The sequence below is a fragment of the Pinus tabuliformis genome, chromosome X, assembly GCF_031772625.1.
Source record: "Pinus tabuliformis cultivar Carrire ecotype Pingquan chromosome X, CPIR1, whole genome shotgun sequence".
Taxonomy (NCBI): Eukaryota; Viridiplantae; Streptophyta; class Pinopsida; order Pinales; family Pinaceae; genus Pinus; species Pinus tabuliformis.
In genome coordinates this window covers 783,839,616-783,911,704 of record NC_142308.1, presented here as the reverse complement: position 1 = coordinate 783,911,704, position 72,089 = coordinate 783,839,616, and the positions used below count along the sequence as shown (strand labels likewise).

The window sequence follows — 72,089 nt, the reverse complement described above, 5'->3', positions numbered from 1 at the left end:
AGCAGAAGCCACTGCTAAACTCTTCTTTGAATGAGTGTGGGTGCACTTTGGGATCCCACAGTCTATCATCTCAGATCGGGACAGTCGGTTTCTCAGCACATTTTGGTCCAGTCTCTGGTCAATGCTGGACACCAAACTCACGAAGTCCACAGCCTTCCATCCTCAAACTGATGGCCAGACAGAGGTTGTCAATAGGATGATTGTGCACATTCTACGCATGTATAACTCAAAGCATCCACGCACATGGGACGAGAGCCTCCCCTATGTTCAGCACAGCTATAACCGAGCTCTTCACAGTTCCACTGGCCATAGCCCTTTTCAGGTGGGTTTGGGATTCCAGCCACTATGCCCCATTGATGTGGCCATGCCCCTTGCAGCTACTCACATGAATTCAGCTCATGTCCAGTCCGAAACAGATAAGGCCACCAGCTTCATTGAGCGCATCCAACATATTCGCCAGCAGGTCCATGACATTCTTGAGAAATCAAATGCCAAGTACAAGCAGTGACATGATCAACATCGGGTGCCACACAAGTTTCAGGTGGGCGACAAAGTCTGGTTGCATTTGCAAAAGGAACGCCTTACTGGAGCCTATCCGACATTGAGACCACTCCGATATGGTCCTTACACCATTACTAAGGCTATGGGAGACAATGCATTTGAGCTCAGCATTCCCCCATTCCTTGGCCTGCACCCAGTGTTCAATGTGGACCGCCTTCGGCCATACTTTCCACCATTGCTAGACACATCCGACATTGCAGAACAGCTCAAACCCACAGAATTAAATCCAGATTGCATGGAACAAGCTGCAACTGATCGGATCATGGAAACACAGATCAAGAACACTCGCCAACAGAATATCCAACTGTATCGAGTTGTCAAAGCAGGCCAACTCCTGCAGCAGGGCAAGTGGCTCACCAGGGAACAAGTTCAGCAGAAGTTTCCTCATCTCATGGAGGAGCTCAACGCAATGGGGACCATTGCTTCCTAAGGGGGGAGGAATGATCCAGGTGGATATTGGTGGCCACCTGCCAAGTCCACCTGGACCCCCACCATTGTCTTTCTCAGCATTTTCAGTTTCCTTAATTGTAGCACAACTTACTATTTTTAGCAGTTTTTTGGGTCCTGAACTTCCGAAGCCGTTTTAAGGCCCTAAACGACGTTTTTTGGGATTCTGGGGCAACATCGGTCCATGGACCGATGTTGCCTCCCAAAGTGGTAGTACTCAGATAGATCTTTCTAACGAGCTATCGTACGCGTCAAACGGAGATCGTATGCCAAAGTTACGACCCCAGGAAATTGATGTACCAATTTACCCAAACGGGGCCCACAATTTGGCGTTTCATCTTCTAGGGCTAGTTTTCGGGATGTGAAGGGTTTTCCATTGTTTCTCAACAATAAATAGGCCTTCGAGCCTCATTGTAATACAGTTTTAGAACAGTTCAGAGGCATGTAGCCATCACATCTCTTCTCAGAGATAAGCTACCATCGCCCTAGCTGGTTTATTTCCATTTCTGGTTGTAAGCATATTTCAGTATTTTCCATTAATGAAATGAAGTATTATTTCCGCTGCATCTTTGTGTATATGGTTATCTCTGTAATTTGTTGCGTTCCTGTTTAAATCTGGATCACAATAGCTCCCATGTCATAAACATAGTCACACCCAAGAAGTAAATTGTAATCTAAAGGGCCTGGGACTACCATCACATTGAGGTAAACAATTTTTTCTCCCAAAGTAATAGACAACTGAGGAAGGATCCCTAATGGTTGACTGGTTCCTCTATTAAAAGCCAACAGATTCTAGGTAATAGGCACAAGTGGTGGTGAACCAAGTGCTTGCCAAGCAGTGGAGGAAAGGATACTCATAGATGCACCTTCATCTATAGCGCCAGATACAATCATATTACAAACTTGCACTATGATCTGGAAAGGCACATAAGGAGGAAGATGACATCTTGCCAGCTAATTCTAATCAAAGGAAGTGACTAGACTACTTGGAGGGGGTACTGTAAGAATGGGATAATTACCCCCTTGAGTTACGAGAACAGAAGGATTTTCCTCATGTCTTCATGGAACAGGAGGGTTTCCCCCAAGCTCATTGGAATCTGAAGAAACGAAAAGAACTTGAGTGGTATCATATTCATTCTCTATGGGAAAGGTACGATTAACTGAAGGTGAAATCGGCTCAACTATTTCCTCAACCTGTTGATTTGGGTCAGGTATAGACTCATAGGATTCACTTTCAGAGAGAGTGGGTTTGACCGACGGTTGATTTTGGTCAGTCAATTCATCAACTAGTGGAGGATTAAGGGAGAGTCTCCTGTAACCATATGGAAGTCGCTACGGAGAAGAAGGACAATTATCCAACACTTTTTTGGCTTCATCCAGATAGGTACAAAGGTGAATGAGGTGATTCCCTTCACATTACCTACAAGGAAACTTAACTTTACCCTTCTTTCCATGAACTTTACTACCACTAGTTGATGGTGTGTCACCAGCATGATCTCCAGAAGTTGATGACACAGGATGATGTGAACGAGAAGACTATTCTTCTAAGATCTGAGGAATATTAGGACAATTGCGAAGAAGATGGTCTCCTGTACAAAGTTTGCATGGATATCGAACTTTGTGAGGCTTATCTGACAGTTTCTCATCAAAGGTTGCATTCAAAGCAATGGTTGCTTAGTTGCCACCCTGTTGAATTTTCTTCTTCTTCTTCCCTTTCTTCTTCTTCTTAGCCACCTTGTTACTAGTACCAATACTTTTACCAGGTGAAGAGGAAGAAGGGGAGGAAGAAACAACCAAGGAAGAAGGCAAAGGTTCAACTTTAGTATCAACTGGAGGTTGATTTTGTCCAGTTGGAGGAGTACTCGATTGCAGAGAAATCATGAAATTTTGAACCAAGGAGGTTGAAAACAACCATACTGGCAAGGCAATGGTAAATCCTGGAAGGGACAATGTAGTCATATAGGGAGCACCAATATTTCCAAAAGGAGGAAAAGGACTAGGATTCCCATCAAAAGGAATTCCTTGATCGATGGACTCCGGGTTCATCGCCATATCTCTCAACCTAAGATCAACTAAGGAATGAGCGTGGAGGATGTTATCCGCAATCAATTAAATTTATTTTAATCAAATTAACAAAACAAAACAAAAGAGGGATGATCTAGGCAAAAGGATTACCAAGTAACTGTGAATTGTAGAATACCTCCTGGCGAACCAAGAAGTACGGGCAGGCAATCTCCTCGAATGTTGTGTTTGGTGTATCAAAGTGTACAAGGTGGCTGACTCGGTTACCAAGGATGGATAGAAACCTAGTTTTGTCCTCCCATATATACCCGAAAGTACATGGAGGCCCAATCTATATTAGCGTTGTCTAATGCAAAACCGTATAATGAGAGATTTCCCATATACTTTACATACTGTAACACTGCCCTATATACCCGAAGGTACATGGACAAGCTACGATATACACACGTATGTGGAATGAGGTATCACACTCAGGATGTATTGCAGACAAGTTAGCAACAATTGCTATGTTTTACAACACCGGAACATGTCTCTAGCCTAGAACCTATAAATGTTTTGCATTATGTGACAATGCTCCATTAGGTTAATTCAGATGAATTTTAAGTTGATCTTCCTTAGAATTTGCCTTTCAAGGTTCACCACGTGATGTATGTTTGCAATTCCTAGAATGAAACTATTATGATAAACATTCTTTTCATTCAATTTGAATAATGAAAACCTTAGCTAGAAAGGGATAGAGCAATCAGATCTTGCAAAGAGCACATCTAATGCAATTTCCCTAACTATTCCTATCAAGCATTCACAAAATATAGTATGCACAATGCAAGTTTTTCTTTTCAATTCCCTTAATGTTGAAATGAACAAAAGGAAACTAATGCACATACAATCAATCAATCTTTTTGCAAGAACGAAGACTTTACAACAACTCTTGTTTCGAAGGAAAAGAAGACTTTTATGACACTTTCTTTCGAACAAATATTAATCAACTATTATCTAATTTTGATGATGAATCAATAATGACAAAGAAATCATTTAAGAAACATTAATAAATCAAGTCAAAGTAGGGCTAGAAAAGGAGATACAATCTTGATTTCAGAGACATGACAACCATTGATCTTTTAACAAACCACTTCAAAAGGAAATTTGGAAGAAATCAAGCCAAAGGTAGAATTTTTGGCTTAAGGAGGATCAGTGTAGCCCTAAATGGGAGATAGTGCAATGCCAAGGGTGCTCTGCAGAGCACTGTCCCTTGACCAAGGGTGCTCTGCAGAGCACTGTCCCTTGACCAAGGGTGCTCTGCAGAGCACTGTCCCTTGACCAAGGGTGCTCTGGTTACAACACATTCCTAGAATATGCATTTTAGTGCAAATTTTGACCAAAAACAATTCAAAAAGTCTAAAAAAAGATCAATGAAGGCAAGTAAAGTCTACTAAAGTGTCCTAGGATGTGGATACGCTACTTGGAATGATGATCATTCCCTGGTGGAGTCACCAATTTTTTATGAAGAATTTGGTATCTGTGGATAAATACAAATTCCCTAGATAAGTATCCATATCTAGAACAATAGTTTAAAGCACTTTGAACCTTTTTCTATAAACAATATATAAGACAAAGAGAATGAGAGGATATACTTGTACTTTCACTTTCCTCTTGTCTACCTTGTATCGGTCCTGTTGCTCCTTCCCATACTTAACATGCTTGAGAAGTACCTGTAAATATCAATAGAAGAAAAAGAACCAATCAAAGCAAAAGATCTATTGATTACAAGTAAATGGAATCAGATACATTCACACATATAAGCATTCATATATCAAGATAAGCATATGGAAAAAGGTGTAAATACTTTATTGAAAAGAAGGAAGAATTACAACCATGAAGCCTGATTCGAAGTCACTCTTGCAACTTTGGTTCCATCCACATCACATAATAAGCATGACATTCCGGTAGCATAACGACACTTACAATAGTCTCAAATATCAAACTAACATTATCTCCTTACAATTCATCAAATTCCAACCCTTGATCACTTAGATGAGTGCTCAATTTATAGAAAGACGGAGTAGGTTTTGTCATCAATGAGGGTATTGAATGGCCTTCCAAACTTAGAATTAGTTCCATGGAGGAAGGGATGAGAGGATAGGATGTATCTTAACTCATTCCTCATCCATTTTTGAGCTCATAGGAGATGATATGTGTGGGAATCTCTTAGAAGGCTCCAGAAGATAAGAATATTCCCCAAACCCTATATGAATTTCGCTCAATCGCACCCAGCACAGGTTAAAGAGGGCCTAAGTGCTCTGCAGAGCACCCTAGCATGGACTTAACTGCTCTGCAGCGCACCCTTGCATGGGCCTACCTGTGCTGGTCCCTCTAAAGGTTATTTCAGGATGTCTTCAAGCCATGAAACTATATGGGAATGAGGCATTCAAAAGGTTGACTTGTTTAGGGCATGTAGCAACTGAGATTAGGGTTTGATGAGCCCTTAAAAATTGATTTGAATGATGGGAGTGATGTGCCCAAATGGATTGTAACACCCACTCCTTCAATACATCACGAACAAATGTTTATGTCCACTGCTTATTAAAAAGGTCTTTACATAGGAAAAACATGACAAGTAGCTATGTTTTTAGGCAATAAACAAGCGGCTCGCATCTTGCATCTCGAAAAAACATAAGGGAGTGTAAGAAAAGCAAAAAGGCACAATGTGATATTGTGATCTATAATATTTCTTCGCAAATCGCAAAATCAGCATTATCGCAATTCAAGGCTCACCACCCTAGAAGCTTTCTTCCCGACTTACTTTGTAGGAATTTAAGAGCATTAAAGCTAAGGGATAATGAAGCATTAGTGGGAATTTAGTAAGAGTTAACTTCATTTATCTGTGAAAAGCCATTTAACGTGATATGATATCTTCTTACACGCGTTCGAATAAAAATCCTTTTATCACCTTTACAAGTTATCCGCATTATTTCATTTCACATTCATTATCATCTTTGTGTATCTGATAGCTTTTGTTCACGTTCAAGGAAAATCCACAAAGCAAATCGTTGGGAGCAATGGTGAAAAAAGGCAAGGTAGTTGTCTCTGAGAAGTCAGAAATGACTCCTCTATTTACGGATACTACATGCAGCAATGTGGGAGGAACCTCTACATGGGAGGCCATGTATAATATACTGGAGGAAGAGCAACCAAGGATTCTGGAAATGAAGGTTACAGTTGACAGACATGATTCCTAAGATGCCTCCATGTTTGAGACAACATGCTCATTTTTGTATCGCATAGTTGCGCGTCCAAAGATAATCCCTTATATGGACATGGTTAAATGGGTTATTGATGAAGCTAACATCTCAGATAGAGAATTCAAGACAAGAAGCCAAGATGTTATGGGATCTTTTACGCCAGACAACCTGTGGCTTATGTACCACCTACCAGAGCCACAAGTCATCTACAACAAGCAGTTCGTTGAGAATTTTTCCAAATAGAACAAGGACCCAGCAGACTACACGTAGACCTAGTCAAACAACGAGGGAAAAATCAAGAAAGACAAGAACGGTATGTACTCTACTGCATCTGTTTGTCCCCCTCATAGTTTGCAGTGGCCATGCTATGTAGACTATTTGGCAAACACAATAGTACTAAATTCTCCCTAGAATGGTTTCCATTAATAGATGCAACCATAAATGCAACTATAATGAATTGGGCACAAATTTTATCTGATAATTTAGAAAGAACAATAATGTAGTATAGAAGGAAAAAAGGTGTTGCTTCAAGGGTTTACCCTCTATTTTTTATGAGCACCTATGTAATGGATGCAATTTGTTTTGGTTCGAAATTTCCTATCATGGGATGGAAGTGGACTATCCAAAATCCACATCCCATTCACATATACCATAAATACATGTGGGAATCTCACTTTCAACCACATTTTTACAAAATTTGTCATGGATTTATGCTCCCTATCCACAAACAGCTTTATAACCGAGATGCCCCTAGGTTTTCCAAAGAAGCTGAGTTTGATATCCTCCCAGTGGCCAGATGGTTTGGGGAAGAAAAATTTACGTATATCAGGGTATTTGGCAGCATTACCTCCCCCCATGTCCTCCCATACTATGTTCTAGACAAATTGATGGCTAGAGAGATAGCCTATCAAACAACTAGTGACGTAGGGATGAGAAAAACATTAAAGGAAGAAACAAAGGCCATTTGGCCTACATTCCCTTTACAATGTGTAGAATTTGCATTGCACGACCTGGGGCATGCATTTAAAGAAGCAGAGATTATGTTATCTTTGGAATTACCTAAATTCCCTGGAAGGCAATATGACCCATTTGACACTGTCAAACAATTTACCACCATGGTAAAAATAGAATTATTTAGTAATGAGGAAGATGCATTTGATGACATCTTTTTGCAGAATAACACCTTCACAGAGGTGAAGAATACGACACAATTACTTTTGACCGTGAATATCTTGAAACCTTTTACGAGTATACAGAAAGGAGCCCAACGAAGGTCCCATTGGACCAATTATTGATTGAACCAATAAGGGAGCCTACTCCCAGTGTAAGTCTAGAATGAGATTCCAAAGAAAATCTAAAACTGATTCTGGAGTAGAATCCCAAGATATATCTACCAGGGAGTTGGAGAAGTCATCACAAAATGAGAAAAGCAAAAGCACGGAGTCAAAAAAAGATAGAACCCAATCTACAGAAAAGACAGCTGGGCAAAATTCAGCTAGAAAACAGGCTGAAATCCATTCCACCTCCACATAGCCAATAAAACCCATGGTGATTGATTTAGAGGAAGAATGGGACAACTTTAATAAAAGGCTCCATACAGAGGAGCAAACGTCAGAGTTGCAAACTCCACAGTATAAAACAACTCAAGAAATTACAACAAAGGAAACTGTAAATACTCAAGAGGTAGAGCACATCCTTGTTACTCCCACCTCTAAAATTGTTTTGAGAATTGAGGAGATTCCCCCTCTAGATGTGTTTTATAACCGACAACACAAAGAATTTATTAAAAGAAAATGAAGTTGGATTCTACAGTTGTTACTACCCCTGATAATGAACTGTTGGATGTTGTCTGGAAAGACTCACCCATCGATCCGTCCGCCAACCTTACTAGACTGTCACAGTTTGTAGGTGCCTATGCTACAGCGACCATCAACAAAGCATGGGGGCTTCACTCAATGAACCTCTAACATAGTGTGTGTGTGTTCATGGAATACTAAAAAATACTCTTAATTTGACTACATATTGGAAAATACCTCTAAAAATCACATTATTTAACCCCCTACCAATACAAACCCAATACACCTTCCTAATTTAAGAAACCCCTACTTTCACTAGATATTCTAGGTTTCCATTTTTTCATTAGCATTTTTTATATCCCTTTATATTTTTTCATTAACTTTGAGCTCCATTTTTTATACCAACCAATATTAAAACCCTTTACCCCCTATTATATGTTCAATATATTGTGTCAGTTTTTCCTCAATATATATCCCCCAATATGAACCCACTTGGTGTGGTATCATTCCCCAGTGAAGCCCCCGTGCGACAAAGCAACAGAGGTGCAAATGTTGCTTAAGGAAAAAGAAGATAAAATTTTGTCACTTGAACAACAACTGCAACAAGCAAAATTTGACCAGCAAGCAGAGACACAGTTAGCTAAGCTTCAACAAGAGTTCGAGCAGATGCAAATAAAACATCAAGTCAGATTAGTAGAAAAGGAAGTGAAAATACAAGGAATAACTTATCTACGTAAAGATGATCCAAAAATTGATCAGTTTATTACTGCAGCGCTCAACCTTAGCTCCCAGTTGATGCACCAAAAAGAACTATTATGCCAGAATATTTCACAATGGAATTCTTATTGCAAAACAAGCGACAAATTGACAGGTCAAGTCATGGAAATGAGACTTGAATATGATGAAATCTTGAAAAAGGTCTCCGACTTCATCATCTGGAAAAATTCAGAAGATGGGAGAAAATCCAACTTCCCTAAACTGGAGGAGTCGCACAAAGAAATCTTATTTACAAATTGGGATTCTCGGCTTAGAGAGGCAGAAAAGGAAACAACAGATGTGGTAGTAGCAACAAATAGTGTTATCGAAAATATTAATGAAAATTTACATAGCGCCAACCTTGTATCAAAATCCATTCTGGGTTTTCTTCCTAATGTAAAACAACTTGAGCTAGAATGGAGACAGGCAACATAAGAAAAAGCAGAAGCAATTAGGCAAATGACCAGGTTAAACTGGGAAGCATATTGGTGACATTTAGTGAAACCTCACATCTAGTGGATGACCCTGCGATGCCTAACCACTTCTACAGAGATATTGGTTCCAACACTAACCGACGCCATGTTCACTGGGTAGTTGAAAGCTGAAATCGGCCAACCGACACAGCTCAACCCATGATGGACATTTGTGATCTAAAGGATCAAATGCAGAATAGTTAGTCGCCATGCTCATTTATATTTTTGTTTTTATTTTTCATAGTTTGAGGAAGGTCGTTTAAACCTCCTCAACTATTTTTGTAATAATCTATTTTTAGTTTTATAGTTTAGTATTTAAACCCCTCTCATGCATTTAGAGAGGGGTCCAGAAATTTTATCAAAAACAATCTTCAAAACATGCACTTATGTCCCTTTGAGGAAGTTCTGGTGAAATTAATGGAACATGATTTATTTTTATATTATCTGGCATCTTCTATTGAAACTGCACTTTTGTACTCTTAGATGGTGTTGGATGGATTGAAAGTAGATCAATATTGTTGAAGCACATGAGTAGGACGTATTATAAATGGTACTTTTATCTCGTAATTCTTTCTACTTATGTATCAAGCAATAATTTATCTTCAAGTTGTTTATGTATGAAAGTTTAAATCTTGGTTAGCATTATTGCACTTTTGTATGATGATGGCCTATATTTTATGCTAAATACATGAATAATTTCTTATGCGATATATCTTTCACAATCATTTCAGCTAACTTTTTATACAAAACGATTATTTTTAAACGATTTAATTTCTCATTGCAATTGAATGATCTTTATTACCAATTGCTTTTGGACATTATTGTAGATCACATACTTCAAATTATTCCTGGATATAGTCATAATTAGATAGTGTTTAGATTAGGATAAAATGCATGTGATTATTAGTTTAGATTAGATTACTTTTAGCTTAAACATTACTCCAAAATATCACATGTCACCTTATCAACACTATTATAGATTATATTGGGAAATTGGTCCCATTATCCCCAGTCGAAGCCACTACACCAAATGGAAAAGGAGTTTCCAACCAAGGTCTAGACTGGGTGGTTTTCCCCCATGTTGAAGCAACAATTTTCGAGGCTTCAACATTTTGGCACTAGAAGGAGGGCCTGATTGTGAATGGAAAGTAAATCCAAATCAACAAGCCATTCTAAGAGTAAAACTCCCTCACCATCACCTCCAACTTCTCAAAAGAATTTCAAATCCTCTAATCCTAAGCGAGAAGTTGCAAAGAAAATTACAGAACCCACTGCTAAAATCCCAAAAAAGCCAGATTTTTCTTCTTCTACTGAAGCCCCTAGAGTCCAATCTTTGATTCATAAATTACAAGGGATTTCGTTATCTCAAGAAGAATCTGATTTATCCCAAGATAGTGTTACCTCTCAGTTTACCCCATCTCAATGGTTAACTAAAGCACAGAGTGAAAAGCTTGGAATCCCTCTACTTGAATTCCCTCTGCCAAGCTATAAGAAAGCTAGGAAAACACCATCCGAATCTCATAGCGAGGTTCTTTGGTCAGCTCAATCTTTATCTTCATTCATTCCATCTATACCATCACAATATCAGTCATCCACCTCGCCACTCCAGATCATGATTTAGACAGGTATAGGAACTACATCTTCCTCTACCCAATCACCTTCAACCACTGCTACACCTTCTCCTACTTACATACCAGCAATGGCACAAAATCCTACAAGGCCATGGACAAACCCATGAGCTATTAGGATGGCTAGGCATTTACATCAATTGCCAACTCATCCAGAGAAATAGTTACCCAAATTCAATCCTGATAATGGCCTACTAGCTAAGGAACATATAAACAATTTCATGTTGCCCATTAACTTGAATGAAGTAGTGGAAGAAGACGCAGTTGTAAGATTATTTCCATATACTTTACAGGGGGCAGCAGGATCATGATACTTCTCATTACCATCAGGTTTTATCAATAGTTGGGATGCTTTCCAAGATCATTTTTTAACTAAATTTAGAGATGATAGATCCACAACTACCCTAATCAATGATCTCTCCAATTTGAAAGCCGAACTGAAAGAACCCATTAAGGACTTCAACTCTCGCTTCAATAAATTATTGAATAAGATACCAACAGCATCTAAGCCCAACAATGAGGTCCAAAATGAGTGGTATATTTCTACTCTACCTTCAAACACAACTATTTTCATTAATAGAGCTGCCAAACCAACTTTAGCAGAAAATATGAAAGATGAAATAGTTGTGGAAAAACTCATTCTAGTTGTAGAAAAGAAAAAAGCATTAGAAGAACGAAAATCTAAGAAAGTGGCTTTTAGGGATGACTCCAAGAAGAAACCACCAAAAGATCCTTTTGATCTTGAAGGGTTACAAAAATTCCTCAAGACCATGTCTAATGAAATGGTTGATATCAAAAAACAGGTAGCAGAGACTTCCTCTAAGAAATCTTTTAGACCATTTAAAAGGAATTCCCCTGCTGATCCTAAACCTCCAAATGCTATATCAAATGCCGAATTAGATGGAGAGGAGGATGAAGTCTAAACAAATGAAGAACAAACAGACAATGAAGAAGTGGTAGAGTTACAAGGAATGTGGGATTTTATCCTTCCCAATGAGGAAACTCAAGAAGCATTGCCTATCACTACCTGAAGTAAAAACCCTGTTGATTTGTCACAAACAAATTCAAAGTAGAAAGCTTCAATGCCACCTCGTAGGGACAAAACAACAGGTAAGAAACCTTCACCAAAATCCACTCAAACTACTCCTACTCAATTGGATTCTTCACCTTCACCTAAAGCTCTAATAATTTCCGATGAAATGGAATATAATATTGTTGTTGATATGAAGAAAACTAGGGCAAACATCACCTTTCATGAGCTTAGAAAATTGAAGCATCAACAGGAGCTACTCCTTAAGGAACTCAAAGCAGTACCTACTGCATCGTTTCCTATCGTCGTGATCTCACAAGCCGCCCAAGAAATGGGAAGGCCCCCTAGCACCTCTTTAAACAAGATTGATCCAACTGACATCGCTCTAATTGGAGGAAGATCTAAATATCATACTCCTCCATTTATCCTTACTTTTGAAGTATTTAATAAATATTTACACAACTGTTTAGTTGATTCAGGAGCTTCATCTAACATCTTACCTAGAACAGTTTGTGCAAAGTTGAATGTTCAGTCTCAGAAATATGTTGTACATATAGTACAGTTAGATCAATCTCAAGTCGAAGTCATTGGGGAACTTAATCAAGTAACCATGAGACTTTCATCAAATACTAAAGTTTGTCAAGTCATGACATACTTGTAGCTGATATTCCTGAGTTCTATGGCTTAATCCTTAGTAGACACTAGTCATAAGAACTTCATGGTTATTTTGCAACTAATTGGTCTCACATGTGGCTTCCCTATAATGGCAATCCAAATCAAATAAGGGTTGATCATGATAAACATCAAAGGTACATAGTCACAGAGCTAGAAGGAGAAAATAAACCATTCGCGTATAGTAACAATATCATCGGAAACTAATCAGTAGAATCATTTCTAGGAAATTTCAATGCTCACACTTCACCTTTCTTTGAAAGCTATGTTGTATCTCAAGTCAAATTTTTTTTCCAAATAGACACTTCTAAAAGTGTAAACTTTGTAGATAAACTTGTACTTAGATCTTTATTTTGGAAATTATTTTTTGATGGATATAAATTCAATGATGGAGAAAGAGCAGGATGCATATTAGTTAGCCCAGAGGGGGAAAAGACTATGTTAGCATGAAAACTTGAATTTGATTGCACAAACAACACTGCTAAATATGAAGCACTAGTTCAAGGTTTGTGTAAGGCAATTGGCCTTAATATCAAACACCTCCAAGTATTTGGAGATTCATAAATTGTAATAAAACAGGTGACAAATACTATACACTGTTTGTCAGGACATTTGAAGCACTATCAGTCGTTAGTCCAAGACCTGATCTTTCACTTCACAACGTTTAATATTTCCCCTATTCCAAGGCTCCAAAATGCTAGTGCCGATCTTCTAGCTAATGTCGCTTCCAAGCTTATTCCACCAGAGGATTATAGCCCTGATCGATTTTCCATTGAATTGATTTTTAGGCCTTCTATTCCCGATAATATCACCAACTAGAGAGTCTTTAATAACGATCTAGATATCATAAGCTTCCTAACTTCAGAAGGCTCTTATGATGACCAGATAGTTGATGAAGACCAACATGATAACCAACTTAAACAAGAAATAATCAATAACGCTATACCAAAATTTGTAGTTAAGTTGGAAGATTTATATGACCTCAAAGACAGATTTAAATGACCCACCAATTCAAAACTTCAGAGTTCAACTCTGAGGTTTGAATTGATTAATCTTGGGACTGACCTAAAGCATCAAAATATTAATCTAGGTCTTGGACTTACATCATGCGAAAAATCATCCTTTATAGGTTTTTTGAAGAGATATAAGAATGTCTTCGCATGGAACTATGAAGATCTTAAGACATATGACACCTCTATTATTCAACACACTATTCCCATGACATCTGATGAAAGACCTATTCAGTAGAAATTAAGGAAGATCCATCCTAATTTAGAAAGTCAGATTAAATATGAATTGAATAAACTATTGAAATCCAAGATTATTTTTCATGTCAGACATTCCTGGTGGGTCTCCAATCTTGTCGCGGTTAGAAAAAATAACGACAATATTCAGATATGTATAGAATTCCACAACCTCATTAAAGATTTCCAAAAGGACAATTTTCCATTGCCCCCTATGGAATATATATTGCAATCAGTTGCAAGCTCAGAACTAATGTCTTTCCTGGATGGATTCTCAGGTTATAATCAAATCTTAGTACATCCATATGACCAATTGAAAACTACATTCAGGACAAAATGGGGCACTTATGCTTATCAAAAGATGCCATTTGGACTTATTAATGCTAGTGCCACTTTCCAGAGAGCCATGGACATAGCCTTCAAAGGTTTAGTAAACAAATTAGTAGTAATCTACTTAGATGATATAATTGTATATTCCAGAAAGCGCAGTAATCATCTAAGGGATTTAAAGCAAATATTTGAACGTTGCCAAAGGTATGGGATTTCTCTTAATCCCAAGAAGTCTTTTGTCACGTTAAGTGAAGGAAAGCTCCTTGAATTCATTATGTCCAGAGCAGGGATTCATATTGATGCTGACAGAATTAGAGAAATCTCTGAGATACCTTTACCGCATAACAAAAAATCAATGCAATCTTTCCTAGGTTAGATAATTTTTGTTAAAATATTTGTTCCTGACTTCTCAAGAATTGTTTTAGCTCTTCAATCCATCATAAAGAAAAATTCTATGTTTAAATGGGGACACTCAAAACATGAAGTTTTTAACTTGATTAAATGCCCCATCTTTAGCAAAGCCGAATTTTTCAAATCATTTCATTTTGTATATTTTCACTTCCAAGAAATCATATGCAACCATATTGACACAAGTAAATGAAGAAAAAGATGAAACCCCAATCTCTTTCTTTAGCTCCAATTTGTAGGGAGCTGAATTGAATTACTGAGACATTGAAAAACAAGCTTTTGTTGTTTTCAAATCAATAAAACACTTCATACCTTTTCTCCTCAAAACCCACACCAAAGTAATAGTACCATTCTCAATAGTGAGAAATTTGTTAATACAAAGGGATGTAGGTGAGAAAAGAGAAAATTGGGTTACATCTCTGCAAGAATATGACATCAAAATCAGACTAGCAAAAATTGTAAAAGGTTAAGGTTTTTGTAGGATGTTGGCAGGAGCATCAAATCTGTCATGATTACAACATTCAGGTGATGATGTACAAGTCTATGAGATAAGCCTTAACGACACTGAATCAAGATATGTTGATATTGTATTTTACTTGAGAAATGGATATGCCCCAACACAATTAAATTACACAAAGAAAAGGTCCTTGAGATTAAAAGCTAGACAATATCAAATTGTCAATGATGTGTTGTTTAGAATAAATTATGATTATGTTTTACTTAGATGTCTTGAAAAATTTGAGGCAGAGAAGGTGTTGTAGGAAATTCATGATGGACCAGCTAGTGGTCACTTTGGAGGAGATACTACCGCACATAAAATCCTGCATGTCAGCTATTACTGGGCAACATTATTCAAAGATGCACATAGTTATGTAAGAAGATGTAAAATTTGTCAGATAGCTACTGGAAGATAGAGGAAACACGCATTATCATTATAGCCAGTCAACATTGACCAACCATTCAAGCAATGGGGATTGGACATAATAGGTGAGATCGTTCCTCATTCTTCTAAGCATCATAGATATATCCTTATAGCCACTGATTATTTCACCAAATGGATGGAAGCAATTCCACTCAAGTTAGCCAATTCTAAAAACATTATTGAATTCATAGATCAATTTATCATTACCAGATTTGGCCTGCCATCTGCCTTGATGTTTGATAATGCATATTATTTTTCAGGAAACACTATGACAGAGTTTGCTCTTAAAAGAGGTTTTAAGCTTAAGTACTCTCACTACAAGAAAAAAGGTCATTGGTGAGAGTCATGCCTGTGACGAACCTTTAAGGTCGATCACCAATGTCACATATGGTGACGGTCTTTAAAAAAGTGTTGTTGTAAGTGTATATAGTGATGGTCCTTTAAGATTTGTCACCAAAGCCATTTTCAATGTCACTTTTGGTGAGGGTCGTTAAAGGCCCGCCACTAATTCTCTCTTTGGTGAAACTTTTGGTGAGGGTCCTTAAAGGCCCATCACTAATTCTCTCTTTAGTGACACTTTTAGTGACGATATTTTATTGACCCTCACCAATGCTCTTTTTGGTTACTTTTGGTGACGGTCAAAAAATGTTTTTCATCATTGATCATTCCAATGAGTTTTTGATGACGCTTCATGCCTATGACGAACCTTTAAGTTTCGACACCAATGTCACATATGGTGACGGTCTTTAATAAGATGTTGCTATAAATGTATATAGTGATGGTCCTTTAAGGTTTGTCACCAAAGCCATTTCCAATGACACTTTTGGTGAGGGTCATTAAAGGCCCGTCACTAATTCTCTCTTTGGTGACACTTCTAGTGACGATCCTTTACTGACCCTCACCAATGATCTTTTTGGTTACTTTTGGTGACAGTAAAAAAATGTTCATCATCATTGATCATTCCAATGACTTTTTGATGAAGCTATGTGCCTGTTACTATATTTTTGGTCAAAAGATAATGATTTAAGATAATTGTTGTGGATTCCTTTTCATTATGTGTCCAAGGTCATAGTGATTATAGTCAGTCAATTTGTTAAGAAGTAATTAGTGTGTATCATTTCCCTCAAGTCATAAGAATATAGTTTTCCTATGAGTCAACACATGATTCATCTCTATTAGTTTTATTATCTAGCAATTTTCCTTTAAATAAAGTTCCACTAATGTGTGTAGGAACTATATTATTTAATACATAATCAAGCTTTGTCAATTCTATTAATGAGAGAGACCTATAAGCACTCTTCAACACTCATGGCACACCTTAACATTATTTGGAACAATACACTAACATTCCTTGGCACCTCGCATGTCTTGGAACATCTTTGTACCTAAAACATATTTGTACCTAGAACATCTTGCCATGAGTAGGACACCCAAGCACATGTTGGCATGACCTAGCATAGCATAACACTCCCCTATCATGTGTTGGCATGCCCTGTAGTCCCTAACATGCCTTGGAACACCTTGGAATAATATTTCATTGACAAACATTAGCACTTGGCATGTCTTGGAACATATTATTAGTGTGCATAGCTTGCCCCTTTTGAAAAAGATAAAGTCTCAAATTATTAACCCTCTTATGTGTTCATTTCCTTACATTTTATCTTGGTTATTCCTTTTGTTGCCTTGAAACTCCTTAATGCATATTGGCATACTCTAGCACCCTACACATCCTAGCATGTCTTAGCACCTGGCATGCCTTGACACTATTTGGCACATGTTAGCACACCCCGGAACTACCTAGCACACTCTAGCACTTCTTGACATGCCCTGATATTCCCTGGCATGCCTTTAGCCATGCTTAGCATACCTTGTCACTCCCTCTTTGGCATGAAAACTAGCACTCATTGACACTCGCAACACACTCCCAACTAACACATCCTTGCATGCATTGGCACATCTTGACCGCATGCTGCCCTAACACTCTAACATTCCTTAGCACTGCCAAGCATGCCTTTTCACTCCTCCTTAGCACACTTGGAACTTACTGACACTCCTTGTCATACACTCTTATTCATTCATTTCCATGCATTATGATGTAGTGCTCCATTGTGTTTCCCTAGCACTCCTTGGCACACATTGGCACACCATGCCACTTGGAACATATTGGCATGCTTTCCTAACACTCTATCATGCCTTGGCACTGCCTAGCATACCTTGTCACTCCCTCCTTAGCACACCTAGAACTTGCTAACACTCCCTATCACACACTCTTATTCATTCATTTCCATGAAATTGAAACTAGTTCTCCCCTATATTTCCCTGGCACTCCCTGACATGTGTTGGCGCCATACCCTAGCACTTAACACATCTTATCACTTTGCATGTCTTGGCATGACTAACATGCCTTGAAAATATCTAGCATGTGTTAGCACTTCATGGAATTCCCTGCACACCTTGGCACTCCCTAGTTGTCATGCCCTCATAAATAGCCTTACTTTTTTTGTGACTTGGGAACCCAACCAAGTCATTGAAAAAATAGTGTTGTGCCTAGCCCAAAGTATCCCTTTGTCTGAAAATGCTTTGTCCATCCCCTTATCACAATCATAGGCTTGCCTCCTGCAATTCCTATTCTAAAATTCTCTTAACACACTTCGTCCTTGGGACTCCTGGAATTCACTAACAGTCCCTGATAGAAACTCTTATTCATTTGTTTCCATGCACTTTGACCTAATTCTCCCTTATTATGCCCTAGCACTCCCCAAAACTCCTCAACGTGCATTGAAATTGTCTGGTATGTGTTAGAACACCTTTTCATTCCTTCGCACACCCAAGCACTCCTTATCTATCATGCCCTCACTACTACCCTTATTTTATTTTAGACTTGGGAACCCAACCATGTCTTGCTTCGACTACAACAACTTGGCTAAGTTACAGGTACTACAACTAGACTATGCCTTGTTTACCTAAGAGTGACCTATAAATCATCTTAGGATACTCATGTCCAATCTTAACTCATCCCACTTAACAAGTTACCAAGTCAAGGCTCACATCCAACCGTGGCCATAAAAACAACTAAGAAGCATAGTTTACAGCTTGAAATGCCATAACACCTTGCATGTCTAACAATACCTTGCCACTATGTGGTGCATGCTAGCATACACTGCATTCCTTGGAATTCTTTGGCACTCCCTAACACACCCTACCACTCCCTGACATGCCCTGGCACTCTAAGGTCCTTGACACTACCTATCATACCTTGTTACTCCTCCTTAGCACAACTAAAACTTGTTGACACTCCCTGTCACACACTCTTATTCATTCATTTCCATGCATTTGAAACTAGTGCTCACTTTCATTTCGCTGGCACTCCATAACACTCCTTGGCATTTACTAGCAAACCCTAACACCTGACACACCTTGGTGTGTTTCCCTAGCCTCGAACATGCCTTAACAATGCCTAACATACCTTATCACTCCCTCCTTAGCACACCTAGAATTCACTGACACTTCCTGTCACAAACTCTTAATCGTTCATTTGCATGCATTATTTTGACTTAGTTCTCCCTTGTGTTTCCTGAACACTCCATAGCACGTGTTGGTACACCCTGGCACCTGGCACATCCTAGCCACATACCACTCTGGCACGCTAGCATAACTTAGTTCTACCTAGCATACCATGGAAATCCCTCCTTAGCACACATGGAACTCACTGACACTCCTTGTCACACTCTTATTCATTCATTTCCATGCATTTTTACCGTGTTCTCTCTGGTGTTTCCCTAACACTCCCTAACACTCAGCACACATTGGCACACCTTGGAACTTAGCACATATTGGTATGCTTCCCTAACACTATAGCATGCCTTGGAACTGTCTAACATATCTTGTCACTCCCTCCTTAGCACACCTGGAACTAATTGACACTTCATTTCCATCAATTTGAAACTAGTGCTCCCTTGTGTTTCCTTGACACCTGGTCCTAACACTCCCTAGCATGTGTTCACGCCACACCCTGGCACTTGACACATCCTGGCAAGCCTTAGCACTTGGCACATCTTGGCATGCCTAACATGCCTTGGAACTATCTAGAATGTGTTAGTACTTCCTAGCATTCCCTGACACACCTTAACAATTTTTTGCCATGCCCTCATAGACAACCTTACTTTTTTTGTGGCTTGGGAACCCAACCAAGGCATTGGAAAAATAGTGTTGTGCCCAACCCAAAGTCTCCCTTTGTTTGAAACTGCTTTTTGTATCCCCTTATCACAACCATAGGATTACCTCCTACAATTCCTATTATGAACATCTCCTAGTACACTTCATCCTTGGCACACCTAGAATTCACCGACACTCCTTGGCACACACTCGTATTCATTCATTTCCATGAATTTTGACCTAGTTCTCCCTTGTGATGCCCTAGAACTCCCTAACACTCCTTAGTATGCATTCACATTGTCTGACATGTTTTAGCATGCCTTTTCATTCCTTGGGATTCCTTTTCATTCATTAGCATGCCCTCGCACTCCTTAGCTATCATGCCCTCACAACTACCCTTACTTTTTTTGGGACTTGGGAACCCATTCAAGTCCTTCCTCAACTAAAACAACTTGACCAAGTTACAATTACTACAACTAGACTATGTCTTGTTCACCTAAGAACTGAATATAACTCATCTTAGGCTACTCATGTCCAATTTCAACTTATCCCACTTAACAAGTTACAAGTTACCATGTCAAGGTTCATGTCATTATCCAACCTTTACAACTATCAATTTTGTTAGAAAATTATATAATATGGAGAAATGGAACACATAAAATATTGCAGAAATATAAACACAGAAAACATATAAAACAAAAGAGACACAGATATACGTGGTTCACCCAGTTTCGGCTACATCCACGGAGAAATAGCCAGTCCTTATTTTATTATATTATCCAGCAAACTGAAGAGATACAACCTACAGTAGATCTGCTGTAACACCCTCTTCGCTCTCAATCTCCTCTCTCTTCCTCACTCAGAATACAGATATGCATAGACATAATACAATTCCCTCATATATAGTGAGGGGTTGCCTTCTAGGGCAAAAAACCCTAAATTAAAGATAACTTCTACCGTCAAATCATCCGCCTAATGAATGACCCAGATTGACTAGAAATTACTAGACTTTTACAAGGAAATTTTACATCTATTTTTAGCTTCAAGGGTGTTGCTCCCGAACCCCCGCCAAGGGACCGCTGGCCCCCAGACCCCCTAGTCAGGGGGGATTTACCCCCCCCCCCGCACCCCTCCACGTGGAGGGGTGTACAGTCTTCTTGGGGTATACATCCGGCTGAAACCTTTGAATATAGAAGACAATCAGGCTCCACACCCAACAATCTCCCACTTGGAGACTAATTATATCAACTCCACCGCTGCTTCATTTGCTAGACAATGACTCCACTTTGGACCTGGCTATTTCTCATCTTCTTCATCATACTTGACGACCAATTGAAACTGAGTAGATTCCCATTTTATCCCTGGTTACAACTTTTGTTAGCATATCTGCAAGATTTTGGCTAATGTGTATCTTTTCCAGCTTCAACTGTCCATCTTCCAATGTTGACCATATGAAATGGTACTTGAGCTATATATGTTTAGTCTTGGAATGAAATGAAGAGTTCATTGCAAGATGTATGGCACTCTGGCTGTCACTGTATAACCTACCCAACTCCTGCTTCTTACCCAGTTCATCCAGAAACCTTTGTAACCAAATCATTTCTTTACTAGCCTCTGTAGCAGCGACATACTCTGCTTCTATTGTTGAAAGTGCAACAACACTTTGGATTTTTGAAACCCAACTGATAGTTGTTCCACTTATAGTAAATACATATCCTGTAGTGCTCCTCCTATTATCTCTGTCAACTGCCATATCTGCATCAACCTATCCCTGTAGAGAAATGTTTGAACCACCAAAGCATAATGCTTGATTTATGGTACCTCTTAGATACCTGAGAATCCACTTCACCTCCATCCAATGTTCTTTTCTTGGATTGTTCATGTACCTACTTACAACTCCCACTGCATGTGCAATATCAGGCCTTGTGCAGACCATTGCATTAAGCTTCCAACTGCTGATGCATATGGAACTTTAGACATATGAGCCATTTCTTCCTGAGCCTTGGGACACGCCTCCTTACTTAATTTGAAATGGCTAGCCAAAGGTATACTAACTGGTTTTGCATCCTACTTATTAAACCTTTTCAACACCTTTCTATGTACTCACTTTAAGACAATGTTAATTTGCGATTCTTCCTGTCTCTAGTTATTCTCATACCAAGGATTTGTTTTGCAGTACCCAAATCCTTCATTGCAAATGAGTTTGCAAATTTTCTTTTGAGCACATTTATCTCCTACATGTTAGAACCTGCAACAAGCATGTCATCTACATACAATAACAATATAATATAGCTTCCATCATTTTGCCTTTTGAGATAAACACAATGATCAGAGTGACATCTAGTATAACCTTGTTCAGACATAAACCTGTCAAATTTTAGATACCACTTCCTTGGAGCCTGTTTTAAGCCATACAATCTCTTCTTCAACCTACACACTAGTTTCTCCTTCCCTTTTACCTCATATCCTTGTGGCTGCTGCATATATATCTCTTCCTCCAAATCCCCATGGAGAAAGGTTGTCTTTACATCTAACTACTCAAGATGCAAATCTTCAGCTGCTACTAGACTTAAAATAGTTCTGATTGAAGTCATTTTAACAACAGGAGAAAATATTTCATCAAAGTCAATCCTTTCTTCTGTGCAAACCCCTTCACCACAAGTCTAGCTTTGTACCTCTGTTTCTTCCATCTTCTTCCTTCAGCTTGTAAACCCATTTATTCTGTAATGTTGTTTTACCTGCAGGCAACTTGACTAGGTCCCAAGTCTGGTTATGTGCTAAGGAGTCCATTTCTTCTTTTATGGCTTGCTCCCACTTCTTCCTAGTTTCTACCTGCACTGCTTCTTCATAACATTCTGATTCACCATAATCAGTCAACAATACATAATATAATGAAGGAGAGTATCGTTCAAGGGGTCTACTTATCCTGGTAGATTTTCTAACACTACTTTCAGGTGTTTGAAGTGCTTGTTGCTGTTGTGGTTGTTGTTCTAGCTGTTGATCATTATGATTTTCAGGCACCATCACTTTTCCTGTGATATCGTCAAGCACTATGTATTCTCTGTTTCCTTTTTCCTATTTCTTTTCCTGCGACTGATTCTTATACAAGACCTTTTCATTGAATATTACACCTCTGCTCCTAATGATTTTGTGGTTTTCATAATCATATAAGTGATAACCAAAATGATTAACACCATATCCAATAAAGGTACATTTCTTTGATTTTTCCTCAAGCTTTGTTCTATTTTATTTGTTAATGTGTACAAAGGCTTCACAACCAAAAGTCTTTAAAAATGAGTAGTTTACCTTTTTACCTGTCCATGCCTCCTCTAGAATACCACCATCCAGGGAACTTGAAGGTCCTCTGTTTATTAGATAAACAACAGTATCTATAGCATCTGCCCAAAATTGTAAAGGCAATCCTGCATGCAATCTCATGCACCTTGCATGCTCCATGATTGTCCTGTTCATCCTTTCTGACATGCCATTTTCTTGTGGTGTTCCTAGAACTGTCTTCTCTCTACGAATTCCATTCTCTGAACAGTACTTATCAAACTCTTTGTTGCGATATTCACCTCCATTGTCTGATCTGAAACACTTCAACCTTTTTCCTATCTCATTTTCAACCAAATCTTTCCATTTCTTGAAAGTATCAAATACATCAGATTTATTTCGAATATAATAAATCTAGGTTTTTCAGGTTTCATCATCAACAAAAGTAACATAACAACGAGAGCCACCAAGAGATGATACCTGAGCATGTCCCCATACATCTGTATGCACAAGATCTATTTTTTCATTCTTCTTTTCTTTCCAACTCTAAGGACTCTGACTCTCTTCTGTTTTCCATAAACACAATTCTCACAGAATTCTAAATCAACATGCTTCAAACCTGGAAACAAATTTCTTGAGTGAAGAATCTGCATCCCCTTCTCACCCATGTGCCCGAGCTAATGATGCCACAATGCTGTATCTTCTCCTGTAGAGGTTAAAGCATTAACAAAATTAGAAATACCATTGCATAAATACAATGTACCAATATTTTCTCCTTTCGCTATTACGAGGGATCCTTTAGTAACCTTCCAAGTTTTATCTTTGAAAGTACTTACGCAACCTTCACCTCCCAACTGCCCTGTTGAAATCAGTTTTTTCTTTAGATCTAGAACATGCCTTACCTCCTTCAATAGCCATTGATTTCCATTCTGTTGTTTTATGAAAACTGTACCCATTCCAACGATTTTACAGGGTTTATCATCACCATAATCATGAAAATGTTTCTTATCAGGTGTGGCATGGAATGAGACCCCTGAATCTCCCACCCAGGCATCAATAATATTTTCTAATGAAAGAATCAAAGCATCTTGCAACACATCACCTATTACATTCGCTTCATGATTAGTTTCTTGCTGCGCGTCTCCTTCTTTTCCCTTCCAAGACTTGTAGTATTTATTCAGGTGTCCTTTCTTCCAGCATTTCCAGTACACTATCCCCCATCTGGACTTGGATCTGTCGTTCCTTGATTTACTACGATATCCTAAGATCTTTCCTCTTTCCATTTTTCTTCCCCTAGACTTTGCACTTAAAGCATTACCCAATGTCTCACCAGAGCTTTTCCATCGCATTTCCTCACTAAGGATAGCACCGACAACATCATCAAACTTTAAAGTACTAGATCCAGAAACAGAGTTACTAATGGCCATTACTAAACCATTCCAACTTTCTGGCAATGAGCACAAGAATAACAGAGCTCTAACTTCATCATCAAAATTTACCCCTACATAACTTAACTGACTTGTAACAGTATTAAAATCATTTAAATGGTCTACAACAGATCCACCTTCCAACATCTTCATATTAAATGATCGTTTCATAAAAAATACCTTGTTTGAGGCTGAGGGTTTTTCATATAGTTTTGCCAACGCCTTAATCAAACCCTCTGTCGTTGTTTCCTTCGAAATGTTGAAGGCGACTGATGCTGCGAGGCACAACCGTACTATTCCGAGTGCCTTTCTATTGAGAAGATTCCATTCTTCATCTGTTATACTCGTCGGCATATTTGTTTTTCCACCCAATGGTAGGTACAAATCTTTCTGATACAAATAATCTTCCATCTGCATTTTCCATAGTGAGAAGTTTTGGCTGTTGAATTTTTCAACCCTAAACCTACCATCTTCTGCCATTGCTCCCACTCGAACCAGGAACCCTTCTCTCCTGCGAGTTTATCAGCCAAATAGACCTTTGGCTTTGATACCAGTTGTTAGAAAATTATATATTACGGAGCAATGGAACACATAAAATATTGCAAAAATATAAACACAGAAAACGCATAAAACAAGAGAGACACAGATATACGTGGTTCACCCAGTTTGGGCTACGTCCACAGAGAAACAACCAGTCCTTCTTTTATTATATTATCTAGCAAACTGAAGAGATACAACCTACATCAGATCCGCTGTAACACCCTCTTCGCTCTCAATCTCCTCTCTCTTCCTCACTCAGAATACAGATATGCATAGACGCAATACAATTCCCTCATATATAGTGAGGGGTTGCCTTCTAGGACAAAAAACCCTAAATTAAACATAACTTCTACCATCAGATCATCCGCCTAATGAACGACCCAGATTGACTAGAAATTACTAGACTTTTACAAGGCAATTTTAAATCTATTTTTAGCTTCGGGGGCGCTGCCCCGAACCCTCGCCAGGGGACCGCTGGCCCCCAGACCCCCCAGCCGAGGGGGATTTACCCCCTCGCATCGAGGGGTGTAAAGTCTTCCTGGGGTATACATCCGGCTGAAACCTTTGAATACAGAAGATAATCAAGCTCCACACCCAACAAATTTTCACTTCTATCTCATCAGGGAAGTAGCTTTCATCAATGAATGGTTACAAAACAAGGACCCTATGAGCCAATCGTTCATGTCATTGATGTAGTGCCCACGCGAAAACGAACATCCAATGGTTTATCATAGCCAAACACTCTATAATGGGTTTCATAGATGCCCAATTTATAACAATGAGTTTCATTCTATTGTTGAAGCCTATAAATAGTGCAAGAATTATATTCTACTAGAGGAAATGGCCATCTACACTAGTTGTAGGCTTTTTCCTACTCTAGGTAATCGTTGGGATTTAGTGCCCACGGATTTTATGTCATGATTTTTTTTGTCAGTCGAGCATGGTAATGAATGCGTTTTTGTTGTTGTTGATCGCTTCCTTAGGATGAGAATTTTGACACCCTATAAGAAGAGTGTCACAAAAAAATCCACTCATAAGATCTTCTTTGAGCATATTTTGGTTCATTTTAGGTTTCCAAAGACCATATTTCCTGATAGGGATAGTTGGTTCCTCAGTATTTTCTAGTTTAGCCCTTGGTCCATGATGGACATCAAGCTTGGCCAAATCCATTGCCTTCCATCCCTAGATCGATAAATAAAAAGAAGTCAATATGATTATCGTAGATGTCTTTAGAATATAAAGTGAGCATCCACATACACATGTTGAAAGCCTTCCATATTTTCAATAGAAATTCGACATAGCTCTTCATATTTCTATTAGCCACAAGCCTTTTCAGGTGTGCTTAGGGTCCCAACAATTGGAATAAATTAAAGTAGATATATTCATGGAATAACACATGAAGATACCTCCCATGCTTAGAATGAGGTAAGCAAAGCAACCAATTTTTAGGAACGTATCCAACAAATTCAACAATGAGTTCATGATATTTTGTAGAAAGTTGCCAATTCCAAGTACAGGTAGATACACAATCCTTTGGGTTTTGCATAAGTTTCATGTTGGTGATAAGTTATGGTTCGACTCGCATTAAGAGAAATTAAAAAACTCCCATAAGAAGGTCATACCACTTTAATACGATGCTTACACCGTCACCAAGTCTATGGGTGAGAATTATTTTGAGGATAGTCATTGGACGATTTATATTACTTCAAAGATATATTTAGGATGATTTATGCTTGATTGGGTTCATGTCTATAAAGAGTTCCTTTAAGAGAATGAAAAATATGATCGCACCATTACTAACATAAATAATTGGGATATTCTACTTAAATGATATTGGGTAACTACACAAGAGATTTTAAGAATGACATTTTTAGGGTTTGTTATATATCAAGTTATGCAGATCATTATGTTTTTTTTTCCAAAGAATTTACATGACTAATTTTTTTTAAATAGTGTGTCACTCTAATATTATTTCTCTTACATTCTCCTAGGTTATAATTCAAAACATCATAGGTACTAAAACTCATGAAACTCTTATTTTTTGCTCTAAATAACTATAACTCCCAATTGTGCTACTCCTAATATTCAACTTGCACTATTGTTAAGACTACTTCCTCTAATTCCTATTTTTCCTCCATAAGTAAGCTAACTACTAGGTGGACTTGAACCATTATTAACAAGCTAGTGTAGTGTTACCTAATTGTATTTAAGAAGCATAAGGGGTGGGGTTGGTACAAGGCCAACATTGCTAATGTCTAGTGCCATGCCCACTACTAGGTTCTCATCCTCCCTAGATAGAAGGGGCACATATGTTGGCCTTAGAATATGGTTTCCCATTAGTTCATTTGATTCTTTCTCATCCACAATATCATTCTACATTGTATCCAACCTATCACTTTCTAATCGCATATCTCTCATAACCCCACTCTAGTGTGTTCATCAGACCTCATTGAGGTGCCTTGACTACTACTCCTTATTGAGCTATATTTATCACCAAACCTTTGTTTCACAACCATTCACTGGCTAACTCACCTTTCCTATTCAAATTCTCCAAATCTCTCATCCTGACTTCACTACTCTATTTCTCACTAATCTCATTTTGTAAGTCCTCGTGGCTTTCTTCATTTTCTCACATCTAGTTCAACCACTACTAGTTAGTTATCTCTACTTCCTCAAAGCTTGTTCAAATTTCTCTTTAGCTTTTGTGTCCTCCATGGCCATTTTGTCCTTTGAGCTCTCATCTTTGCCAACCTCGTTGTAACCCATTCCTTAATGTAAGGTTTTACAACAACATGCTCAGTGGGTTAGTAGGAAACAACCTTTCCTTCACCAACAACATTTTTATCCATGTAGGGTTTGTGTTCACCAATCTCTCTCAAAATCCGTTCTAAAATTGGTCCTTAGATTTTGAGTACAACTAGTACAATTCTACTACAAACTAGATACAATGCATTCATCCATTGTCTACTCTCCCCAAAAGTCTATTGCTTGATTAACCAAGTGATCACAATGCTCCAAAGTTATTGGATTTAAGATTCAACTTACTTGTCTTCTTATCTTCTCAATGGTGACGTGGGCCTTCATCAAGCATATGCAACCATTCACACAAACTCACTAGAAAAATCTATACATAAAATTTCAAAGATGTCTTCATACATGAATGTCTCCTTGAATTTTTCCATTCTCCAACAAAATAGTGGAGCTTCCTTGTTAGAAAATATTTCGTTCTATCATCAAAACAATCTTCCACTTGTGGTTTAGCTAGTCATTCCTTCATTTTTCTAAGGCCTCAAAATCATGTCGTGGTCCCAACAAAATAACCATTGATTGGCTTTAATTGGTAAACTAGGGTCCACTTAAGTGTCCAAAAAACATTGTACTAGTCTAGCATTAATATTACCAATTCTTGAAGCATGCAAGGCCTCACTTGAGGAGTGTTACCAAGGCATTAGATAGGTGGGGAGCTCTCCATAGTGAAGTTATCATGCTGTGATGGAGTGCTTTTAAGTGACATTCCATATACATTTGTTTAAAACTATGCAATCCAACAACAACCATAATTTGTTGTTTGATTATGCCATGAAATTAAATTAGATTGCTGTAATTGATATTAATAATAGAGAGAGATTCAAGCATTAATCTAAATGTAAAGCATAACAACATAACATATATATAAATCATTATGGAGCTTATGAATCCAAAGTTGAATGTAGCTACTTAGAATGTGATTTAGACTCAACTAGTTGTTAGGCTCAGCAAGCAAAGATTAAGAGTAGGAAGCGAGTTTAGGATTAGGATTTGATCTTTAACTATGACTAGGATCATCTTTGAGCTCATGGTCAAGAACATCTTTTTGAAATAAAAGTTTCAACCTATACCTCCTATTAAACTTTCAAAATAATTTTCTACCTCATTTACAATATTTGTGTAATAAATGGTAGCTATCAAATCTTTTTTTAATCACATTTGTAATATCCATTTTTAATCTATGTTTTTGAATCTAAAATTATGCTTTTTATAAATATTTTTGACCTAGATTTTTGACATATATTATATTGGTTTTTTGGGAAAAATACTTTTCAACTTTATTATCAACCTAATTTGTGACCCCTATTTAAAATATGGGTGGATCACAAAGTCACACAATAGGTTGAAAAAACATTTTCATAAGTAACTTCAAGGTGCATTTGAGGCATAAAAAAAGGCTTATGGTTGTAATGCTGGCCAATTCTCTTCTACTAATTTACCATAAAAATGAAGATGATCAAAATAAACACCATGAAAGGGGAATCAATTGTCCTTGCTGAAGAGATAGAGAGGTTGTATATGAGCATAGAGGGTGGGTAACTAAGGAATCTTTCACCCATTAGTTAAATTGATCATTAGTTATTTGAGAGGCACATTTTAATATTCCAAGTTATTCCTAGAAAACATTCAACATATTGGACTCTTTCTACCTACACTAAAGAGAATTAAAGGGAAGAAAATCCCTAAGGCATTGTCGACCATAGTAGGGGAAGATATTCCTTATGTCATGTAGGGAAGTGAAAAAGAGTGCCATTGATATTTGTGGGTTAGATTATATGTGTAATACTTTGTAATGAGTGAAGTAACAATTCCATGAGAGAAATGGGTTGGGTTGAGTGAGTGGGAGCCTATATCTTACATTGATTTTCCCTAGTGACCTCATAACCCAACTTGGGGATGGCATCTTAAGTGGATGCCTATGACTAGGAGGAAAATTGTTCATATGAAACTAATTTCCTTGGACCATTCTTAGTTAAAAAACAAGTGTCTATGAAATTTGATTGAATATTATTTACTGTAATAAATTAACATGGATTATGCATGTTATGTGTGGTCATATGTAATTTAAACATAGATTCTTGGTAGCTATGAAATGTTAATGAATGCTTGTTTAATCCCATTGCATTTTTGCTATTACACCTTATGTGTGAATTTAAATGAATTACATACCTCCTTAAGAAAACCATATTTGTGTTATAATGGTGAAATGGTCCCTCAAGGGCCGAATGGCCTATAAGTGGCTATCCATCTATGGCTGAAAATGCATGGGATGGAGATGCCACATTACTTTTTCTACCCCTTAAAAGTTTTGACTTCTTACTAATGTTTAACTGCCACTTTAACTAGTGAAACCAATTTCTTAAGTAGGCTCACCATTTTTTTTTTGAGTTTATCTTGCATGTTTGCATTCCATTCATCCCATCATAAAGTCATATCACAAAAATAAAAACAACATAAATATGACATATCCATAATCTTGAGTTTTCTTAGTCATTCAAGATCCAATATTAGATAAATTGGCATAATTTCGTTGTAGCTCCATGGATAATTGAAATGATCCATTTCACTCAAACATGTTATTAGGTTTAGCTTCAAATAATATCATTACTTTTGTTCAAGGCTTGATTGTTCTACCAAATTTAATTGTGATTACATTGGATTAAGAAGTGGAGAAAGAAAATATAGTAATTAAAACCATGATTTTTTTTGTCCTTCCAACTTAAATAAAATCTACATTATTTAATGAGAAAAGAGTGCAAGAGAAGATGTTGAGATAATCTATGTGCCTTTTTAAGTGATTCTATTACCAATCCAATTTATTAAAAAACACACTCTTCTAATGCTAGATAAGTATCCCATCTATATTGTAAAAAAATAAAGAGAAAAAAGTTAATATAATTCAATAAATTTATAAAAATCAATCCTCAACCCCTGTTTCTTCATAAAATAAGGTAAAAAGGCATGAATAGAGTCAAACCTATTAATTTTAAAAAATATTACTTAAATTTACAAAATGTCACAACTTATTCATTAATATACTCTTTATTTTTTATTCTTAAGTTAAATAGATATTTATGCACGTACATTAGACTCTTTCCCTACGAAAGTGGATGAACAAGGACTCAAAACACTCTACTCACCCCAACCCAAGTGTGAGGAAGTCCTAGAAACAAAAAATAGAAACTTGCAAACCTTGGCAGGAACCATTCCCACTCTCTCAAATTCCACGAGAAAGTGAAAAAAAAAATTGCAATAAGAAGGAAAAATTCCCAATCCACGGTGAGAAGGCGGAAAAATTAAAAGAAATCAATAAAAAGGGCAGGGACAACATTTCACCCTAGTCAAATCCACTCGTCCCCGCCTGACTCGAAGACAACAAAAGCGACCAAAGCGTTTTATTTGTTCTTAAAATTTTAAAACTCTCGTTGGTTCAAGGGTTTCCAATTTGCGCTCTGACTTTCCATACAGATCCCGAGATCTATCCTATGCAATTGAGCTGAGCCGAGCAATGGAAAATGTAGTAGCAGTTCATAAAATGACCTGGCTTCCTCCGAGGAAGAATGGCCATAGAATGAAGAATTGAGCCCAGACGAAAAAGAGGATGACCAGGAAAAGCTCGAATCCTTAACTTAGCTGACGGTAGACTACCATGAAGACGATGAAGACAATGAGCCAGTGAATGTGTCCAGCACAAACAACGATCAAGATGCTTCTACCAGAGGTAATTTTGTCAAACTCTATTTCTTTTGCACTCCCTTTATTTGTCTTTGGCCCACCATGCAAGTTCAATTATTGCATTCTGTGTGGTCTAGGGCCCTGAGAATTGTTGGGTTCCTATTCTCTATCTCGCATTAGAAAATGCTCCACATTGAAATACCCCTGATCACTCTGATGCAACAGATTTGCTATCCCTAACATTTATAAATCTTTTACATATCCCCAATTTAACCACAACTCCAACACAACAATCATAATGGCAAGCTCAACAGTGACTGATATTTTTCCCTCTCAGTACCAAGGAGAAGAACTGCAGTCCATGAAAGATCCATGTTTGCAACTAATGAGCCATTCCTCTATTGCACATTCATACTCAACATATTCTTCAATCAAACACAGAAAAACAAAAACCAGGTATGTTGCAGCCTCGACCTCAATCTCAACCTCGATTGCCAATGGTCTAGTAATGAATGCCTTGATGTAATATGATTTCTATGTTGGATAAAAAGAGCATCTGATTATGCTATTTGGATTTATTAACATAACTTTTATGACAGGAAACATGAAATCTAAACCATATACTTATCATACTCCTCTTCAAATACCTTGATTGTTTGATACCCAGACCTATGGAAGTCTTAACATAAATCATGCCGCTTGTAGGGTCATCAATTTTCATTTCAATGACTGTAAACTAGATGTGAGTCTCCTTGGCCTTCAATCCTTTTTTCTTCTTCATATTTCCCTTCTGAATGTATGTGCTCACCTCTGGAGCATATGATGTCAAACTTCTAGTTGTCTTGTAAAGATACTCATATTTCTTCTGTCGTTTTACCCACACGAACCTTCAACCCTCTCTCCCTCACAAACCTGCACTCCTCTATTCCCTCCATAGGGAGTAATCCTCTCGTAACTTGGAAGGTTTGATTCCTCGAGTAGTTGAAACACCTTTTGCTTGCACGTCTTGGTGCCATGATATACTTCGAAACCAACTTTTGCATCAGCCTCCATTACTTGGGCAGACATGATGGTTTTCTCAGTTTGCTCAAACCCAAATGTTCCTTGGTTGTTTAAAAGAGTGCACCTTCGATTATGAGTCTCAAATGGGTATGGTGGGAGTATTAATGAGTCCAAAATAGTTATCCTTGAGGCTATACTGATCATTCTTCCATCCAAATACCAATCTATTGGGCTTTGAGTTCCTTGATGCCATAACGGATGAGATGGGTTTGCAAAAAAGGTATCAGGAGCACGGAAGGAAAACATAACAACACATCAATAGAAATGAGCTAGGCTCGTGTGTGGCCATTTAAATCTATAGGGACTACAATTACAAACATACAATGAAAACCTATTGTTGGCGATTCAACGTCGTAGCACTCAGTTTATTGAAACACAAATTGTAAAAACCAAATAAGAGACAACTAGTACTGGATACCCAATTTTCCACAACAGATATCTCAAATAGGAAAAACTGAAAACACTCAGCTCCAAAACAATTTGAAATTTGTTTTGAAACTTCCAATGTCTCTACCACGAATTATGAGAAAAAGGGGAAAATCCAACACAAGAAATGAGTGATCCTTATGAAAAGACACAAAACATCTGCCATTTATAGGCAAGAAGCCTAATATATCCAAGGAGCAAAATTCAAATAGTCTAGTCCATTTTGGGGTTTCCTTTCATTAGGTGGACTATAGATAATAGATAGGAGTAATTGACATTAAGTTACAGTCATAACAAACACTAATTTTCACACTTGAGTGATGATTACTACCAAAAGAGTTGCATATTTCTCCTCCTGTCTCGGTCACCCTACGTCTTGTGGCTCGTGGGCCACCCATGGCATCTCATTGGGCCAAAGGGAAGCCTAGGCACCTATGTGATTCAATTATCCTAACATAGTAGTCCATTCACATACTATAATACTATTAAAAATTCATTGTGGTCCATGCATAACCCCTACCAAATTATTGATATCCCTGATTCCTTTGAAGCTTTAAAAACAAAAGAATGAACGTGTCCATAAAATAAACAATGCCAAAAAGTCTAGCTCATTTTTATTGATGGGTCGTTTTGTTTCTCTTCCATGCGCCTGATACCTTTTCTGCAAACCCATCTCATCCATTATGTAATCAATGACCTCAAAGCCCAATAGATTGGTATTTGTATGGAAGAATGATCATTATGGCATCCAAGACCTTCTTCTTCCATTCAAAAGTCCATAAAACAAACAATGCCAGCAGATCCACACGCCAAAAGCAAAATCTTGGGAAAAAATGGTTTGAGGTCTTGAAGACTAGATGTAATGTAGGGTCCATGAACAAACCTTAAATAATTATTCATCATATACACTGGGAAAAATATGCAATGCATTGTACTGGCTATCGCCATTGAAGGCCCAGGTCCTGGCAACATTAAGACTATGAGTTGCAGCTTGCTGAAAAATAGAGCTAACCTTATTTCTCTGTGTTAGATCTGTTGCCACAATCATTAACGAGTAAGAGTGAACCCATTGACAAACAAAGGTTTCCCATTCATAGTATAGTGGGTGCCCCTTGTCCTAACAAACCCATTTCCTCTACCTATAGCTTGCTGAAGAATGCTAAGAAAGAGCAGACCTGATTTTAAAATGAGGAAATTTTAAAAGGCTCTTCGAGAAATGAGGAAAAAAAAAAATGAATTTTAGGCAGGGAAAGTTCAGTCATGTCTATAGTATATAATTCAATGTGTTGGTGGAAATATAATAAAGACTAGTATTTTTGAAAGAGTGCTTTATAAATTTTTTTATCTAAAATTATATAAAATGATAAGTTTTATTCTTGAGTAATATTTCTTTTAATTTATTTTAAAATTTTATATATATAGGTTATGCCTGGCATTCTTTGAACATATGTTAGAAAAACTAACAGTCCTCTAGCATGTCATTGTGGATTGCATCGGTCATCTCCATGCATCCTTGGTTGTGCTAACAATGAATCATCAATTGCATGACACTGTTCAACATAAATTCTTTCATTGGCATTTCTTGGCAGTCCGAGGTCCACAAAAAAGAACACTGTTTAGTATCATATATGTAACAAAATTCATAATAGAACATGTTTTGAAAAGTTTACGTAGCCATATCATAGCTTGATCACAGGGTCAAGCTTTTCGATTTATGGGCTATGACTCATCTGGAGTTGAACTAGATTTTGTTGTTAGCCAATTTGATGAGTTCAGGAGTACCTCCTCGGCTTTTTCTTTCGTAATATTGGGGTTTTTGGAAAGTCAAGAAATCAACAAAATCACTTACCCTTAGCGAGGTTAAAGGGTGCTTGCAAAGGGGAACACAACCTAAAATTGATTGGACAAGATGAGAGTACATGCTCTCATATAATAGTAGGTATATAAGAATGTATGGCTGAGCATTCCTTACGCTAGACTTATACCACCATATGCTGAAATGAATGTAGATGTATACCACTAAATGCATTACCAAACTTGCAGAAACTAGCAAGAATCATATTATGAGTAACATTGTTAGAAATGAAACCAATTTTTAGGAATTTTCCTGACAACATAACAACCTGATCAAGCAAATCCTTGCAGAGACCATTCAGAATTTCAGAATTGTATTGTAAGTGACTATGTCAGGAATATTTCCTATTGCAGTAAGGCCATCCAACAACTTAAAATCTTGATGAATCATCTTAGTGCTGCGAAGACCATTAATCCACGTATTATATGTAAAATAGTGCACCCATTTGAGGACATTGTGTTCATAATTTCGACAGCCTTTCTCATGTTGGTTGTCTTACATTATTCATGAATTTAAGTTTTTTAGGTAGCAACATCAGGAATCGTTGATATGCATGAGGAAATAGAGCCTATTTTCCATATGTACCCTTTTTTGCTTACAAATACCATTAATGAGCATGTTCTTAGTGAAAATATCTAAGACAAGTCCTTCTTTACAATGCCCACCAATCAATGAATTGCAGGTGAAATTGTTGGGGAAAATGTGCTTATTGTTTTCATTTCAATGAAGTGTGCATGGGCCTTCTACATGTTTCTTTTCTTGTAATGCTCATTGATGAAATCAGGGTAGACATAGACATCAAGAAAATGTAGTTTTTCTTCCATTTCAACCCATAGCTTGAAATATGGTCATATATCTCCTTTCTTAAAATGCCCATCAATTAGTTCAGGAGGCATGTATGTATTCAATTTCTTGGAAATACTTGTCATTAATATATTCCAAATATGAGTTAAAGGAGTAAGACCTTAATTCCTCAATACTTCAAGAATCCTGGTAGCTTCTACATGTTTACTTGCTTACAAAGATCATATATTAATGTAGTATAAATAATTATGTATGGATTGAAAAAACAAATTCTCACTAATTTATCAATGAATTCAACTACCTTGTTGAAAATGATTTATTTACAATTTGCAACAACATATTTTATTTTTTTTAAATATTGAAAATAAAATGTGTCATATTCATCATTATATCATCTATAACATAACAAAAATGTAACAATTTTTTCCTCAACCACCACACAGTGTCTAAAATGGCAATAATGTGGCAGTTTCTTCCAACAACTACCACACCATCTCTGGAGTGCCACAAAGTCTCTAAAATGGCAGTAATGTGGTATTTGTTTCCAACAATCTCCACACCATCTCCAATATGGAAGTAGAATTCCTGTAATAAAAAATAATTTTCAAGAAACTAAGATTGAAACTTTTATTTTTTAGCATTAATGTATCCTTTCCACTTTATATAAAGTGTGTGTGGATATATTAATAAACGAATTAAGGGAAGGACAATGACAAAATTGACATTGTCAACATCCATGAATGATAAAGTCCTTGATACATTCATGATTGATGATTGATGGAAACGGCCATTACATCATTGATGGGGATGTGTCATACATTGTGATAAAGTTAGAGTAATTCAAGTTGTGAAGAGCACGAGTTGTAAGGTTTCCTTGTGTTGTATTAACCCACTCAAAATATGAAATCGTTCTCTCACCTATCAGGACCCTTAAGCCTGAAGCCTTGAATCTAGAGAAGGGCTAAAACCAGATAATTAATAATTCCCAATTTTCTTACCGCCTGAACACTATTTTCATCCCACTAGAAGTGCAGATGGGCCTGAACACTATTTTCATCCCACTAGAAGTGCAGATTTCCATATGCAAGCCAACTGGGAAGAGCGTCCAGTATAGTTAGGGAAAAAGTGTGATCATTTCCATCCATAAACTATCCAAGGAATGAGGTTACCTCAAGGTCATATGTGGGAATATTGAAAGCCCCAATGTCCATAACTGGTTGATATAACATATATTGGAGGCTCCCTCCATACAGAATAGGAAAAGGCCACATAGTACCCTCAACATACCCATCTATGACAACAAATATTTCCCTAAAATCTCCATTGTCAATGCCATTGGTTAGGTGGTTGGCATTTACGTAATCATATGGGAATTTTGACCACCAATATTCATCGTATGTATAGGCTGGCACATAAATTTCAACAACAAACCTAGAGACAATTGATGGTACTTGCAATTTATGTGACTAAATATCAGATGTATTCTGCACCAGAAACCAATGCCCCCATTGGTAGCTGAGGGTTTTGAAATTGGGAGGATCAGACGTGCTGGTCCATAATATTTGGGATTCTAGGTAATACGGTTTTAATAAAATGGAAAGAGATGTTGACATGGAAAACACCCTCATGAATCTTAAGTGAATTATCCAACATTACAACCAAATTTTGGGACTTATTTAGTAATGTAGAATACCTGGTTACATTCTTGCTGACCTCCCATATAATAGAAGAAGTTTCAAACTAAACTGTTCTTGTTATGAAAATGAAATGTAAAGATAATATATTATTGTCAATTGAAATGTTTTTTATTTAAGCTTTTCATTATGGAAGGGAAACCTAAATATATGCTCTTCTAATTGAAATTAAGACCTGCTATTCAAATTTTATCACTGCACGACACTGTTTAAAGTCCTCTCCAGCCCTTCTCCAAGCCCTTGAGTTCGGTCGCTTTGACAGGAGAAAAACCACTTATTATCTCTGATTAATTCCATAATAACAGGAATATCAATAGAATAATGACTCTTCCTATTAGATAATTCTCAGGGCCTATTCATTCTCTGAAACTGTATCTTTCTGCATTTGTAGACATGCTTTGGTTCAACCGGTGGAGAATTCAAATAATTTGTAGTAATAATCCAGCTGTTAGGTTTGTCTTTACAACTGCAGGGATTGTATATGCAAACATGATTGTCTTCCACATACTCACATTCACTCTTTTCTAGATAGGTCATTTTAATTCCAATGGTCGTGCATGATTAGTACTAAATATGTATCTCTTCCACAAAAGATATATTAGTACTTAATATATACCTCTCTCGTTGTATATAATACTAGTTGGCTTGGTCGTGAGCAAGCAGAGGAGGGTGAGGCCCATCAATGTCACAGTATTCAAAGCCGAACCAGACATTGCTGGGCAGAAACGTTTTGAATTAAAACATATCAGAAGCAGGGGCAAGGAGGCCATTTTGATGTTTGGAGAGGACTTTAGCCCACCCGAGTCTCCAGTCATCAGCCCCAACACGCTTGAGGTAGAGATAGCAGATGCCTCTCTACATGCATGGACCTTCAACCTCAAACTTATTGATTGAACATCTGTCAAAGGGCTTGTACTGAACGTGAGTACCACCTTGTTTCTGGTGCCCTGATCTGCGATTGAACACAGGCTGGGGATGCTTCAGATGGGCTGCCACCACGTGGTTTCCCAGTGAATCACCAAACCTCACACCCACTTGGTCGGTTGTTTCTGCTGATGGAGCGCGTGTCGTTTTGATCTCTATTGCATTGGAGCAATTTCCTTGTAAATATCATGGAAATGTGAACAAGAAACAAACTCATTCAATTTCTAATTTAAATATGGATCTAATATACTTTTATTTAATATCTATTTTAAATACCAATCTAATATGAGTGGAGAGAATTTAAGTATTTTTATACATTATATTGGATTGTAGAATAAGTTTCTGGGTTCAACAAATATAAACAATATTACCCAAACTTATTCTTATTTGGATAGTTCTATAAATATTCTGATATTCTAGTTATATAAATCATATAATCAAATTTTTTAATTTAAATTTTCTGGCATAAAATTCATGCACATATTCTTATACATTTTCATATAATACACACTGCATTATAAGCAATACAATATAATACAAAAAAAAAAGTATTATTAAGATAAATTATAGCAAGTGGGTTCAAAATCCCTAAATAAATTATAGTAAGTGGATTCAAAATCCTACTGAATTCGAAAATATAACTGAAAATTTATAGCAAGTGAATTCAAATGATATATATATATATAACATAGAATGAACAATACACAAACCCTATGAAAAATATACAAACCCATATATAAAGAATGAACCATACACATTGGATAGCTCCATTGAAATATGGAACATGGACATTGTGATCATATAAATCAAGCTTTCTTATTTAAATTGTTTGAGTAAAATTCATGCGCATACTAGTATACATCTTCATAAAATATACAATATTCTAACTGCAACACAATACAGTACAATAAATGCAGAACAATACAGTACAATAAATGCAAAACAATACAGTATAATAAACAAGAAAAATAGTAGTGAATTGAGATAAACTATTGTACATGGATTCAAAATCCTACTGAATTCAGATGGTATGTATGAACAATACACAAACCCATTCGAACTTTTATACTGTCAGTAATATGTAGTTTCTTTTGGCTCTATAGTTTTCTTCAAATATATTAAGTTTTCCCTAAATCCCTCATTGGTTGAGCTACTATGTCAAGATCTAGGGGTTGATAAAAAGGTCAGAAGATGGTGAAATTCTACTACCACCAGGTCATCTCGGGTCGGGCATCCTGAAATCCAGTGGATAGCAGTGGGGTTAACCAATAAGTCTCGCAATTGATCTGGGTTATATTGAATTATCAGAATAGCATAGTAATGTGTAGTAGTACTTGACTAGTGCAAATGACAATATTAAACACAAATCTGTACTGGAGAAATAATTGCAGTAACATTTATTCCAGTGCAAGATAATTGAAGTTTTTGAGGCAATTGTTTGCTAATTAGTTAACTTTAGACAAATATGCTAACATTATGTCTATAGACAAGCAAAGCTATAGGTTCCTTTTTCCACTATTGATATATAATGTAAAGTCATAGTTAATTTCCTACCTTATATTTCCTTACTATTTTATATTTCAAATTTGATTGAAAATTCATTCAGACATTCCTTCTAACCTATAGCTAACTATTTATCAAGGTTAAAAATAATTCACAAACTTGATGATCTATTGAATTTTCAACTTGGACACTTATGGGCCATGGCTTTATGTAGCTGACATCTAGTGTTCACTATTAAGGTTAGTCATGTTTTGGACTACTAATGGAGTCATTCTCCCAAGTTATATTTTCAATAATGGGTGATGAGTGATTATAAAACGTATTTGTGATCAACCAGTAAGAAGCCAATCATGTTTTACCATAAGCCAATCAAGTTTTAGGGCTAACTATAAGATGTTTTGGTTTGATTAAGCACCAATAAGTCAACTAGGCTTTGGGGGTATGGATCAAAGTGACCATTGTAGGCAATTTCCAAGTCAGTTTCCTTGAAAGTAAAACATGATTGGTACCATTTGGAGCAAGTTGTCTTTGAAAATTTGTTTGAGTAAGTTGAACTTTGACCCATGGGCCATTGTAGTTGGGCATTGGGATGTGGCTATGTGGGTGATTCAAGGTTGGTGTTGGTTATAGCTTTCAATTTTTTTTTGAACAATTTTATAGCCATTGAATTTTATAACTTTCTCATACATGTATACCATATGTCCTTTTTAGCTATGGTTGGTTATTTTTTCTTGTGAATTATTCCTTCGTGTTTTTGTTCTTATTTATTAAGCTGTTTTGTAATGCGAAACAAGAAATTATTGCCAAAAAGTTGTTCTAAAAGGTTTGGCTAACTCACTATTTATTGAGAAGGTTGTGATTTGGCCGAGTCATCGGTGATATTTCCCAGAAATTGTTTTGACAGGGCTAAAACCATTTTGTAAAATGTTTTTTCTTTTGGGTAATTTTTTTTCTCAGCTTTTGATTTTTCCAGTGAGAATTATCTCAATGTGCCAATAGAGGGGAACCATGATGTCTAATAGGTGATAGAGATACTTTTTTGGATTAGGAAATGAATTAAAAACAAATCAAGTTCTGTTCATTTTTCAAGGTTCTCCGAGCTTTTGCTGACTTTTCTAATTGTTTCTGGGTTCTTCCCATGTCAATGATTCAAGACCCTAATGGAGTTATCCTTGAATATGAGTTCTACAATATTGTTGTTAATATATTCCTATTGATATCTTGGAAAAAGGTAGATGTTTACAAGATATAACGTTGTTGGAAAAACGTTTGTAGTGGCATTGCTTCAAGCCCATTTATTACCATGTTGTTTAGTATTATAGGATTCTTAAGCCAACTAGAAATTATAAAAAACTACTTGAAAATTCTACAATTTAGTTTATATATCAAGCGTTTTTTTAAAATATTTGTGAGGTTTATGGGCTTTTTGGTGCTTATTATTTCAATAATTAGAATGATCATACTATACCTGTACTATACAAAAATTTTGTTGAATTTCGTACTGCTGTGGAATTTCATTACTGCACAAGCCAATATGGTTGAAACTTGCTGCTATGAGCCTTAGATCAACTATTTTATTTCTTTTCAAAGTTAGATTTTTCAGTTTTGTATTATGATATAATTTAATGAGCTTTAGTGTCAAGGGATTATATACGATATTCAATCTAGAAAGAATCCTTGTCAGCACATTATATTGAACAATGTGTAATGAGACCTTTTTGGAGCATGTTACCACGTATAAGATCCTAAGTAATAGGGCAAGTCCCTTAGGGGCCCCATGTCTATTGAACATGTGACACACTAGGATGTGTGTCCTAAAAATTAATACTTGAGGAAACTTTAGCTGATATGTTAAGAACATTGTTTAGTAACATTAATACATTTACGACACAATTTATGAAGCTCTTCTATCATCAATAATCAATTTAACATGGGTCTTGTCCTAATGAAATAGAAATAGAGCAACTAGATGTGAGCTTCATGAGATTTAATGGTTTTGTAGTGATGTTCCTGAAAGTCAAATACCTACCTCCACCCAAGAAAAGTATACCAGTAAGTCATCCTAATGGCTACTCATACCTCTAGCGTTCTTATGAACTCCATGATTTCATGACATCTTACTAAAACAGGTTGGTATTGATGCAGGAGCATCTAGCTAAGGGCACCATGACCGGGTGTTGGTCTCAGCCAAGGTGGAAAGATTTATCAGTATTTGGTTTTCTTTATGTTTAATTGGTCAAAGCAGAGTGTAGAGACTTGTTTCTTTTAATTTCATTATTAGTTAGGGGGAACCTAGGAACAATATAGTTAATTAGGGTCATTACCGACATTGTCTGTCTTTTATTGATTAATTCATCTTACAACTGTTTCCTTCATTTCAAAAAAAAAACATCTATATCAATTGTAAATCTTACAGCACAAGAAGACCCGAATAAGTTAACAATTATGTAACTGAAAAAAGGCAATTGAAGTGTAACTATGCATAGTTCAGGTAACTGTGGGCAAACAATACAAAAACCAAATGTAAATCATTCTGAAAAGGTTCGATTGGAGAGGACAGTAATATAATACAACAGAAAACGATTATCAAAACCCTGAATCTGAATCCATCTGTAACAAGCAATCCTTTCATTTCATTTTTTTTTCTATTAAATACTGAGTGTGACAAATTAAACAACGAGATGCATTCCTGTATTTTTCTAGCAATCTTTTCCTAACAGGCAGAGACAAAGTTGTCAATATTCGAACGACGAGAACAAAAAGCACATTATAACAAGGAACAAGGCAACGAAACCCAGCAAGCAACACCAATTCCAGAACCACGGCGCAAGCAACCACGAAAGCAGAAAGCAAACAGGACGCAAATTCAGTAGAATTCCTCCACGACAGAGGTAGCCATTTGTAACCAATTCTTTTCATTTCCATTACATATAAATTAATGTTGGCACATTGAAATAAATAACAGTCCTCAAAAGTATAAGACCAGCAGCCAGAAACTGGAATGACCTCCTCGACAGACAGTGACAAACAACAAAGCTAGGGTTCGAAACCCTGTAAAACTACAGTATTGCCGAGAAGAACAAGGAAATTAATTACAAGATATAGCTGAGGCCATTGGATTCGAAACAATAGTCAGAGGATCCAACCCGCTCGTTTTACTAACCTATTGGCAAACCACACCGACAAGCAGAGAGGAAAGACTACAAATGGAGAATCTATAGCAGAGAACGACCCTACCCGTTTCACTGACAGAATCCGAGCCACGACTCAATCCGGAACCAAACCCCAACCTGCAACAAAAACAACAGAGACAAGTTAGTGAACGCATACCAGAAATGAGAGTGCGGATCAATAACAAAAAGTAGAGGCAAGAGTGTTAATTGCACTTACCCGAAGGATAGTTAGCACCAGCATCACAAGCTCGAACCTGGGTCACGAACACAAAAGGGAGCCCTGCTCACAAGGAGCAACCACCCTTAGCACCACTGAAAAATTGAGCAGATAACTATAGCAAGGAGGAGAGGACACACCTCACTGAAGTCTGTTGAAACCAAGCCCAGGGTCCGTTGTTTACGCGACCTGGAAACCAAGGAAGTCAACAACAAATTAATCCGGAATTCAACCACAGTGAACCACATAAAGAAAATTAAAAATAACAGAGACAACAACGCCCACAGAGTAGAGCGTTAACCGGGCAGAGGAAACCATAACTAGAAGCAGACAAGTGCCATTATGGAGCAAGATATCGTTGCATGCAAACCCTCATCGCAGGCTCAACCCTCACTGTATTTTCTTTGCAGAGTGAAAAACAAGAAATGGTCGAATGACAAAAACCAAGGGTTTTGGTAACTTCAACGAGCAGGAAAATAGTAACCAAGGCGGGTACAGCTAATCCATCACCATTAAAGACTAACATAAATGCCACAAACAAATATCTAGAATAATATTCTGCTTAGAACTTAATCATATGTGTAATGATCCTGAATTATTTGTTAATCACAACGTTGAGGTATTATCATTAATAACTTTAAACCAAAGTACGGGCTGGTCCCATCATAGTGGTATCAGAGTAGGATTTAGAGTTTTTCCTGAGAAATGGAAGTTGGAAGATGAGGACATGGAAGAGATGCTCAGAGAGCAGTAGATGAAGGATTGCGGGAGGAAATTAGGATCCTTACTGCCCGTTTGGAGGCAGTTGAAGCAGGAAGGAGAAGGAATCCAGAGGTAGGAGATGACAGCAATGAAAAATATGTAGTAACAACAGATGGATCGGATGAAGAAGGTTCGAAAATGAGATTGTTGAGGTCAATCCTATTGGCGAGTAGCAAGCCTAAACTAGAAATTCCAAATTATGACAACAGCTTGTCCATAGAAGTTCTGTTGGACTGGATCAATGAGCTGGACAAATATTTTGAGTGTGAAGAGGTCAGTGAAGATCAGAGAGTTAAGTTCACTGCAACAAAGTTTAAGTCACACGCAGACCTATGGTGGGATAGTGTCCAAGCAGAGAGAAGAAGGATGAACAAGTTGCCGATAAAGAAATGATCAAGGAGGGTGGCCAAGTTGAAAGGCAGATTTCTGCCCAAAGATTACTAGATTGCACTGCATCGGCAAGTTCAGAATTTGAAACAGAAAGGGATGACAGTAAGAGAGTACACTGAAGAATTCTACCGGCTAAATTTAAGAGCTGGTTATACAGAGGAGACCCCGGAGAAAATAGCAAGGTATGTAAATGGTTTGAGATTAGAAATATTAGATGAAATCATCATTCTTTCCCCGAAAAATATAGAAGAAGAATACCAAAGTGCTATGAGAGTAGAGGAGAAGATCACAAGAAAACAAAATGCTAGGAGAGGACAGGGAACCGGTAGAGGAAGAGGACAGTCTTATGGTAGAGGGCGAACTACCAGCAATAGTGAAGAAGGCAGCAGTTCCAAAACTTCTGGGACAACAGAAAAAGGTGACAGCACTAGAGGTGGTAAGCCATATTAGCGAGGAAGAGGAAATGGTCGAGGCAGAGGAGCTAACTACCAATGCTACAGGTGTCAAAAGTGGGGGCACAAATATTTTGAGTGTCCTGAAACGGAACAAGTTGGACAAAGAGGTGCGTATGTCACACAACCAAAGGAAGCAAAGGCACCTCCCCAGGAAGCAGAAAATGTGCTGGAAATAGGGGAAGCCTTAGTTTTGAACAAAGTGTTGCTGAAACCAGCCAAAGAAACAGCTGAACAAACTCAAAGAAAAGCATTATTCCAGACAGTTTGTAAATCGCACGCAAATGTTGCAAGATGATTATCGACAGTGGGAGCACGGATAATCTAGTTACCATGGAGATGGTATAGAAGTTGGGGTTGAATCGGCTGAAGCACCCCACTCCTTATAAGGTATCATGGCTAGAGAAAGGCCATCAACTGTTGGTGGATGAATAGTGCAAACTTGAGTTCCACATTGGAAAATATAAGGATAAGGTTATTTGTGATATAATATTGATGGATGTATGTCATATACTGCTAGGAAGGCCATGGCAGTATGACAGGAAGGTAATACATGACGGGAAGACAAACTGCTATAAGTTTATCAAAGATGGGTTCAAGCACACACTTGTGCCCATCAAGGAGGAGGAGACAACAGAAACAAGTGGGATGAGAGTGTTATTAATGGGTGGAAAACAATTTTTGAAGCAGATTGAAGACAGTGAAGTAAGTTATGCTATTGTAAGAAGAGCAAAGACAGTGTTGTTACACATAGAAGTGTCAGATTTGCCTGATGAAATTCAGGAAATGCTGCAGGAATTCAACGATATAGTAGTAGACGACTTACCAGATAAATTTACTCCCAGGAGAAGTATAAGTCATCATATTGACTTTATACTTGGAGCAAGTCTACCGAATAAGGCAACGTATCGGATGAGCCCCAAAGACAATGAAGAAATCAGAAAACAAGTGCAGGAATTGCTAGATAAAGGGCTGATAAGGGAAAGTTTGAGCCCCTGCATAGTTCCAACAGTTCTCGCTCCCAAGAAAGGAGGAGAATGGCGAATGTGCACGGATTCAAGGGCCATCAACAAAATCACCATCAGGTACAGATTTCCACTGCCACGGATGGACGACATGATGGACTGCCTGAGCGGGGCAACATACTTCTTGAAAATTGACTTAAAGAGCGGGTATCATCATATTCGAATCAGGGAAGGGGATGAGTGGAAAATAGCCTTCAAGACCAATGAAGGACTGTATGAGTGGCTGGTAATGCCATTCGGACTGAGTAATGCACCCAGTACCTTTATGCGACTGATGAATGAAATGTTGAAGGAATTCATTGGAAAGTTTGTAATCTTGTACCTGGATGATATATTAATTTTTAGCAAGACGAGGGAGGAACACTTTCGACATGTTCAAAGTGTGCTGGAAAAATTGCAGCAGAATAAGCTGCTGATAAATCTGAAAAAAATGCACTTTTCTACAAAAAGAATTGGTTTATCTGGGTTACGTGATTGCAGAAAACGAGTTGAAGATGGACCCAGAGAAGATTGCAGAAATTGTCAACTGGCCATCCCTAAAAAGTCTGTTTGAGGTACGTAGTTTTCATGGGCTTGCAAGCTTTTACTGTAAATTTATAAGAAATTTCAGTGAAATTTGCACATGTATGTTGGACACTATAAAGAAGGCAAGTCAACCTTTTCGTTGGACCGAGGCAACAGAAAGGAGTTTTCAGCTACTGAAGAGGAAGATCACAGAAAGGTCGATCCTGAGATTTCCAGATTTTAAAAAGCTTTTTCAAGTTCACTATGATGCAAGTGGTATAACCATTGGAGCTATACTTAGCCAAGAAGACAAACCTGTTGCGTTTTTCAGCAAGAAATTGAATGAAAGCAGGCGGAAGTATTCATCTTACCACAAGGAATTCTATGCTATCATCTAAGCACTGAAGCATTGGAGACACTATTTGGGGGGGAATGAGTTTGTTTTATTCTCGGATAATTCTACACTGCAATATGTGATGGAACAGCACAAGCTGAATCACAAGCATGCTAAATGGGTTGAATATTTGTAGAGTTTCACCTTTGTGTTGAAACACATTAGCGGGCAGGCCAACAAGGTGGCGGATGTGTTGAGCAGAAAAGCCTTGCTTCTACAGGAGAGTACGATACAAGTGTTAGGCTTTGAGCATTTGAAAGACTTGTATCAGACCGACACGAATTTCAAAGAGGCTTATGAAGCCTGTCAAAATCCTTTGCTGAGAAACAATAGTCCATGGTTGGACTATAACTTGCAGGAGAAGCTATTGTTTAAAGGGGGACAGTTATGCATTCGTTACTGTTCAATGAGAGAGAATATCATTCGGGAGAAGCACAATGGAGCTCTAACCAGACATTTCGGCATAGACAATACATTAGAGCAGCTTAGCCATTTTTATTTTTGGCCAAGAATGCGAAGGGATGTGTAGATATTTGTGACCAGATGTAAAGTGTGTCAGTTGGTGAAAGGACATAGTCAGAATACGAGACTCTACATGCCATTGTCCATTCCGAGTAGACCGTGGGACTCAGTCAGCTTGGACTTCGTCTTGGGTCTACCAAGGACGCAGTGGGGTTATGATTCGGTGATGGTAGTAGTAGACTGGTTTTCAAAGATGGGACATTTCATCCCTTGCAGAAAAACCAGTGATGCCACTCACGTGGCCCACTTGTTCTTTACAGAGATCGTTAGGCTACACGGTCTACCTAAGTCCATTCTCTCTGACAGGGACATGAAGTTTACATGGCACTTCTGGCGCACCTTGTGGAAGAAAATGGACATGCAGTTAAGTTTCAGCTCTGCTTATCACCCGCAAACTGACGAGAAAATAGAGGTGGTAAACAAGAGCTTGGGGAACCTGCTACGAAGTTTGATTGGTGAAAATTAACGAATGTGGGATCAAGTACTTGCCTAGGCGGAGTTCGCTTACGACGACTCGCCCAACCGCAACACGGGTTACAGTTATTTTCAGATCTTATATGGCATGCATCCTCGCGGAGTGCATGAATTACGAGATCTAGGACAACAGGAAAGGCAGAGTGCTGATGGGGAAGATTTCACCAAAGCGATGAATAGTATCCACGAGCAGGTGAAAATAATTTTGCAGGATAACAGTAAAAAATATAAGCAGCAAGTAGATTTGAAATGGAGAGAGGTGCAGTTTAATGTGGCGGATGAGGTCCTCGCGCATTTGCGCAAGGAGCGTTTTCCTAGAGGTGCATATAACAAGCTGAAGTACAAAAAGATAGGCCCCTGCAAAGTTCTCCAGAAATTTTCAGCGAATGCTTATGAATTACAACTACCACCAGGAATAGGCATCTCGCCCATCTTTAATGTGGCAGACCTGTTTCCATACACTGCTGATCCAGAGGAAGACAACACACCACGACCTACACGAGACACACAGGATGGAAGTGAGACTTGGATGAGACAAATGCCTTACGCTCAGCTTCTCGAGATCGAGAGGATCCTCGACACTCAGGTGGCCAGGCGAACTCAATGGAAAGAATATCTACAATCTTTGGTTAAGTGGAGGAACCGTCCTATTGAGGAAAATTCGTGGCTTAATGCCAGACAGATAGAGTAGGCGAGTTATTCAGTCAAGAAGCTCATGGATGGGAGTCATGAATATTTCTTACCCCGGGAGTCTGATGCAGGAGCATCCAGCTAAGGGCACCATGACCAGATGTTGGTCTCAGCCAAGGTGGAAAGATTTATCAGTATTTGGTTTTCTTTATGTTTAATTGGTCAAAGCAGAGTGTAGAGACTTGTTTCTTCTTATTTCATTATTAGTTAGGGGGAACCTAGGAATAGTATAGTTAATTAGGGTCATTACTGACATTATCTGTCTTTTATTGATTAATTCATATTACAACTGTTTCCTTCATTTAGAAAAAAAAATCAATATCAATTGTAAATCTTACAGCGCAAGAAGACCCGAATAAGTTAACAATTATGTAACTGAAAAAAGGAAACTGAAGCGTAATTGTGCACAGTTCAGGTAACTGTGGGAAAACAGTACAAAAACCAAATGTAAATCATTCTGAAAAGGTTCGATTGGAGAGAATAGTAATATAAGAGAGCAGAAAACGATTATCAAAACCCTGAATCTGAACCCATCTGTAACCAACAATCCTTTCATTTCAATTTTTTTTTCCTATTAATTACTGAGTGTGACAAATTAAACAACGAGATGCATTCCTGTAATTTTCTAGCAATATTTTCCTAGCAAGCAGAGACAGAGTTTTCAATATTCGAACGACGAGAACAGAAAGCACATTATAACAAGGAACAAGGCAACGGAATCTAGCAAGCAACACCAGTTCCAGAACCACGGCGCAAGCAACCACAAAAGCAGAAAGAAAAAAGGACGCAAATTCAGTAGAATTCCTCTACGACAGAGGTAGCCATTTGTAACCAATTCTTTTCATTTCCATTACATATAAATTAATGTTGGCACATTGAAATAAATAATAGCCCTCAAAAGTATAAGACTAGCAACCAGAAACCGGAATGACCTCAACAGACAGTGGCAAACAGCAAAGCTAGGGTTCAAAACCCTGTAAGACTATAATATTGTCGAGAAGAACAAGAAAATTAATTACAAGCTGTAGCTGAGGCCATTGGATGCGAAACAATAGTTAGAGGAGCCAACCCTCTCGTTTTACTAACCTATTGGCAAACTACACCAACAAGCAGAGAGGAAAGACTACAAATGGAGAATTTATAGCAGAGAACGACCCTACCCGTTCCACTGACAGAATCCGAGCCATGACTCGATCTGGAGCCAAACCCCAACCTGCAACAAAAACAACAGAGACAAGTTAGTGAACGCATACCAGAAACGAGAGTGCAAAGCAATAGCAGATAGTGGAGGCAAGAGTGTTAATTGCACTTACCCGAAGGATAGTTAGCGCCGGTAGCTCAAGCTCGAACCTGGGTCACGAACACAAAAGGGAGCCCTACTCACAAGGAGTGACCAACCTTAGCACCACTGAAAAATTGAGTAGATAACTATAGCAAGGAAGAGAGGACATACCTTGTTGAAGTCTGTCGAAACCAAGCCCAGGGTCCGTTGTGAACGCGACCTGGAAACCAAGGAAGTCAACAGCAAATTAATCTAGAATGCAACCACAGTGAACAACATAAAGACAGTTAAAAATAATAGAGACAACAACGTCCACGGAGCAGAGTGTTAACCAGGCAGAGGAAACCACAACCAGAAGCGGACAAGCGCCATTACAGAGCAAGATACTGTTGCATGCAAACCCTCGTCGCAGGCTCAACCCTCACTGTATTTTCTTTGCAGAGTGAAAAACAGAAAATGGTCGAATGACAAAAACCAAGGGTTTTGGTAACTTCAACGAGCGGGAAAATAGTAACCGAGGCGGGTACAGCTAACCCATCGCCATTAAAAACTGACATAAATGCCATAAACAAATATCCAGAATAATCTACTGCTTAGAGCTTAATCATATGTGTAATGATCCCGAATTATTTGTTAATCACACATTGTTAATCACAATGTTGAGGTATTATCATTAATAACTTTAAACCAAAGTACGGGCTGGTCCCATCAGGTATTATTCATAGTGAAAACTAAAATATACATGTATGCATGATTCTATGCACTGAAATGCTAAATCATCTCATGGAGGCACAGGAAATACATAAGTCAATTGCTACACTAATTTAATAAGAAAGAAGCACCCTCCACGTGGACAAAATTTGGCATTCAACTACAAGGTATACGTTTCGTATTTCTAAGGAGGCTAAGGAAATAGACTACTTATTAAGCAACCCATTAATATATATAACATTCATACAATTATGGCATACTATAATGCGTTCCATGCACAACAAATCTCGTCACCAAAGTGACACTAGAGGAAATTAATCAGTACAAAAAGGCATTCACTTATGCTCTGCATTTAATCATAGCATCACCCATTGAACAATAGTCACTATACAAGGAAAACCTAGGAAGATGTGCATCCAAATCATAGTGAACTGTTATGCAACTGGTACAATAATTGCACACAACCCTTAATGGAAGTTTCAGATATAGCATTAAAAAATGAACAACATCCGTCCATCAACAATTCATATATAACGACAGGTGGCTTGTATACATTGAGACTGTGTAATATGGATGAGATAGTAGCACCCCATGTGAAATTCCCATTCTAGCATTTATCCATCAGTACTTTATATATAGTACAATGAGACTATGATACAGGTTGATGACTTCATAATTTTAAGCTTGCAAGAATGACTTGCTATCTTACTATCTACATGAAAAATCCAAATTAGAAGCACAGAAATCAATTTAGCAAGAGTCCACTGTATATAGGCAGATCACTGTTTGTAGTATTTGTTATTGTTTGTGTGTGCCAATGCAATTAGCCTAAAAATGCAGATAATAAGAATAATAACACTTGATTACGTGTATATGCTTTTGTGAAATAAATAGACATCTGTCTTCCAGTCTGGCGAACTTATTAATGTGATATGTTATAAGTGGACTGTGGGCTATGTGGCAATTTTTATTCCATGCAAGTGTTAGTATGTGTTAAATTTTTTATATCAAGGCATCAGGATTGTTTTCCCCTAAATAGCATGTCTGATTTTATGCTTAGATAACACATCCTAGTTGTATTATGGAGTAATTTGTTTCACCTGGACTAAATTAAATTGACAAAATTGACAGATCCTTGGCTATCACAACAATTATATGTTCGAAATTCTATTGTAGTACTTGTTACTGTTTGTGTGTGTGCCAATCTGATTAGCATTAAAATGCAGATAATAAAGATAAGCACACTTGATTACACATCTGTGTTTGTGAAGTAGATAGACATCTTTCTTCTAGTCTGGGAAACTTATTAATGTGATCTGTTATTAGTGGACAATGTGGGCTATGTTGTGGAAATTGATTACCACATGCAAGTGTTAATATGTTATTAAATTTTTATATCAACGTATTAGGATTATCTTCACCTAAATAGTGTGTCTAAACTTATGCTTTAGATAGCACATTTCAGTTGTATTAGGGAGTAATTTGTTTCTATGAAACATTTATTCCTTTAACAAATAAAATTCCCAATCATGGGCTTAATTGTAATTCTCTCATATGGTATGGCTCTTACCATCCTTACACAATTGGTTTTTCACCCTTGACATTCAGATTGTAGGAAGAATAATAGCCTTACAGTTATTGTTGTCTTGTTGTCTCTATTATTTCCCACCTACAGATTTGTAGCTTTGATTGTTTTTTCTAGCCACTATATTGAACTACTGCCCGTAGTGTTATTAGATGAACTTCCTATTGGGTATATACATGTTTATTGTAAATTTCAATCTAAAGAATGGTAGAGTAAATTTTCAGGTGGCTATAACTTTTGATTCAGTATATCCAATCTTGTAGGGTTGACAACAAGGCTATTCCATTTTATAATACATGATTAATTTTAATGGGACCAATAATTTTACATATTTTGTGTGGCTCCAGGTGCCATCTATTGCCACAAGAAGTGAGTCCCCATCAGAGAGGCCAGGCAAGCCTGAGTGTCCTGTAAGTTAAACAAAGATTTTGTTTTTTTTATTGTCGTATCACACATCCTTATGATATTATTGTAATTTAGATTTTGTTTGTAATGTTTGATTTCTTTTGATGTTGTTTAATTTAGCCTTTGTTGTGTTGTTGATTTTTATACTATTGAACTCAGTACTATATGAAAACTGGCATTTGCAAATTTGGTTCAAAATGCAAGTTCCACCATCCAAAAGATAGGTTGGAAACCTTAAAATCAGAGGATAATTTTGATGGAAGTGAGGTACTCAAGTCAATCTGTGTTTTCATCCATTATTTTTTGTCTTCCATTTAATATGATATGTAATCCATAAATTTTGAAACCTCGTGGGAAAATCTGAAAAAATACTTCTTCATATTCATGGATGGCATCCCTAGTAAACTCATCAATGTAGACTAGTGCACTTACCCAGGTGTATTTGAACCGATCACGTGTTGGAACAAAACTATCCAAATGCCCAGAAAAATTAGAGATATTTGGTTGAACTAATTTGTTGGGTTTTTCAATAAATATACATTTATATTAGACCTACAAATTATAGTGATAAAAAGTTTATGCTTTAAGAACTCAGTAATTTTGTATCTTAAGCTTTTATTTGGCATTGCAGGGACAGACTATGCATATGATGTATCCGACTATTTTTAAGGCATTGGAAGAAGCGGGTATGGAAAATACATATCATCCTCAGGATTATTTGAACTTCTTTTGTCTCGGGAATCATGAAGTAAGGGATGATAATGAAGCAGCTTCTGCAAGTGCAGTTCTAGAAAATAAACCTCATGTAATTTATCCACATTTTTTTTTCTCAACCGCTCTACATAAAATGATCTATGCTGTCCTCAATTACTACTTTTCCTTATAGCATATTTTGTGTTAGATACCTTTAGTAGAAAATGGATTTCTCTTGTAATTTACAGAATAACATTTAGTCTAGTCAATTTCAAGTGTTGGGCTCGCTTCAAAAATTTTCAGTTCAAAAGTGATGAATCTTTACTGTTATTGTGAAACTGATATCATTGTCCTTTTAGATGTTAGGTCCTAATTTTACTGACATTCTTTATGTGATGGGCTTGGGCTTTGAAAAATCATCATTTCATGATTTACGTCCATTCAAAGGGTATGATTGTAGATGATGAGTACATCATTCTAGGGTCATCAAATATTAACCAATGCTCAATGGATGGTTCAAGAGATACTAAGATTGCTATGGATGCATATCAACCACAATGTACATGGTCTAAAAAGCGATACCATTGTTACAGGGAAAAGTGTCTATATAGAATTGCTCTGTCCCACTAAGGTGTGACAGCTGCCTTAGAAACAAACAGAGAAAAGCTACTTTCGTTTTTCCTTTATGAATTATAGATAGAGAAGGACAGAAAGACCAACCTCTGTCTTGCGCTAATCTCCTGATTTGATTCCTCTCTTCTTTGATAGTCTTCAGCTACCTGCTCCCTTGCACGCCCAGCTTCACAAAGTACCTGTAAGATCACAGAAGCATAGCACTATACAAAGACATGGATCTATAATCATAAACAATCTAGGATCAGATATAAATTGACCATACAAATGTAGCAAGCATTAATGACACAAGAGCATGGAGGAAAACTTGAATAACTTTCATTGATAAACAAAAAAAGAGCCAAGAGGAGTTACAACCAGTTGTTCTGACCCAGCATCAACCTCCTAGCAAAGAAGCCCCTCTTCATCTCAAACAAAGCTTAGATCACCCAACAATCTGATGTTTGTCTCAAGAAACCAATAGCAATTCCTTACAATATGCCAAATTCCAGCCTCTGGATCTCTGGGATGAGGGATCCATATATAGATGTCTGTAATGGAGATGAGTCAGCTCATGATTTGATTAGTTTCTTCCCTCTGATAGTTCTTGCTTCCACTTGGAGATTGATGGTCTCTTACTCATCCTTGGTCGAATTCAGTGAGGCAAGTGTCACAGGAGAAGTTTCTGGAAGCTTCCATTGCCTCTCCACCTTGCGGAATGACACTGCCATTTGTCATTTCTCGCCCATCGCACCCCACAGAAGGGATTTTTGAAGTGCAACGCACCCACACAGTGTATTTAGGTGAGATGCAACGCACTTAGCTAGTGGAGCAGCTGAAATGATCCTGTTTTGACCAATTCTGAGCAGTTTTTCATGGAGAACTTCTGGGAGAAGCTGTAATCTGTTGACCTTGTTCTTTTAGGGGTTAGAACAACACTTTTAGGGACTTAGGAGCCCTTGATTTATGGACATTTCATGCTTGGGGTTGTAGGGCCCAAAAATGTCTATAACAGTTGCCCCCTAAAGCATGAGGTCGTTAATCTTTTGATGTCGGGTGAAATGCTTTATTATGAGGATCCGAAGTTCTTTCAATGCTGGGAGGAGACCTGTAATAAGATAGAATACAATACATTATCTTCATAATATTTTCATGATCTAGATGAGGTGGGCATTCCCATGCTCAGCTTTATAAATTCATTTTCATGTACATAGGACAGACAATTGTTTGAGTGTAGACTGATGATTTTGATAGAGCCATCATCATTTTGATTGGATGATTATCTGTGCAGCAATGATGTACATTTGATGTTTTTATTTCCCTTAATATATATCGCAGCCCGGATGGATGAAACTAGATCCGGGGTCTTCAATCTCATTCGATCTTCACTCGAAGTACAAGTCGATCCATGTGAAAGTTGTTCTGGAGTCGAAAATGGAAAGACATCGCCTGATTACCAACCAATGATGTAAGTTGTTAACATGCGCGAGAGGAATCACCGATAATGATAATGACCCTCAAGGTACTGCAGTACAATTCACGTGGTGTGAATAAAGGACTTGGCGTCGAACACCACGTAAAATCTTTCTGTCGAAGGCCATTGATGTAAACCTGTCGCCGGAAGTGAGAAACTTGCCATTGAGGCATGCAAGCTTCAAAGTACTGAATGGGGTGTTCCTAGATCAACTTCTTGGATAATGAGCTGATGTCGACAAGAAGTGATCCGTCATAGGAGGGCCTTAATGAATCCCACATCAATGACACAGAACGGAGCAAATTATTTTAATGGAGGTGAAAACGATCTGGTGATATAAGGTTTAGGGTGGCGGTCATGAAAGAATGGAGTATAAATGTATGGTAGTGGGTGAGACACAGGTGAATTCTCTGAATGACTTCTCTTGAACATATCGGCGACACTGATGTGATGGATTGGTAGCATTAACCCCAAATGTAGATGGTATGATGGGACCATGGTGATGTGACCGGTGAATGAAACAACCCAACCCGACTCGGACACGGAGTGGAAGTGTCATGTTCAAGAGCGACTTGCTACCAACAAAGTTTCTTCAAGTTTTCTTCTCAATTTTCCCCAGTGGAATCGCCATTTTGTTACAGGGAAAAGTGCCTATATAGAACTGCTCTATCCCACTAAGGTGTGACAGCTGCCTTAGAAACAAACAGAGAAAAGCTACTTTCATTTTTCCTTTATGAATTATAGATAGAGAGGGACAGAAAGACCAACCTCTGTCTTGTGCTAATCTCCTGATTTGATTCCTCTCTTCTTTGATAGTCTTCAGCTACCTGCTCCCTTGCACGCTGAGCTTCACAAAGTACCTGTAAGATCACAGAAGCATAGCACTATACAAAGACATGGATCTATAATCATAAACAATCTAGGATCATATGTAAATTGACCATACAAATGTAGCAAGCATTAATGACACAAGAGCATGGAGGAAAACTTGAATAGCTTTCATTGATAAACAAAAAAAGAGCCAAGAGGAGTTATAACCAATTGTTCTGACCCAGCATCAACCTCCTAGCAAAGAAGCCCCTCTTCACCTCAAACAAAGCTTAGATCACCCAACAATCTGATGTTTGTCTCAAGAAACCAACAACAATTCCTTACAATATGCAAAATTCCAGCCTCTGGATCTCTGGGATGAGGGATCCATATATAGATGTCTGTAATGGAGATGAGTCAACTCATGATTTGATTAGTGCCTTCCCTCTGATAGTTCTTGCTTCCACTTGGAGATTGATGGTCTCTTACTCATCCTTGGTCGAATTGAGTGAGGCAAGTGTCACAGGAGAAGTTTCTGGAAGCTTCCATTGCCTCTCCACCTTGCGGAATGACACTGACATTTGTCATTTCTTGCCCATCGCACCCCACAGAAGGGATTTTTGAAATGCAACGCACCCACACAGTGTATTTAGGTGAGATGCAACGCACTTAGCCAGTGGAGCAGCTGAAATGATCCTATTTTGACCAATTCTGAGCAGTTTTTCATGGAGAACTTCTGGGAGAAGCTGTAATCTGTTGACCTTGTTCTTTTAGGGGTTAGAACAACACTTTTAGGGACTTAGGAGCCCTTGATTTATGGACATTTCATGCTTGGGGTTGTAGGGCCCAAAAATGTCTATAACAACCATCCACATAGCCAGGTGATTGGCTTAAGGTTTTGTACCATGTTTATATCATGTGTTGGTATTGTTTATTTTTTTTTTCTACATCAACTTCTTTCCAAGGCACTCCTTCCCTCCCAACCTGAATACATATTGAAGCATCCCCTCCTCTTTTATTTTTTTGAAAGAACTATGCAAATTTTGGCCTGAGTGGGTGCAAAATTATTGGCGTGTCACTTTGGGGATGCCCAACCATGCATACACTGAGAATCGAACTCGAGTTAGTTAGGGTAGACTCACATCAAGCTTCTGCTAGACCACAACCCAACCTACATAAATTGAAGCACACTTACTAGAGGTCATTCCCGTTGTTATTGAAATTGATGTTGCATAAAGATGGAAGCTAAACTTATATGGGAAGTTGTGAACCTATCTAGTTTAGTTGGAATTTTATTTAGAGATTATGGATCCAAATCAGCTCATGTCTTTCTTTGTTCCAATCTTTTAGTTGAGTGAATTTTCCATGCAACCTCCTCCTACCATAACATCATAATGCACTTATTAGTTAGGCTTCATCCTTTTGCTTCATTGCTTCTATATTGTGCTATTTTTCTACTTGTACAATGTATGAATTGCATTAAAGAATAACCTCCCTTACAATGAACAAGGACTTTTTGGGGCTCCATTTTAGACATTAATAGAATCTATATGCTCTTGATTTTGTAGGTCAAACATGTTGATGTTTCACTACCAGAAAGGTTTGGTGAGCCTGAGTGCGCTTTAATATACTCTAAATTTTGCATTATGAATGTCAAATTAGAATAGTTATTTGGACATGCCACTACAAGCTAAGATGTGCCAAGTGCTAAGGCATGGCAAGATGTACAAGGGTTCCAAGTCCTTGCCTCCTCTTCTTCCATATGTTATCCACTTATGACATTTCCTTGGCAATATTTGGTGCATTTGCTAGTTGTAGGTCATTTATAGGTTATAAATGTCTTTAGAGTTTCACTTCTAATTGAGTATTCAACTGAACATATTGATTCTATTATATAACTATTTTTTCCTCCACCCACTTTTCATAACTTCAATAACCATTAGGTAGGGACCTGCAACTTCAATGCTTCTTTGCTTGTTTAGTAAAATATTGTTGAGACTTTAATTTATTGAAAGTTATAGAATTTACAATTTATGAAGTTTCAAGGTCTAATTTTTAAAAGTATAATTCTTTAAAGGGTTCTAGCTCAATGAAAGAGCACCTGCTTTACAAGTAGGAGGTTGGTGGTTCAATTCCATCGTGCCTTGACATCCATATGGAATGACGATGATCAATTTTTGGTGACAGAGGCTCTTTTGACCATCACCATTGAACTTTAGTGACATTTTTCGACCCTCACCAAAAATATAAAATGGTGACGGTCAACGAATGCCACCATATATACGCATTAATAGTGACGACCCTCAAAGGTCCGTAACCATCAATCATTGTTGTTGATATGAAATGGTGACGGTCGTTGTCCATCATTATAGTCATTATTTGTGACGAACCTTGAATGTCACCACAACACCTATACTTCTGGTAATGTGGCTTTTGGTGACGGTAATGAACGTCACCATATATATGCATCAATAGTTACGGCCATTAAATATCCATCACAATAAATCATTGTTGTTCATATGAAACGATGATGGTCACTATCCGTCATTATAATCAATATTCGCGATAGATCTTGAATGTCGCCATAACACTTATACTTTTGGCAACGCCACCTTTGGTGACATTCAATTTTTGGTGACTGAGGCTATGGTCCATCACCATTACTCATATGCAATGGTGACGGTTGCTATCCATCATTATAAATAATTATTGGTGACGAACTTTGAATGTCACTACAACACCTATACTTTTGGCGACGCCACTTTTGGTGACGTTCAATTTTTTGTGATGGAGGCTATGGTATGTCACCATTGCTCATATGAAATGGTGACGGTCACTATCTGTCATTATAAATAATTATTGGTGACGGAATTTGTATGTCACTACAACACCTATACTTTTGGCGATGCCACCTTTGGTGACGTTCAATTTTTGGTGACAAATGCTCTTTTGACCATCACCAATGAGCTTATGGTGACATTTTTCGCCCCTCACCAATCTCATTTTTTCTTGTAGTGTCTGCTAATTATTGTCCACAAGGAAATGGGTTAGCTGAACCCACAAACAAGAATCTCATTAGGATTATTAAATGAACTATTGACCAAAGCCAGAAGAACTGGCATAAGTTTTTGATGTTTGCACTATGGGAAAATCGAATAACTCAGAAAGCCTCCATTGGCACTTCTCCTTTTAATTTGGTCTATGAGAAAGAAGATGTCTTACCTACAAATGTAGCTATTCCCTCTTTAGCCTTAGTTCAATTCATTGAAGAAACTCCTTCCTCATCTATGCAAGTTAGACAGTTACAAATCCTTAAGCTTGAAGAGGAAAAAGAAAAGGCCAGGACCACATATGCACATCATCAACAGTTAGTCAAAGCTTCTTTTGATTCAAATTATGTAAGTTCAAAATCTTTTCAACTTGGAGACCTAGTATTGAAATGGGATAAATCCCATGAAGAGAAAGGTAAGCATACCAAGTTCCAACAAATGTGGCTTGGCCCATTTCAGATTGTGGAACAAATAGGCCCATCAAGTTTTCTATTACAAGATTTATCAGGTAAGAGAGAATCTCAACCTGCTGATGGGTAGATTTTAAAGAAATACTTTCCATAGAATATTATCTCTTCTATTCACTGTATATTATTGCCTTTAGTTTATATTTTTTAGAAAGAAAATACAAGTTGGAAAACATTTACTTTTGGCTTTACAAATGATATTCTCTTTTTAATTTTGACTTTTTGCTTGTGTAAGTAAAGATTGTTATGAAAGTAATATTCACATCTGAAATATATAGTTAAGTTCTATTGCTTCAAAACTTCCTGTTCTCTGCCAAAATTATCTGATCTTTGATGAAACTTAGCTTTAGAAAGAAATATTTCCTTTACATCAGTCAAGAAAAGTATCCATAACAAAGCAAAGTCTCTCTATAGAAAAGCATCTTTAAAACTCTACAATTGTCATCCAGAAGCTCTTAAGGAGCCAATGGTTCTCCCAACCTAATACGTTTTCATTTTTAGAGTGTAATGCTAAAATATACTTAAAATTAAATGGTAAGAGGTCTCATCAAGAGCCGACTTACCATGATCATAAGATTATAATTAACTGACATTACCAATATTTCATATCAAAACATGGTAATGGCTTGAGATTATATTAATAAAAAAACAAGGGGTCTCATCAAGAGCCAGCTTGTTCAGTTAAGTTACAAATCAAGTGAATGGAATTGTCAATTTTGGTCACCAAACCAAGACATTGTCCTTTAAGAAATAAAAGATGAAAATTTAAAAGAATAATGAATTAGTTCAGAAAATAAAGAAAGCAATAAGTATACAAATGAGCTTATCTTTAAAATTGCATTCTGACTTAGGTGGGATACCGAATCATTTTTGGTTAAAAGGTAACCCTGTTGAGGCTATGGATGCATGCTAGCAATAAAGGCTCTACCTATGACAACTAAGTATACCAAAAACTGATCTGAGAAGAGCCTCCTTGTTTTTATCTGTAAAACCAAGTAATGACTGATGTAGACAAAGTAACTTTCTTATGAGAAAAGAATAATCAAAAGAATGATAGTTAAGTATATGTTGTTTTATTATTAATGAGCAGTATTACTTACCTTATATTCCATGTAATTTTTATTTTCAAAATTATCATTATTTTGGAAGTTTTTAGAAATTTCAAAAAACTCTCAGAGATAACTGGTTCCTCCAAGTGAATCGCCAATTGTTGTGCTATTCAACAACCCCCTATTTATTAATAGCAGTGGTTAATATTACATTAATAAATGGGGATCCTTTAAAAATCCCTCCAAAAATAAACTTAACATTTATGCATTTTTCTTATTTAATTTTGGAATAAAGCAAGATATCAATCAAACCCCTTTTTTCAAAAGAACTACTAAATGCTTTCCTTCCCACATATCGCATGACTAAGCATCATGAAAAACCTTGCTAACCCACCAAATCTAGTGAAAAACGATTAATAGAGGACTCTACACTTTATACCTCGAAACTATCATATTTTTGACATAAACTAGGTCCTAAAGCTTTTCTCTTCAAAAACAAGTCTCGCATCGCATATCGCTATTTATGAAGAGCCCGCCTTAAAAGGTTATCTCAAAACAAGTGAAATGTGAAATTGCAATGGCATCGTAACCTTTATTGCATCGCATTTCGAGCATTTAAAAGAGTACCGCAAACTTACCATCAGTCGATATTGCGAAATGCGATCAAGACCCAAACCCACTCCTTCAATACATCACGAACAAATGTTTAGGTCCGCCGCTTATTAAAAAGGTCTTTACATAGGAAAAACCTGACAAGTAGCTATGTTTTGAGGCAATAAACGAGCGGCTCGCATCTCGCATCTCGCAAAAACGTAAGGGAAGGTAAGAAAATAAAAAAGGCACAATGTGATATTGCGATCTATGATATTGCTTCGCAAATCACAAAATCAACATTATCACAATTCAAAGGCTTGCGACCCTAGAAGCTTTCTTCTCGACTTATGATGCAAACATTTATGAGCATTAAAGCTAAGGGATAATGAAGCATTAGTGGGCATTTAGTAAGAGTTAATTGCATTTATCTGTGAAAATCTATTAAAGGTGACATGACATCTTCTTACATGTGTTCGAATAAAACTCATTTTATCACCTTTACAAGTTATCCACATTATTTAATTTCACGTTCATTATAATCTTTGTGTACCCGATAGCTTTTTTTCTTCACTTTCAGGGAAAATCCACAGACCAAATCTTTGGGAGCAATGGTGAAGAAAGGCAAGGCAGTCGTCTCTAAGAAGTCAGAAATTACTCCTCTATTTACAGATACTACATGTAGCAGAGAAGGAGGAACCTCTAGATGGGAGGCCATGTATAATAAACTAGAGGAAGAACAACCAAGGATTCTGGAAACGAAGGTTACAATTGATGAACATGATTCCTCAAATGCCTCCATGTTTGAGACAACATGCTCATTTTTGCATCGCATAGCTATGCGTCCAAAGATAATCCCTTATGCAGACATGGTTAAATGGGTTATTGATGAAACCGACATTTCAGACAGAGAATTCAAGGCAAGAAGCCAAGAGGTTATGGGATCTTTTACGCCAGACAACTTGCAGTTTATGTACCACCTACCAGAGCCACAAGTCATATACAACTAGCAATTCATCGAAAAGTTTGCGAAAGAGAACGAGGACCCAGTAGGCTGAACCTGGACCTGGTTAAAGAATGAGGGAAAAATCAAGAAAGACAAGAATGGTATGTACTCTACTGCGTCTATTTGTCCCCCTCATAGTTTTGCAGTGGCCATGCTATGTAGACTATTTGGCAAACCCGATAGTACTAAATTCTCCCCAGAATGGCTGCCATTAATAGATGCAGCCATAAATGCAACTATAATGAATTGGGCACAAATTTTGTCTGATAATTTATCAACAACAATAATGGAGTATAGAAGGAAAACAAGTGTTGCTTCGAGGGTTTACCCTCCATTTTTTATGAGCGCCTATGTAATGGATGCAATTTGTTTCGATTCAAAATTTCCTGTCATGGGATGGAAGTGTACTATCCAAAATCCACTGCCCATTCACATATACCATAAATACATGTGAGAATCTCACTTTCAACCACTTTTTTACAAAATTTGTCATGGAGTTATGCTCCCTATCCACAAATGGCTTTATAACCGAGATGCCCCCAAGTTTTCCAAAGAAGCCGAGGTAGATATCCTCCCAGTGGCCAGATGGTTTGGGGAGGAAACATTTACATATATCAAGGTATTTGGCAGCATTACCTACCCCCATGTCCTCCCATACTATGTTCTGGACAAACTGATGGCTAGAGAGATAGCCTATTAAACAACTAGTGAGGGAGGGATGAGCAAAACATTAAAGGAAGCAAAAAAGGGCCATTTGGCCTACATTCCCTTTACAGTGTGGAGCATTTTCATTGCACGACCTGGGGCATGCATTTAAGAAGTAGAGATTATGTTATCTCTTTAATTACCTAAATTCCCTGGAAGGCAATATGACCCATTTAGACTGTCAAAGACTTTACCACCATGGTAAAAATAAAAGTATTCAGTAATGAGGAAGATGCATTTGATGACATCTTTTTGTAGAAGAACACCTTCACAGAGGTGAAGCATATGGCACAATTATTTTTTGACCATGAAGATCTTGAAACCTTTTACGAGTATAGAGAAATGAGGCTAACGAAGTTTCCATTGGACCAATTATTGATTCAACCAATAAGGGAGCGTACTCCCAGTGTAAGTCTAGAATGAGATTCTAAAGAAAATTCTAAAACCAATTCTAGTGTAGAATCCCAAGAGAAATCTATCAGGGAGTCAGAGAAGTCATCACAACATGGGAAAAGCAGAAGCAGGGATGTTGTTGGGAAAAGTATCTATTCAGAACGCCCCTATCCCACTCTAAGGTGTGATAGTGCCTTAGCAACAAACAAGGAAAACTAATTGAGTATTCTTCTTTATGAAATGTAAATGAGGAGGAAGGATGTAACTAACCTGTGTCTTTTGCTAGTTTATTGATCCAATTGCTCCTCTCTTCAATAGCTCCCAGCTCCCTGCTCTCTTACCGGCCCAGCTTCACCGAATTCCTGCAAGATCACAAGAGAGAGAAACTACACGAAGATATAGATATACATTCATACAAAGCTCAAGATCAGATTAAGCTAAACATGCAAATATAACAAAACATCATTGATACACATCATGTAGGAGAAACTCAAATAGTTTATTGATAGAATAAGAAAGTCCAAGAGGAGATACAACCAAGTGAGTTCCGATCCAGCATCTACCTCCTAGCAAAGGAATCCCTTCCTCTCCTCCAACAAAGCATAAATCACCCAATGTACTAATCTCAATCTCAAACCAATAGCAATTCTCTCCAAAGTACAAAATTCCACCCCCTGGATCTCTGGGATGAGGGATCCATATATAGATGTAAGCAGAGAAGATGAGTCAGCTTATGTTTTGACTTGTGGCTTCTCTCTGTCAGTTCTTGCTTCCACTTGGAGACTGAGAGCCTCTTACTCATCACTTGGTCGAATTCAGTGAGGCAAGTGTCATTGGAGAAGATTCTGGAAGCTTCCATGGTCTTTCCACCTCGTTGAATGACTCTGCCACTTGTCCTTTCCCACTCAACGCACCTGGGTAGTGCATTCAAGTGCGTTGCAACGCACCTAGACAGTGTACTGGGGTGCTTTGCAACGCAGGCAGCTAGTGGAGCACTTGAATTGATCCTGAATTGACTGTTTCTGAGTGGTTTTTGGTGGAGAACTTCTGGGAGAAGCTGTCATTGGTTGACCTTGTTCCTTTAGGAGTAGTAACAACATCTTTAGGGACTTTGGATCCCTTGGATTATGGACATTTCATGCTTATAGCTGTAAGGCACAAAAATGTCTATAACAAGGGAGCCGGAAAAAGATACAACCCAATCTACAGAAAAGACAACTGATAAAACCCCTGGTGATTGATTTAGAAGAAGAATGGGATAAATTTAATAAAAGACTCCATACAGAAGAACAAACGTCACAGTTACAAATTGCACAACAAAAAACAACTCAAGAAATTACAACAAAGGAAACTGTAAATACTCAAGAGGTAGAGCACATCCCTATTACTCCCACTTCTGAAATTGTTTTGAGAATTGAGGAGATTCCCCCTCTAGATGTGTTTTATAGCCCACAACACAAAGCAGTTGTTAAAAGACAAAGGAATAAAAGGAAGTTGGATTCTACAGTTGTTACTACCCCTGATAATGAACCGATGGATGTTGTCTGGAAAGACTCACCCATCGATCTGTCCGTTGACCTTACTAAACTGTCACAGTTTGCAGGACCCTATGCTACAACGACCATCGAAAAAGAAACACATGTGCAAATGTTTCTTAAGGAAAAAGAAGATAAAATTTTGTCGCTTGAACAACAACTACAACAAGCAAAATATGACCAGCAAGCAGAGACACAATTAGCTAAGCTTCAACAGGAGTTCAAGCATATGCAAATAAAACATCAAGCCAGCTTAGCAAAAAAGGAAGCGCGAATAAAACGAATAACTTATCTACATAAAGATGATCCAAAAATTGATCAATTTATTACTGAAGCGCTCAGCCTTAACTCCCAGCTGATGTACCAAAAATAACTATTATGCCAAAAGATTTCGCAATTGAATTCTTATTGCAAAACAAGCAACAAATTGACAAGTCAAATCATGGAAATGAGAATTCAATATGACGAAGTCTTGAAAAAAGTCTCCGACTTCATCACCTGGCAGAATTTAGAAGATGGGAGAAAATCTGACTTGCCTAAACTGTAGGAGTCACACAAAGAAATCTTATTTGCATATTGGGATTCTCGGCTTAGAGAGGCAGAAAAGGCAATAGCAGATGCGGTAGCAGTAGCAAACAGTGTTATCGAAAATATTAATGAAAAGTTACATAGCGTAAACCTTGTGGCAGAATCCATTTCGGCTTTTCTTCCTAATGTAAAACAGCTTGAGTTACAGTGGAGATAAGCAATGGAAGAAAAGGCAGAAGCAACTAAGCAAACAACTAGGTTAAACTAGGAAGCATACTGGTGACATTTAGTGAAACCTCACAGCGAGTGGATGACCCTGTGATTCCTAACCACTTCTACGGAGAAAATGGTGCCAGCACTAACCAATGTCATGTTCACTGGGCAGCTGAAAGCTGAAATCGGCCAACTGACACAACTCAAACCCATGACGGACATTTGCGATCTAAAGGATCAAATGCAGAACAGTTAGTTACCATGCTCATTTCTATTTTTGTTTTTATTTTACATAATTTGAGGAAGGTCATTTAAACCTCCTAAACTATTTTTGTAATAATCTATTTTTAATTTTATAGTTTAGTATTTAAACCCCTCTCATGCATTTAGAGAGAGGTCCAAATTTTTTATCAGAAACAATCTTCAAAACATGCACTTCTGTCCCTTTGAGGAAGTTCTGGTAAAATTAATGGAACAAGATTTATTTTTATCTTATCTAGCATCTTTTACTGAAATTGCACTTTTGTACTCTTAGATGGTGTTGAATGGATTGAAAGTAAATCAATATTGCTGAAGCACATGAGTGGACGTATTATAAATGGTACTTTTATCTCGTAATTTTTTTATTTATGTATCAAGCAATAATTTCTCTTCAAGTTGTTTATGTATGAAAGTTTGAATCTTGGTTAGCATTATTGCACTTCTGTATGATGATAGTCTATATTTTATGTTGAATACATGATAATTTCTTATGCGATATATCTTTCACAATCATTTCGACTAACTTTTTATACGAAACGATTATTGTTAAACAATTTCATTTCTCATTGCAATTGAATGATCTTTATTACCAATTTCTTTTGGACATTATTGTAGATCACATACTTCAAATTATTCCCAGGTATAGTCATAATTAGATAGTGTTTAAATTATGATAAAATGCATGTGATTATTAGTTTAGATTAGATTACTTTTAGCTTAAACATTACTCCAAAATATCATACATCACCCCATAAGGACTATTATAAATTAGATTGGGAAACTGGTCCCATTATCCTCAGTCGGAGCCACTACACCAAACGGAAAAGGAGTTGCCAACCAAGGTCCGGACCGAGTTGTTTTCCTCCATGTTGAAGCAACAATTTTCGAGGCTTCAACACGTTCCAATTCAAAGATCATGTAAGAATCAAGTCCTCTCGCTGTATTTATATGAAACATTATATGGGTTGGGAGTTTAGATTGATTTCATGCGATTTTATGAACATTTGGGGCTGATATAAAATTAGAAAATGAAAAGAGAATAATTGTTGCTGCAATTCATAACGAAGCTCATTTTCATTTTCATTTCTAATGATTTGTTTAGTTTTAGTTCCTTGAACATGAATCAATATCTTCTAGCTTAATGGTCGCTCTAATTTAGATTTAATAAATTGATGATTTTGGGAAAATGAAGTCTTCAGTAAAATGCAACTTTTTCATACTATTAATCTAAATTAAAAGTAGAAGTTACCCTTTTGGAGAAATTCGACAACTTTCAGGGAAACTTTAATGAAATTCTTCAAGGTAAGTTTCGTATGCCCATTTTCATTTTTTTACCATTTTCTTATGCTTTTTTATTTTGGCTTTGTTTTTAGTTTTTGTTGATATAAATATTTGTTTTGGCAAGTTTTCAAGAATTACTTTGGAAATTTTGCACCCCTCTCTGTTTAGATTTGGAATTCGCTCTCCTTGCTTTGCTTGCTTTCGAGCTTTGGAAAAACAGTTATGGTATTGATCAAATTAGAAATCAACTAAATTGGGGAGTCTCTGAAGGTCTTGCTTGTTTGAAAAACCCGACTTTTATTAGAAAATCATCAATGTTTCCATGTGGGCTTAGTGTTGAAACAAGAAAATTTTCACGTGGAGAAACTTCTTATTTGGCTTCACCCTGTATCATAACTGCTATCTAAAGTTATTTTTTTGTTTTGTTTGGATAAAATTCTAATCAATTACAAGTTTGCAAGACAACTTAGCAAGATATCAACTTAAGAAAAACTTACGTTTTATCCTTTGTTGAGATATTATTAATAAATCGTCTGGTTGGAGTTTTCTTTCAATTTTTCCATTTTATTCAACTTTTTCTTTTAGTTCGTATCTCCTTTCTTCTGTTTGCAATTTTTAAAGTGTTGATTTCATCTTTGCTTCAGATTGGTTATGGTGACATTACCAAGATTTATATGGAAGAATTTTTCTTACCCAACATTGGTTAGCATCCATGGGATATTTTTACTCTAACAATTTTATAGGTTTTCATTTACCTTAAAGGGGTATCATTATTGAATTCTAAAGTCCTTTTTCCTTAATTTTTTTCATGGAGGAAAATTCATCTTTTACAAGTGATAGAGTTCATCTTTTGAAGGAAATAATTGGCTTGAGTCTAACGCAATAAATCCCTCCCATTTTACCCTACTTCACATACCAAGCCTTGAGATTGATAGTTGTAGGGAAAGGGAAGGGAGTCAATATTTTATGAGTATTATTTCCATTGCATTTAAAATCTCTTATACCACCTCGCGCTTTTCACCCAATTGAAAAAATAAATTCTCTAAATAAATTTTATCAAAAGGGTGGCACAAGAGGGTTGAAAACACATGCGTGGGAAGCACATGTAAATCTGTCGGGGTACTTAATAGCCTTGTTGGCAACGGTTCTATGCTTCTGTGGTTCTAAGACAACTTCGTCGGGGCTATGGACGCTTATTGGCAGCGAAGCGATGTTGGGTAAAGGAGATCATCTATATCAATGGGTGTATACTTTATTTAAAACTTCCTATTTGTACCTCTGCTCTCACTCATTGAAGGTAAATTTGAATTTAAATATTTCCCTAGAGACACATATTCATAATTTTAGACTCATTTTAGTTCAAGTACTTATCTTTTAGAACTTATATCGCTTAACCTATTAATTTGACACCCATGAGAAATGTCTTAATGTTTGAAGACTTGATTAAATATTTCCCTAGAGACACATATTCATAATTTTAGACTCATTTTAGTTCAAGTACTTATCTTTTAGAACTTATATCCCTTAACCTATTAATTTGACACTCATGAGAAATGTCTTAATGTTTGAAGACTTGATAGAATTTATCATTTAAGCTTTGGTAAAATTGAGCTCATCATCTTTTTAATCAGAGATAATTGTTTCACTCACTGTGTCGCCAATTGTTGTGGTAAAATAACAACCCCTCATTTTTACCTTATTATCTTCATAATAAGAATGGGGAGCCTCTATATGAATTTTGGTCATATCATCTCTTAAATGCTTTCTTTTGATTAATTTTGTGAGATTTTTACTTTCTTCAAATTTGTGTTTTGATTGTCACATTGAATGTAGTTTCTTGCAAGCTTCCTGATAGCTTTGATTTTAATGGCTTTAGACTTATAGTTTGCAAATGATACTTATTCAAAATTTCAATAATTTCTACTATTTAAACTTAAAATAAACAAAATATATTATACTTTATTTTTGTAAATTTATTAATTATAAATTTAATAATATTCATTTAATTAATTCTGTTTAATTAATTAATTTAATAATAAATATTAATATTTAATTTAAACACTATTTTATTAACCATTTAACCCACAAAACCACTGGATTCAAGAGATTTATGTACATATTATGATCTATAAAAATATTAATAAAAAAATAATAATTAAACATACCCGAAACCCATAACAAAATTTAATTCCAATTTCTTAAGCCTTACGGACTTTCGGGCTCCCGAACGTCATTAATAAAAATGATTGTAATTATTTTGATAATATAAAAGGAGTCTCCCCTCCTACCCTCACTTAATTTCCCCACCTCCCATTTTTATTTACGTTTGTTTTTTGGCATCCTTATCAATCACTTTTTAATTCCCTCCTCTCACTTCATACACCTTATACCTCCCTTTAATATGCTCATGGCTCAGGCTCAGGAATGACCATAGCCACCTATCTACGTCTTCATATTTTTATTTATTTATTATTAATTTAATAATCTAATCTTACATTTTAAATTTTTATAATTAAGTCGTAATTTAATTAATTCATTTTAAAACTAATTAATTTATATTTTGAATTTAATTAGTTTTTTAGAATTGATTTGTATACTAATTCAATTTAATTTGAATATAACTAATTTAATATTTATATTAATTAATTGTGATTAATAATTATTTAATTTTAAGTATTTGATTATTAAAATTTATTACCATAGTTTAGAATTAAAATTTTAATTAAAAATGCTCAAATATTTGTCTAGATATGCATTTTCAGCGCTTTCGCAGTTTTGACAACCCAACTTTGGAAGTTTATATCTTGAGTTTTACTTGGCCAAATGAGGCCCAATATAGCTCATTGGAAAGCTAAAACCATGAAGAAGATTTTGGGAGTGGTTGCATGACTGGATTTGGTAATCAATTATACCTTAAAATTAGCAGAATTTGGAGCTCCAAATTTGTAACAAAGAAACTAATTTTCTGAATTTAGTTTTGGAATTTGATTTGATAAGACTTTTACTGTTGCAGTTTGGTTTGAATTCAGCCCTCTTGGTCCTTAGAAGTCTTGATAGGGATTAACGGGAATAATAAATTTCTTTTAATTAATTTATTTAATTGAATTTTTAATTGGAGAGTTTGTTTTCCCAAATTTATATTTTCATTTTGATGTACAATTTTAATTGGTTTTTTGCTTGTATTTTTGCAGGGAATTTGTTCGAGAGATATGACAAAGAGATTTAAAATAAATGAGTTTGCACCAACAAAGAGAAGAAAAGGGTTTGAAGCTCCAAAATAGATGGACTCAAAACTTCTTCAACAAGTCTCCATTTTTGGATTCCTTTTACAAATTTTAAATAATGTTTTGGAGAATGAGAAGAGGGTTCCTCTCCCCTACAACTTAGGAGCCCTAAGAAATACTGTAATGAGATTTTGAGTTGTAGATAGGAAGGAAAACTCAGATTTGGGTTATTGAGAAATTTCTTTTTCAAAATCTAGACTTTGTATCGAAGGTTGAGGCTGCACTCTTGCAACTTTCTCCCTTTAGTGGCAGAGCTTAAATATATTGAGGAGATTGTTGGAAATCTATGGAGAATAAAGAGACCATGTTCTATCAATTTGTATTTAAATACTTTTATTTGTAATACAAATTTCATCTTTTGATAAGAGATCTGCGTGAATTCTTTCATATTGTGCACTCTTGTCTTATGTGAGAACGATTATCTTTCAAACCAACTACCTAATCTGTTAATTTCATAGATTTGTTATTAATTTTATTTTCTCAAGAACTTAAATCAAATTTCTGAGTAACTATTTACTTACAAATTATCTATCATAATTCAATTTAATTTCCATTATAAATAAGTGAACTATTTCCTAGTTTTGGTGGCTAATCATTTATTGTTTTAATCTCCAAACAAAGCATGCATGGAACCCATAATATCAACTATTATAACTTATTCAAAAGTTGTGAATTCATTATTAAAAACATGTTAAATCCCCAATATCTTTAAAGTCTTGCACTTGATATTTGGAATATATCTCTTAAATATCAAGTTAGGTTAGTTTCCTTTACTTTTCACACTACATTTAGATAAAATTTAGAGTTAAATTAATTATTTTCATTGTAGAAGTCCTCTTACATAGGGGAAAACCTAAGGTGTGGCTTAGTTGAGCCCTTAAGTCAACTTAAGGGTTTTCTCTCTTGCAAGAGCTCTGCAAGAGGATAAATCTGATTTCTATATTTTTGTTGATAAGTAATAGAAATACCAAAAGTCAGCAGGGAGAGAGAGGAGCTAATTATACCCAATAAAAACAATCAGAGGCATCATTTGAATAGATAAGTCTGATTTGGGGCTCTAGCCGGATGGTCTTCCCAAATGTTGATGATGTCATTTTTGGCCATCAACATTTTTGGCACTAGGTGGAGGGCCAATAAATTGTTTCTTTAAAGATTTTTTGTTCTAGAAGTTCTATCTCATTACAATGGCTCCTTTAAAACGACCTCTTTGGAGTTGCTTCAAAGGACGTCCACTTGCCTCCACTCCAATTCAGGTAGTAAAACTCTTGTCAAAGATGAATCTTAATGGTAAGAAGAATGCCTCTGCTTTTGATCATGTTCTTCAATTCATTTTAAACTGTAATAATTTTGATATTGAGGAAGGTGTTATATGCAATATGTTCACTCTCACTTTGACAGGATTGGCTAAAGACTAGTGTAAATCATTACCATTTTCCTCCATTCGCACTTGGGATGGGTTTGTAAAAATTTTCTTGCTTGTTATTAAGGATTATGACTATGAAAATGTATGTGATCAAGTTGAGGAACTTTGTTGTTTTGAAGGTCAGCCTTCATATGATTTTATCATTAGATTCAAATCGATTTGTTTTCAATTTCAATCTGAAGATTTGCCTCCTGAATTTTAGTTAACAAACTGGTTTAGAAATCTAGTTTCTCTTCCTTGTATTCACAATCCATATGAAACAATTCCAAGCTTTGATGAGTCATCTTCAAGATATATTAACATGATTGAAAGTTCACCTATGGAGGATTCTCATGCAAATCATGATGAAATCACATCACCCATGTATCATAAGATTTTACAATTGGTTTGTACTTCCTAAAATGTTGATGTGACCATGATGCTCTTCTTCAAGATACTAGTCAACAACTACAAA

The 72,089-nt window shown here is 36.9% G+C and overlaps 1 protein-coding gene and 1 pseudogene across 2 annotated transcripts; one reads left to right on the top strand and one right to left on the bottom strand.

Moving 5' to 3' along the window:
* The first annotated feature begins 31,072 nt into the window (after positions 1 to 31,072).
* LOC149142188 (phospholipase D beta 2-like) lies at positions 31,073 to 70,554 on the top strand. Of its 2 annotated transcripts, XM_089448586.1 has the most exons (5): positions 31,073 to 31,452; positions 52,203 to 52,265; positions 52,420 to 52,527; positions 52,892 to 53,065; positions 70,120 to 70,554. In XM_089448586.1, the coding sequence occupies exons 1-5, from the start codon at positions 31,411 to 31,413 to the stop codon at positions 70,207 to 70,209; spliced, it is 477 nt and encodes a 158-aa protein (XP_089304712.1). In that variant the 5' UTR covers positions 31,073 to 31,410; the 3' UTR covers positions 70,210 to 70,554. The 2 variants fall into 2 exon arrangements, with proteins under 2 accessions (XP_089304712.1, XP_089304713.1); XM_089448587.1 differs by lacking the exon at positions 52,420 to 52,527 and having other exon boundaries at positions 31,077 to 31,452; positions 70,120 to 70,551.
* On the bottom strand, positions 37,884 to 42,599 carry LOC149142189 (embryo-specific protein ATS3A-like; annotated as a pseudogene).
* Positions 70,555 to 72,089: the final 1,535 nt, after the last annotated feature.

Bases quoted from the DNA above. Each gene is read 5' to 3' on its own strand.
- LOC149142188 (XM_089448586.1), top strand. From the start codon at position 31,411: ATGTGTCCAGCACAAACAACGATCAAGATGCTTCTACCAGAG. The intron at 52,266-52,419 runs GTAAGTTAAACA...TATTGAACTCAG, and splicing joins CAGGCAAGCCTGAGTGTCCT to TACTATATGAAAACTGGCAT. The intron at 52,528-52,891 runs GTACTCAAGTCA...TTGGCATTGCAG, and splicing joins ATAATTTTGATGGAAGTGAG to GGACAGACTATGCATATGAT.